Genomic DNA, 72,089 nt, shown 5'->3' on the forward strand with positions numbered 1-72,089 from the left:
ACTCCACGTCAACTTGACGGCGCTATTTTGAAAGGACTGATCAGCGCAATTTCAGCGTTTTCTGCTGTTATCGGACAAAACTCACTTGACGTTAGCTATTCTTGCACAGATTCTCCGGTAACAGCAGAAAACGACTATTTCAAAATGGCGCCGTGAAGTTGACGTGGAGTAACGTCACAAAGAGATTTCGTCATGAATTATGTTACTGATTCCCGCAATTTTTGACACTATTAATTTTTTTATGTTTTAAATTTTTTTTGAAGTATATAGAATGCAATAAAAAGAAAATTGAATGGTTTCTCGTTTCATATAACATATTTCACTCGCATGACAGAATATTTCGATATTTTTCACTCCTGCTTCACACTCGTGAAAATATCGATATTCTGTCATTAATTAGAATTATTCATTGTATGAAAGTGACAATTTTAACTATTGAAAAATATCTTTTTTTTATGATATGAAAACTATCACTTTTTTATTTGACCAATCAGAACAATGCTTACAAACGACAATGGGGAAAATAAACATTTGCATATAGCTCGCCGTCATGTTATGACGTCATACTGCTTTATCGAATACATAACGTCACGATTTGACGTACATTTGTGAGCCATAGACAGGGGACCGCAATGGATTCTAGGAGATATTGAGTTGCCTCGATATATTTTGCTATGAAATGTAATAAACAGAATATCTAATAGAATCTTCAGTTATACATTTAACTGGCAAAAATGTAATAAAGTTTTATGAAGTTGATCATTTCTGTATTTTCACAGGTAAAAATGCACTGTACTGAAGGTTGTTATCAATTTAATGATTTCTGAAATTTCACAGGCAAAAATGTAATGTACTGCAATGAAAGTTGTTATCTAACTTATAATTTCTTTTATTTCACAGGTAACAATGTGGGTTATAAGAGTTGTTATTAAGTTGATAATTTCTGAAATTTCACAAATGAAAACGTTCTGTAATGATAGTTGTTATCAAGTTGATAGTTTCTGATATTTTACAGACAAAGTTTGATAATGTGGTTAATTTGGTTGTGGGAATAATTAGTCTTCGCAACCTGACTGAATCCATGGTATAAGACGTGCTACCGTTGTAACAATAAAATGTATCGGTGAAGACGTAGATGAATTAGATATTTTACATTGAAGTATTCGTGAATGGTTGGGGAAATATCCGGTATACGCTTTAGATTGACATTTGTGTAGAGTGTTTGACAATACCTATTTTCCCTTTATATACAATAATACTGAATAATAGTACTAAAGGATTGAAGGAAACGTGTTTCATACATGGCCTTCAATAATACTAAAATAGCATAATCTTAATATGATAGTTTCCCAGGTAACAAATGTTTCCTTTTGTAGTATAATGTACGTATTTCTTTCCGTAATTCCAAGTCGTAAACAAATCAACGTACGGAACTGTTTAATTTTGACCGAATTTGTGCGTTGTTCAGTAATATTTTCAAGTGCTTGATAAAACTAATCACTGCAGTTTAAAACAATATCCTTGTAAGAAAAAATGACTTAAATTTCTAGTGCATAATTTAATTTCAGAATACAAATTGTATAAACCTCCTTATTTTCGCGATCTCGATAAACTAGGTATATCGGTTTTTACGTAAATCTTACACATTAGTAGAAGTATAAACATCATGTAAAAATAATACTGTATCCCATACCTTATTATATAAATCCGAATCATAGATTAATTCTGTTAAGTAAAATGATTTTTTAATCGCTTTACTAATCAATCACCTTAATTAAAATGCAACACGCACTATGAACATATTTCTTTAATTCCATACCATTCATCAATATTAAGATGTAATACATAAAAGCCAGGTAAACAATACAATACACACTGTGAAAATCACCAGGTTAATATAACATAATGAGATATAAATTGAAATAAGACACAACCGACTCGTGAAAAAAAAACCGCAAAATATATATCAAAATATGATTTAACGTGAAGACCTCTTTGGACGAAGAATTCCGCTAAATCATGAATTGTGGTCCAAATGGACAAACGTCTTCTTCATCAACGACAACGTAGGTTTGTAATGACTAGATTTGTATGGCGTGTGTCACAGAAAAAAACAGCAGACCCTTACTCTACAGAAACACGTGGTCTTTTTATTATTGTACTTTTTCAGAAATTTCCCTGCAAAACTATATTCCCGTTCCGAGTGTAAGGTTACGTTATTATGGCGATGTTCTTTTATTTTGTAATACTGTACCTGTATAGATGCTATTGTAATACTGTACCTGTATAGATGTTATTGTAATACTGTACCTGTATATATGCTATTGTCATTGTTGCACCCTTCCCTTTATAAGAAAGGTGGGATAATGCCAAGATACAATGATTTACAGTAATTCAAAATTGAAAAAATAGCAATATAGCAAGATAAGGAAAAAATACTTGTTTTAGTTGCTCTTTAGCCGCAAAACGTACTTGTTAAAAATACTTTTGTTGCTTTGAGGAATATACTACATTTTTTTTCAATATTTCGAATACTTGTTTGACATAAGGTTTGAAGCATATAAATGAATAAAAAATAAATTATACAAAAAATAAATAATAAAAAATGAATAAATAAAAAAATAAAATTAAATAGAACATATTTTCCCATGATGATATTATAGATATTATGTATTATATACATTTCGCAGTTTATTCATCCTCGAAGATAGCGAAAAATATCACCCCTACCAAATAACACCTTGTTATACTGTTTCTTAAAATATCCTAAAAACGTTTGTATTACGCTTTATGTTACAGATATCGATCTTACCATGTAGTGTTCTCTCCACTTGTGTATTATCATTTCTGTCTTAAACCTAACAACAAGATTGATAGATGCTATCTTAAGCTATTTCATAAACCGTAAAACAACGGCGACACCGCTAATGTCAACAGCATTTCACAAGCTGTAATGTGACCCCATTAAAACTTTAGACCATGTTCACTAGTTCTTATGTTTACTAAGAAAGGAATCAATATATGTCATACTCTTAGTCACCGTCCACCAGTAAAGCCCGGATATACGTATACATATGTATGATATTCAATACACGTAACTACTCGTGCCAAATAATGACGTGTGTGTTGTACATGATATATATAACCGGTAATATTATGTTTCAAAGGTCCATAAGATGAACTATTTACAGTATCTCTAGATATTATCCTCTTTTGAGTGCTGTATAATATGAAATGTTCACATGTACAGACATTCCAAATATTCTCGTTAAGAACCAAAAAATAAATACAACAAAATTAGTTGTTAAATTTCACTTCTACTTGTTATACAAGGATATCAACGAATGTTTATATAAATAGTTTGAAACCATAGAAACTTTCATATTTAAGCAAAGAACTGTTACCAGATGAGGTCGATGTTAATGAAATTTGTTTGACGGATAATAAAATGCTGCACGTATACGACTATATACTAGCATCTGGTAACATTTCAATACTTATATTTATATCAATATACATATTTTTTTGTGACTGAAGCAAAACCGAATCCCCCCCTCCCTTATCCTATAAATGGTTAAATGGTTTGAACACCAATTTAGCTTTAACACATATTTCACATAAGTGTGTGGATTTCGCAAAACTGCCTGATTTCTGATTGTTTGAAATTAAAGCATTTTCTTTGCGTATTGATATACCGTTATCATTTAGATGTGGTGCGGATTTGAACGGGTATTGTACCGGACGAACCGATTGTTTCCTCGGTGACCGGATTTATGTTTTTAAAAATATATCAGTTCTAAAATCAAAAATGAAAGTCGTTCTGACCGTAGGTGACAACGGTTTAAAGGATATTTCATTTGAAACACATTTCCTGTCCAATCGGTCAGATCAGTGTCGCTACGAAGCAGACGACGTTCAGAGGGGCTCGGTCTCGGATTTGGAGTAAGGTAGCCTTTGACTGGTTATAACAATAAAAATACATCCGGAAACCATGCCGATTTTACATGGATTTTATGGATACTGGACTTGTAACGGTGTCTTCACTTGCTTTATTAAAATTCGAAACCGAGCCCCTGTGACGACTTTGACTAATTTCAAAATTTTGTATTCTAGAATGGCGCTTATAATTCTGTGACGACTCTTATAGGGGTATTTACAATATCTGGATACGTAACGCATACGCATTTGGAGGGAGCAATCATTAATCATAACATATAATGACTTTTCTATTATATCGTCTAAAAGTATTACATCTTAAACAAATACTACCGTGATCTTTATGATTGATTGTAGAAAATGGAGTGACTGAATCGATCAATCTCTCGACGCCTATCTGCATGCGTGACTTAAAACGTACGGTCATTACGCGGCTAAACGTGTACCTGGGTAAACGATGGGGGTCTTTCTGTGCATCACGAGCCGAGCATGATAGCAATTGTTAAGCCCGAGGTTTGGTTATTTTCATTTTTTTCCTCACCGATTAAATGGATTGAACTATCACAATTTAAGTTTTTTTCGTCTTGCCATTCTGATAGAAGTGTCTGTTGTTGTTTTTTCACTTTAGAAATCGACAATATTAAGTTTTTAAGAGATGGATTTGTGTAGCCCGTACCCGGACTCAAACTTTTTTTTTGGAAAATTACTCCAGATACATATATCATGTGTCAAGTCAGGCCGAGTCAGTTCGATGAGCCGCACTAATGACCAGCGTACAGTTCCCTTCCTACACTTAGACATTTAAACTTACCAAGGTACATATAATAACCGCGTGATGATCGTGCGTTTAAGATCAAGATTGTGTAGGCATCGAGACACTCTATAGATGAAGACATGCCAAAGTGTTCACAATCAACAATACAAATTACAGTAGTAATTGTTTAATTCTAGATATACATTTTTTACACGCGGTAACAGAAAATTCATAATATTTTATAGATGATGACAATATAAGTATTTCCGTCCAAATACAGCTCTTATTGTAAATACCCCTTATAATAAATTTGTAGCTTCATAACTTGTGATATTGCTTTATCTAATCATTTTTGTGGTAGCTTATATGGCTAATTGCTGACAAATTTAGACAGCTCTCTAGGCCTATTGATACCGAAAGTAACTGGCAGCCATGTTTATATGTTTTGCCTAGACCACATAGAGCTGTGTTCCTACACTGATCGAATCACTGTCAATTGTAGTATTCAGTCTCATAACTTCAATTTGGGTAACTATAACGACATGGAGGAAAATGAAACACAGCATGTTTATATCATGCAGTGCATTGTGGGTAATATGCTAATCTGATAATATAAAACCCTTCAATTAAAGCATACAAAAATGCTGAATATTTCGAGTGCAATACCAAAATGCGATAAGTTATAGATGATTTGTTCCGCTAAAAAGGGGCAAACAAGGATATGAACATATGTGTTGTATATACGTGATACAGCTCAATTAGCGAATCACATGAATTGTCAGTAAGTAGATATTTGTGTGTTTTTACCAATATATATGTATACATTAACTGTTGGCGTAGCATTATATGTTTACAAATAGTTAAACGACAGTGTGGGTACAGTTTGTGTGTTGCCCGATGCTTTCAGTTGTATGAAACTGTACATAATTGTTATCATTTGTTTCAGATAATGTAGTGACATGAAAAAGCTTAATCACCAGATGACATGTAATGTACAGTGCTGTGCTCTGACCAGGCAAAAAACCCTTTCATTTTTACTGATCAGGACTGTTTCGGTCGTAACCATCTCTGCAAATTACCAGATGATTGTATATCTATGGAGATCAATATTGGTATTGTCAAGGCCTAGGTTTAGTCCAACCCAATTATATATGTTTTACATTTTCATCCGAACACAGCAATGTCATTGTTATTCCTCTGAAATTATTCAACAACCAATCAATGTTAAAGTGTTATCACTTCAAAAAATAAATCAATAAATCTATTTATTGAATAAATAAAAGAAGAGAAAGATCGCAAAATATAAAATATAAATGTCATATAGATGAGGTCTACTACTTCCAGATTTTGTGTATTAGCTACAAATGTACATGTATTTTGTCTGATGCATTAGACAAAGCAAAATCATATCATATATCAGTAGAAATAAGTGATCACTTATAGTGAGGATACTGTAAACTGGGATATTTTAATATCTAACAACTCTAATTTACTTCTAGTAATTGTATAATAAAATATATCGAGACGTGTCTAAACGAAAACCAAGCAAAGGATTGAGTAACAAAAAACATTTAAATATTGAAATGAAACACAAAACTTTACCTACTCCATTTGGATAAATTGTACATTTAATTACTATCCTGAAACCAAATGCATCCTAGTACAAGCATTCAATGATATACATGTACTAATACTTAAAAAAAAACAAACAACACACACACACACAAAAAAATGTTCATTTTTATTTCTATCATTTACCTAAATGAATCATTCAATTAAAAAAGACTATACCCTCATACAATCTAGTTCACACAATTAATTATATACCAGAGCATTTCAATAATTGCGACAAAGGTTCAACCTAGTAACGCCGACACTCGGTGAGTCCTCTATTATTCGAATAGGCGAGCTAATATAACTGAACGTACTAACGGAGACTGTATCAGTTGGCTCTTATAGAGAATATAATATATGTATACCGGTATAATATCTCCATATCATTTAAGTTATAAACATAAAAGCATACTTATTGATTTGCGAAAACACATGAATATGGCAGAAACTTAAAAACAGTTTTCATTAGTCTATAAATTACGTAACTAAAAGCCATGACCTGAACTACCGGATGTTGACGCAAGACATACAGGATAAATATTCATATAGTTTTATATTAATCATAAAGATACACTTATTACATTTGCCATGTTGCTAGATTTTATCATAACTATTACCGTCTAAATCATATTTTAAAAATAGATGCCTCTTAAGGCTCTGGAGAGTGAACACTGCAGCCCGAAGATGTTCGGTGTCAACACCCGGTATGGTCAAGTCATTGCTGTTCGTAGGTTGTGCGTATCGAATCAGCTGCTCGAAAATTGGCCACATGTTATAATGGATAGCTGAGGATGATATTTTACATTACGTTTTCGAAAAATTATCAACAAGGGAAAATTGGCAAAATTCCGCCATACGGCCGTCTATTCTAGTTTTTCTTACGACATATTTATTACTCAATATAAAACTACAAATGCTTTTGATTATATCAACACAAAACAATTATAACAAAAAGTCGAAGGGAACTGTCTCCTTCCCGTCTGATTGTGCGGTGTAAGTGATGGTGATGGAATCGGTGGTTGCAGCAAACACATCCCTTTAACTGATCCCCTGTCTTAATATTTACTGTAACAAAGACCAGGCTTTCATATAAAACGTACATTATATAGAAAATTTTATCAAAATCCATAATATTCTCAGATCATAATACCACAAAATTAATACAGCAAGTTAAACTGCATTATATATTACTACCTTATTATGTCAAACATACCATTTGTTCTAATACAAATTTGACCTTATTATGTCAAACATACCATTTGTTCTAATACAAATTTGACCTTATTATGTCAAACATACCATTTGTTCTAATACAAATTTGACCTTATTATGTCAAACATACCATTTGTTCTAATACAAATTTGACCTTATTATGTCAAACATACCATTTGTTCTAATACAAATTTGACCTTATTATGTCAAACATACCATTAGTTCTCATACAAATTTGACCTTATTATGTCAAACATACCATTTGTTCTCATACAAATTTGACCTTATTATGTCAAACATACCATTTGTTCTCATACAAATTTGACCTTATTATGTCAAACATACCATTGGTTCTAATACAAATTTGACCTTATTATGTCAAACATACCATTGGTTCTAATACAAATTTGACCTTATTATGTCAAACATACCATTTGTTCTAATACAAATTTGACCTTATTATGTCAAACATATCATTTGTTCTAATACAAATTTGACCTTATTATGTCAAACATACCATTTGTTCTAATACAAATTTGACCTTATTATGTCAAACATACCATTGGTTCTAATACAAATTTGACCTTATTATGTCAAACATACCATTGGTTCTAATACAAATTTGACCTTATTATGTCAAACATACCATTGGTTCTAATACAAATTTGACCTTATTATGTCAAACATACCATTTGTTCTAATACAAATTTGACCTTATTATGTCAAACATACCATTGGTTCTAATACAAATTTGACCTTATTATGTCAAACATACCATTGGTTCTAATACAAATTTGACCTTATTATGTCAAACATACCATTGGTTCTAATACAAATTTGACCTTATTATGTCAAACATACCATTTGTTCTAATACAAATTTGACCTTATTATGTCAAACATACCATTTGTTCTAATACAAATTTGACCTTATTATGTCAAACATACCATTTGTTCTAATACAAATTTGACCTTATTATGTCAAACATACCATTTGTTCTAATACAAATTTGACCTTATTATGTCAAACATACCATTTGTTCTAATACAAATTTGACCTTATTATGTCAAACATACCATTATATATTACTACCTTATTATGTCAAACATACCATTATATATTACTACCTTATTATGTCAAACATACCATTATATATTACTACCTTATTATGTCAAACATACCATTGGTTCTAATACAAATTTGGCCGTAAGATAACCATTTCTCGTGACAAATTAAACAGGAGAACATTAAAATATGTAACTAATACTTTAACTTACTTGTCTTGTTTCCAAGGATTCCAACTGTACTCGCCTATGGTGGCTACCTTCTGGTTACGTGGTGGTGGAGTATACGCTGAGGAATAAATTGTTTGTTACATAAACCAAAACACAGAGTCTCCGCACACGACCGGAAATACGTTTCCAAATTACGTTTAAAGATACATGTACATATAATCTGAAGAAATGAAAAGAAAATATTTGAGAAAATTTATCCAAGGGAACTTGCACTGCATTTCTTTATCAATGTGTATTAAAATATAACACGAAAGCTATATCATGAATACGAAACTTAATACAAACACGACGTGCTAGTCAAAAAAGAGACATCAGTAAGATTATATATCAATTGGTCAGTGACTTGTAGGTTAAAACTGATATACCATGTTACTTACAATAGTCTTCCTCCTCTTCGCTCTCTTCTTCAAATTCCTCCTCTTCTTCCTCGGATTCACAGCACTTTCTATAAAACACGACACAACATTAGACAATTACAATATAAATACCGAATACAGATTTCAAAACAACTGTTCCGTCAAGTCGTCCTCTCAACTACACACTTGGATATCATTTCCCCTTTTAATATGCTAAAACGAGTGACACCAACGCGGTGATTCTTTCTTAGTTCCGGATTTCATGGAGTCGTTAACAGCTTCGCGTCGATTGGAGCCGTCATCAGAACAACACTCAACGTATAATATTTATATTTCCACTCAATTCAGACTCAATGAACCTACCACAGTTAACTCGAGTCATTTTTCAATGAACTATATCAAGTCTGGCGTAGGAATACATTTGTCGAGCTTGAACTATATTTTTTTAATTCTTTTTCACGAGTGATCATATTTATATGAAATAAATTTCTTTAAAACTAATATTTGTTTTAATTCGCTATTAAGTTTGTTCACGAAAGAGATCCTAAAAGGATTAACCATATGTAGACGAAGAGTGATGACGTACATTTCGGTAAGTTCTGTGGTAGACTTGCACAAGTCCCTATTTGTCAAAGACAAAATATTGTACAAAATATATAAAAAAAATATAAATATAAGGATTGAATAAAGTTATGTTGAGGTGTATTGGGGTATAAATCCCAATAGGCCTTGAGACAAATTTATTATGAACTGCTTCGCAGTTCATAAAATTTGTCTCAAGACCTATTGAGGTTTATACCCCCATACACCCCAACATAACATTATTCAATCCTTAATTGACGTCATGGATACAGGTGTAAATATCAAAAAGTGTTGAAGTTATAAGTGCGTACACAGAATATCGACAATCGCAGGTATATTGTTGGTATATGGTAAAGCCGCTCTTAGCGAGACAAGCCATTAACCTTGAATAAATGTCATTGGGGGCATCTGTATATAATTAGCAAAAATAATTGACATTATTCTATTTTACATTCCAAACAGTAAGACATTCTTCGCTCGCTGCAGCTTTTGTTCTTTGCAAACCGGAAGTGGTCGTTAGAAATTTGTTAATTATTAACGGGACATGATGATAATCAATACTTTTAACATAAATACTGGAACGATAGCTGACCATATCGAAATTTTATAAATTTCATATGTTACACATACATATACGTTTGAATAAACTTCATTCATGTTGAACCGTGACCGTCCTCGATATATCAACAGTTACGTTCGCTTTCGCTCTCTGTATGCCTAGAATACATCATTGCAAAATCGCATATTCTAGCTACTCTGGAAAAAAACTGACCGATCGCTAATCTTGTGTATTTCCGTTGAAGATCACAGTGGAGAGACTTCTAAGTTCTTAGACAATTAGCGGTCTGAAGTCCCCGGGAAACAATTGATGCATATCAATGGATCAAAGTAGTCGTATTCTATCGACAAGGCGACTGAGCCAAGGTATGTGTCAGGGGTGCAGAGGGCGAGAGTGTACAATGACAAGATAGGGCTTTGTTGGTTATTTTTCTTATAATTTATCAAAGTCATTAATCGTATTCTCTCTTAAATCTATATATTTGACGATCTTTGAATTGATGCATGATGTTACAAAATACAAAACTAAATCGTACCCTGGTCTGCAGGCTTCCCACATTCTTTCCAAGAGTTCCACGAACCAGGTGAAGAAACCGTTTTTGTACGCCATGAATATCAGAAGACTTAGCAATAACAACCCCACAGCACAAAATGTCGTTAGCCAAGCCACATTGCTTGTGCTCTCGGCAAAGGTCATGTGTCGATCGGTAGTGGTCGTGGTGGAGGTAGTGGTCGTGGCGGGAATGATAACCTGCACAGCCGCGTTCGCTGTTAAACCCCCAGTGTCGTTTGCCGTGACGATGAATGCCAGTGTACTTCCACCATTCCCAAGAGCAGTAACGTTATTTTTGACGTAGACATCTCCTGCGCTACTAACACCAAAATAGGCAGCATCGGCGGAATTGTCCAATGTGTACGAAAACGTCCCTGAAAAAAAAACATACATAAAACTTCCAACTAACTAAAGACAGGGAAATTTCCTTGGGTATATATAGATTTCCCGAAATGACAATATTGATAATTAGCAAATAATTATGACGTCATCAAATACACGTTTTGGTCTGTCATATAAAGATACATATATGAATATGATATATTAAGAGACGCGTAAAACATTGGAATGTACATGTATAGTATTTTTATTACCATGTAGTTCATTAATTTCCAAAGCTTCAATGCATTTCTGTGATTTGGTTTTTCAATGTTTTTCATTGAAATTTCACAAACATACAGAGAATACTTTGCTTCGTTCTCTGATAATATTAGCATAGTCTTACCTAGCCGATTTCAGGATGTATTGCACGTTATATTTTTTAGAAGAGTATCAATAAGTAAGAATAAAGAACAAAACAACCAACGCTTTTGTTACGGTGAAGAGTTCTTGGAAACCAGGAAAATAAAGAAAAAGTAAGCTAAAATTATCTGGTGAAAAAGCTTACAATTGTTTACTAGGGTACGGAACCTCGAAAAATACATTGAAAAACAAAGCCGCAACAGATCGCTGAAATTTTGTAGAAATGAACGAGAATATATTATATGCGTGGTTTTGCACGTCTTGATGATAGAATACATACCGAAGTCTCCGATATCCCCGTCCGTTGCCGTTACGGTGCCTACAGTGGCACCGATGGTGGCTGAACTGTCTGTGTACCAGACGTACACTGCCGGATTAAATATCGGCGTGTTATCATTGATGTTCCCTATAGTAACCGTCAACGTCGCCGTATCGGTTAGCAGAGAATCCGAAACTGTGGCTGTGCACGTTACAGTTGTTGAGGCAGTTCCGGTGTCGACGTCATACGAAGTAACGAGGGACAAGGCGCCAGTAGAAGGATCCATTGCAAATGTGGACACGCAGTCTATACTGTATGTATGAGCATCTGATGTATCCTCGTCATTAATGACGAAGTTGGGGTTGCTGAAGCTTGAACCAGCCTAATAAAGACATAATCAAGATTATTTATCAATATATTTTAAAGAGATCGACCCCGCCCCCCCCCCCCCCCCACAAAACCCAAAAAAAAGCAAACAAAATAAAAACATCAATGACAATCAACTGATCAATAATTTCAAAACCTGGAAAACAACAGCAACAGCAACAACAACAACAACAACAGCAACAACAACAAACATCTAAGGAATTCAATGGAAATATATATAATGAGACCGAATTAGTGTACACGTTTAGGAGATTGATATTTGGGCGTTTCCGTCACAATTTTGATCAATGTATGTGTATTTAGGTCCATCGAACATTAAGTATGATAAAACAACGGACAATACCGACATAATGACGAAACAGTAGTTCTAACTCAAAGTAGATAAACGAGGACAACATGTGTACAAAATATTACATTAACAAGCAAACGCTTGAAAAAGTACAATAAAATAGGCCAGGTGTTCCGGAAGGGTGAGCTTCTTCCGCTTCATCGACGACACCCGGCATATAGATCTAGGTAAATAGGGTTAAGTGACATGAGAACTAGGGTGGTTACAAACGGACTCACTACCATATCTAAATACAGCAGACTTCCTATCACACAAAACGATATGATTGGTGCCAAATGATGATGGTGGTGGTGGTGGTGGTGGTGGTGGGGGGGGGGGGGGGGGATGATGATGATGATGATGATGATGATGTTTTACATACCAATCCTTCGTTGCCACTGGAAGTGTATTGAGTCTTTTGGAAGGACGGGGCCTCATTCACGTCGGTGAAGGTCAGAGTGAGGTCGGATGTTACTGTCGCTTCTCCGTCGCTCACAATGATTGACACCGTCACAGTCGTCGCCGAATTCGCCGCCGCCGTCTCGTAATTAATATTGGTTGAAGAAGTCGACAAGAGACCGGCTGTTCAAACATACGATACTTATTTTATATCCAGCATTGTGTATGTTATTTCCATGTCAATATCACGGATATCAGCTAGCTGTAAGAAGTACATGGTTCAAAGGCCTGTAAAAACCACCCATCGCCATCCTTATAATATCAGAATGGTAGTCATAGAAATTGCAATAGTTCACCTTCACAATGCCCGTTCCATATCAATGATCACAGTGGGGATAAAACTTACCTTAAATCTGATTAGAACATATACAGGACAGCAAACACTGTGTGAAATGTAAATATAGATGCTGAACTCCCTTTTAACGACGTTTATTGTCGTTATAAATGACATATATATGCAGGTAAGCATCATACTGCGTGTTTCAGTTTGACATTATTTCAAACATAAATATTAAGAGGTTTTACAGACGGAATTCGCGAATTAGATTTTTTTAATAACGATACGAATGCGATATTCATATGTGGATATGTCATATATTTAAAATTTGTATTGATATCTGTTTTCTATATTTCCCATTTGTTAGTTCGTGATAGTGTAAAGAAACCGCGCAGTATTAGGTTTAATGCAAACTTAAGTTAGGGGTATGGTTATCAAGTTAAACGTGTGAACTGCAGCCTACAGAAACATATCAGATTACTAACTTGAGCTATCTAGACTGAGATACGACATGGCTGATCCGGGATTGCTGAACGCAGTATACGTCAAGGTCTGTCCAGCGTCCGATTCCGTGGCAGTCACCTGGAAAATGGATGTACCCGCCGCCGTGTTCTCTGCCACGCTCGTTGTGGCAGGCAGATTATCAATGGTCGGAGCGGTGTTGATATCTGAGAAGGAAAAATAATAGGCAAGTTATTTTTGGTTGGGGTGATGCTATTTAAGGATTAAACTGTCTTTTTCTGGTGTCTATGGTCGATATAGATGCCAGAGCTTTGCAAACAAACGTCATATTGTGCGCTAGCAAAATATGACACGTTTGTTTGCAAAGCTCTGGCATCTATATCGACCATAGACACACAATAAAAGACAGTTTAATGCTTATATTTACGTTATCGACATATTTTTCAAAATTAAAATTGAGTTAGCATAACAAATGCCAATATTCAGCGACTTCGTCAATGGTGTTCGACAAATGGAACAGCCTATTTTTTCAAAATTCATTTGTCACATGCAGATTGGCAAACATGGAAAATTGTGATTAATTTTGTATTAAATATACATATCTGTATAAAAATCGCGAAATAAACATGCACCCTGCCTAACACCCATACCAATCTTCAAAATCACCCAAGTGTGACTAGAGACCTATGCACTTCCGGCGCGGTAAAAACATCAAAAACCGTGCCTGTACAAACATATGCGTTCTTTTTTCATTCAAACCAGTATCAATTCATCACTAACATTGAGCCACATCATCGCCAATACTTTTGCAAACAATAATTCCTTTTACAATTATGCCACGGTTATCAAAGGTTGATAGAGGACGTGCTATAGCGATGCTTCTGGCAGGGAACACGCAACTTCACGTCGCTCGACAATTCAGAGTTCACAAATCGACTATTAGTCGATTAGTTTCACGTCTTAACGCAACAGGAAGAGTCGATGACCAGCCGAGATCAGGACGTCCACGCGTAACGTCGCGACGTCAAGACCGGGTTCTTAGGTTGGCACACCTGCGTAACAGGAGATTAACGGCCGCTGAAACGGCAAGGAATACGATTGGTAATCATAACCGTCGAATTCATCCCCAAACAGTGATCAACAGACTGCGTGAGGCTAATTTGCGTGCAAGGCGACAGTACGTTGGTTTACCACTAACACCGCAACGTCGAGCACGTCGTATGCAATGGGCAACGGCACATATGCCCAGACGTTTTCCTATGAGACGTTGGAGGTCTATGCTCTTCACCGATGAATCTCGATTCACGTTATTTCGAGCAGATGGCCGTCAACGTGTGTACCGGCGTCGAGGCGAACGTTTTGCTGACGCCTGTGTTTTGGAACACGACCGATTTGGGGGTGGATCAGTTATGGTTTGGGCGGGAATCTCCCATGGTTTGAAGACGCCTTTGGTGATAGTCAATGGGAATTTAACGGCCGTACGCTATCGGGATGAGATCCTTAGGCCCCATGTTGTGCCGTTTGTTAGGCAGCATCATCTAACCTTTCAGCAAGATAACGCGAGACCACACGTTGCAAGAGTCTGTAGAGACTTTCTTGCGACACAGAACATTGTTCCTATAGATTGGCCTCCATATAGCCCCGACCTGTCCCCAATCGAGCATTTGTGGGATGAATTAGACAGAAGAATTCGAAATCGCCGTAACCCCCCAAATACCCTCCCTCAGTTAGCAAATGCACTCGTCCAAGAATGGAATAACATTCCAATACGGAAAGTCAATGCCCTGATGAACTCAATGCAACAAAGAATTAGAGATGTGATAACTGTTCGAGGAGGACACACACGATATTAGGGCACGGTTTCAAAACTGCTGCCATTTCAACTTGGATTCACGTAGGGTACTACCAATCATGACCTTCTAGCAAAGTGACCTGTTCTTAAAAATCTCTAAACATTTAAAGGATGTTACATCAATATTCAATATTAACGATTACATATGAAATTTAAACATAATGCTCACAAGTATTATTTTATTAAACCTACAATTTGAAGTTGCGTTTCTTTTTCGTTTCAGTATATTATCTGAGGGAAAAGTAACAGGAAAAATATGTAAGGTCGGAGAGGCTAATTATTTGTATAACGCTATTTGTTGTCTAAAGATACACGGTGGTAAAGGGAAAACACCGGTAGTTATTCAAACATCGAACTGTTGTTCGCCAACTTCCAGGCTGTATTCAACAATGGAGACAAAGGGAGAAGAAAGTGACATCTGTGTGGTTTTTGCACATTAACGAATGTCTTATGACATCGTGAAAAACCACACGGAAGACAGATATACCGATCTTTAACACTTAATTATTTATTTGTGTACTGACGCCCACATTTAAATCTAAAACCAGAATAAGTTTCTGCAAATTGGGGACAAAATGACTCTTCGGCCAGTCTACTAACTTTAAGGGGCATCTAAACAGCTAATCCAGTCAAAAGAATAATATTTCACAAGTCTATACATTGCTACTATGGTGCAATTTAACAGAATTACCTTGATGAACTTTTAGTATGTATCATGGCAAACCGTGGAACTTGCTGTTAACATGTAATTTGTTTAGCTGGTTGTAAATTTCCACAAAACATACGAAAAATGCATGTTTCAGGGGGACATTATTATCTCATTTGTAAAGCATATATTGTACAAACTAGCCATGTCGTTTTGCTCACAAATGTCTAAAGCACAGAATAGGAGCATTGGTTTGACCAGATTTGACTTTATTGTAGGTATAAACACTGTTTTATTTTGACACTGCAAATGGCGGTCTTGAATGATATCACACAAATATGGCATATAATGAGGCATTTCACACATCAAGAAATGGCAAGAAGAGTGCTTTTATGCCATATTTGTGTTATATTATTCAAAGCCGCCATTTGCATTTCAAGGTCAAAACAAAATAAGCATTTATACATAAAGTAAATTCCGGTCAAAGAAATGATCCTACCCTGTGCTATAGACACTTGTGAGCATAACAGCTTGGCTATCTTTCAGGTTTGGCCATTTGCGTGACTTAGAATTATACCATGCTACATCTTACCATAAAGTAACGCATTAGAAGAAACTGAAAGCATCTACAGCGAATTATTTTGGTATATTACATGACTAGTTTTGTGAAATCTTGAGATATTTATGCTCGTTGGAAATGGCCCTTAATCGCCCTCGTCGTAACCATATGCATTCTACAGAGACAAATCATACTTCTACAACAGAAAAACTCATCTTTGTTTTCTAAATATGTACGCATTAAGTATCCGCCTGAAATGCTGTTATTCAAAACTATAATTTACACCACACTGTTTTTTAATTTTAAAGTATGTTTAGGTACACAATTTTATCTTACACCTGCACTGAATAATAAGATATATATCTCTGCATCAAATCACACAAATATCTCGTTTTTTCAGATACTGAAAATGACTTCCCAGAAGAAAACATTTTTTCTGTGGTTAAAATTGCCTAAGTAAAGACAAGGAAAGGCATTTAAAGTCCTAACAAAGTCGCGTTGCTTATATTATATTTACAATCAATTATATAGATGTATAGTCCCACCAGTTTGACTTGTTATGTTGATCTTTGATTAGCATATCGATTACAGACGAGTCTATAGTCATTTAGGCGAAAATATGCTTTGTATATATACATGTATATTTGTTAGTTGTTTTGATGATTATGTGACATAAAATTAAGGTAAGGTCAGAGGTCATTTCGAGTTATGAGGGGCTAAATGCGGGGTTTAATTCCCTATTGACTCAATTTTGACGAAACGTAACGATATTTTTTTTTATCTTTCTTCATAATTATGATACATTGATATTTTGAAAATAAAAACCAATCGAAAAAAATAACCCATCGTTAAAAAGTAGGTCACAATGGCCCATTTTTTAAAATGCAAATTATGTGGAATTTATATTCTATTTTGTGCCTTAATATACATTAAAACAATATAATTATTTATCAGCCTGGTATAGCATATCCTACTGCTAATGTACCTGTGTGGATGATGTGATGATGGTTGAGTCTGAGAGTGACAATTAATGAACAACGCTACAAGTATGTCCCAACACAAACATACTTCAGAATCGGCAGAACAAGACATGATTTATTTTGTATATTCTTTGTTTGAATTTCTTTTATTTTTCCAGTAAACCCGCCATAACAGATACAAACATACATTTTGCTATTGCTCTATTTCACAGCTGGAGTTCTGATACCGACCAAAGCAGCTGTATGTTCACAAAGTAAAGTTCCCCAAACTTACTCACCCCCAACTTATTTAATGACAGACTTCTTCACTTTACCCTATACTACGTAAAACTATTTCTAATAAGATGATTGTTTTAAACAAAAGCATTTGTCTCCTCAAAAGGTTAAAAGTGAGGGACCAATGACATCACCTTGGCTTACACCTTTGAATGTTCGAAAGGCATTGTTTACCTCTGACCTCTGAAGCAATTGCAAAATGCCCTAATTACATTGCACTGCACAATGTTGTAGGTTGATATAGGTATTCTACACGTTTAGTTTCATCACTTTATAACCATCTTATTGGAGTAAAATGTTTTCCTTAAATCAGGTTTGTACTCCCTTTGTGTTTATACATGTGCTTGTATTATTCAAAAGGCTGTATAAATTTGCCTTATATGGTAAGCATGTGTTTCATAAAAATTCAAAAATTGCCAGTTTCAGAATAATAGTGCATTGAATTTTGTCGAGACCTGTCGGAAAGGTCTCCACCAATCAGAAAACGTCAAAAAGTTTGTATAACTAGTTTCGTAATTGTTCTAAAATAAATAAAGTTTGAAATCTAATTTCAAAATGACACCGATTGAATTTATAGCTAAATGCAAATTTAACAGGAGGGGAGGTAACTCTGAGGTGTCTGTTTGTTGTACTTACCTGTGATGGATATGGTGACGGTGTCCGGTCCCACCAGATTATAACCATCGTACACGTAGACGGACAAAGTGTAGGTGGGTGTGGTCAGACCGATGAGGGACTGGGTCAGGAGAATATCGCCCGCTGAAACCCATAACGCAACATTATTTAAAGGACTATTAACTTTGACCATCCATAATCAGTCCTGTCAGCTGATATTTTGATTTCACCAATAAACTAATATTACTTCACTAACGTTGGCTGATAGTTACAATGTATATTCTCTCCGCTGTCGAGGTCTAAAACTAGCTTAATCTCTTCACCTTTCTAATGTATGGTATTTTTGGTATGACATAGAATTTGCCTACATTTGAGCGAAAGAAACAAATCATATACATTAAACAATATGAGTAAATAAAATACTGTTTTCATTTGTGTACATATGTTTGATAGCGGTGAGTTTCCTAATGACTTCCGACCAATTTGAGCCGAGTCACCGCGAATCTGGTATATTTTAACCTATCCAATTAAACAGGTAAATTTCTTTTTAACACGGGTTTTTTGTAAGACATGTTTTAAACCGTTAATAGATCCTTCCCTAGGTCTAACCTATATTAAAATATCCCGTAACATGTTGACATGAAAACCTGACGGTAGATGTAATCATAAACATTAATAAAAGTGTGCAGAATTATAAAAACAAATTCAGTCAAAGGTTTCGGTAATTTGATTCGTTTTTTTATTTTTATTTTTTTTTTTTTTTTTTATTTTTTGTGTTGTTTTGTATAAAAATGATATTCATTGTGATAATATGCTATTTCTATACACGTAGTATGTAATGTAGAGAGGGCCCTAGTTATGTTCTAATAACTTGGGCCTAATACCTTATGGTTCGAAGCAAATATAATATGTATAAATTAAATTGAGTCATGTTTAGCCGTGAAGTTAGACTGGCGGCAATGGCGTCGACGGCGGCGTCGTTAACATTTCGTTTTAAAGTTTTGTATTTAACTCCGTAGATCAAATAGTATAAGTCTTATTTAACCCAAACGTGGCATATAATTACACCATATAGTGGACAACTCAACAAAACATTCATTTACAGAGTATCATCCATTATTTATGGTCCAGTGACTCTTGAACTGAGGGATGCTGGAAATCTGGACTTTAAAATTGTGTCTATAGCTCAGTTTCTCATAAAGTATCATTGTTATTTCAACTTAACCTGGGGTATAGTTGTATCGTAGTATGGACATCTCAACACATTCTATAGATTAAATTATTTTAATTTTGTTGTTGTAAACACTGCCCTCAAAAAATCCTGTTACAATTATTACGTAAAATACAGCGAAGTCTTTATTACAATTGGTTAGAGTCATAACTTCTTAGGATGTTTTGTTCTTGATTTCAAATCTCCATGCTCATTTTCAACAGTTCATATGTTTTGTTACAATGGAAATCCTCAAAATGCAACATTCTGGAAATGTTCCCCTTTCTTAATATAAATTTCAAAAATGCATGTCCTACATTTTTTTAATGTTAACCAGTTAAACAATTACTTTTATTTGTGTCTGTAAGAAAACCCCATATTTTTATTCATTTTTGAACATTATGGAAAATAGGACCCTCCATTCCCTCTCCCTGCGACTTGAAAGAAGTGAGATTTTTTTCAAATTATTTGCAATCGTCACTTACAAATGGACTATCTTACTGATATCACTTTTTCACAAATGTTGTTGGCCATTCGATTTAAACGTTCCAAGTGTAACAGAACTTTTGGAGGGCAGCGTATTTTGGGGTAAAACACCTTAGATTTTGAGAAATTGATAACTAAAATTCTGTATTGCTTTTTCAATTGATTTACAAATTATTTTATAGACAAATAGGAATGAATTCTTAAACCAATCAGATATATCTTCTTTTTTAACATTTAACACCACACGCCGTTGTTTTGATAGTTTTTAGATTAAAAAGTGAACCGGTCGTACACCTCTGATGAGAAACACTAAGTAAGCATTAGCACAGGCCCTGGCACCTTTTGATCTTTTTAAACACCATATTGGTTGTCTTTCAGATTGCTTCAAATAAAACTCAGGTTGGTCAGATTTGTTGATGGACAAAAATCCGTTGATCCTGTAACAGGTCCTTTTAATGAGTTTTGTGTTTACTTATAGGGACTAGTAACAGTTATAGACCTCCCTTTGTTTACATATAATGCGCATGCGCATTGCACGGTCGTGATTGGTTGTTGTTTATCCGCATATGTAGTTACATTAGATGGAACAGTCTGACTAAATATAGTACGCGCCCGCCTAGCAGACAAGACATATAAGAGCTTCCTGTATGCAAATCAGTTACTACTACGAGTTGTCTACCTTTGATAAGCTAGTAAGACTTACAATGTTGTATCTGGAATGGTGCGCCGACAGGGCTGGTAGTCATATTGTAGAATAGCTGTTGGCTGTCTGTGTCGGTAGATGTTACTGTATGTACAGCTGTACCGACAGATGTGGACCCGCTAGCAATGGACACCGAGCCTGAAAAGACAATGTAAATTCATATCAAGGAAATGAAGTAATGAAGTGAGTGACAAAAATTTAAGGGGTATCTAAACAGCAAATCCAGTCAAAACAGTGATAATTTACAGGCCTATAAATTCCTTCTATGGTGCAATTTAACAGAAGTAATATGATGAACTTTTAGTATGCATCATGGCAAAACGTGGGACTTGCTGTTGACATGTTATTTATTAAGCTGTTTGTAAATTTCAACAAAACATACGAAATATGCATGTTTCAGGGGGACATAATTAGCTCATTTGTATTGGCTCCTACCCTGTGCTACAGACACTTGTGAGCATAACAGCTTGGCTATTTTTCAGGTTTGGTTATTTGCACGGCTTCGAATTATTCCATGCTACATCTTACCACAAAGTAACTCTATAGAAGAAACTGATAGCATCTACAGCAAATTATTGGTGATTGTAAGAAGCTACATGTTCAAACAAACATTTTGGTATTATACATGACTATTTTCGTGCAAATCTTGAGATATTTATTCGTGTTTAAAATTCAACATGATTCTGCTATATAGATGACCCTTAAGTTTGGTAGTTTCATTGAGTCCAACTTGAGTAGAAATTGAAATATTGTGTTTTGAATTGACTGTGATGAGTGGCTTTCTATTGTATTGTTGGCAACATTTAAGTAAATTTACTTTCATTTAACGGATCCTAATTAAAGTCTACTACTTATGACATTAGATTTGTAAACGCTGTGTACGTAAATATTAATTCATCATAAGGCATAATTACATTAACTCGTTCAGGATAATGATAGTAGTACCTAATTACGATAAAGGTATCAAAAGGACGCGAGTCTCGTTCATTCGGAGTGTTCGAGACGGTAACTAATGACTCTAGCATCGTTCTAACCGCTTACTTATGGCGTGGGACTCGTTCTAGTTGCTACAGATAGTAACGAATGATGTGAGCCTTGTTCTGAACGATAATGATATTATAAAATGGCGAAGGCCCCCTTCTGTGTGAATTGTGATCAACTTATATGATTGGAGCCAATTCCTTGATTATACTGTTAAAGCACCCGCTATCACGAACCTTCTTCTGAGTCCAATTGACAAATTACAATTTCCTGGTTAATAACATGACGTAAACATCTCTGTGTGTGATATGATGACATATTACACATTTTCCAGGTTCGGTCGCCCTACAATTAACGATGGCTTATATACCTACCTCCAGGATTTTGGAAGACTGGATCTGCGTTCTGTACGACAGTGACAACGAGTGTTCCGGTGTCGGAGTCTCCGCTGAGGTCAGTACAGGCAATAGCCAGTGAATATGAAGCTTGGTTGAGGGTGGGGTTCTGCTGAGCGTACACCGCGTACTCTAAACACCAAATCGTAGTTAAACTATTATATGGCGACTAAGTGGGTGTCTTCTGACACAAGCATTTTCTTATGTGTGCATTTTACCCCAAAAAACCCACAAAGTCCTTTTCTGAAAAATTGCATATTTTTTTCAAAAACAATCTAGATATCGCGAGATTTAGCATGGAAAAGAGCATAGTGATTGTTTCAAGAAAGCAAATGGTGGCGCGGAGAATATTCCTGTTAATTTTATGACAAAAGGTTCATTATTTCCTGACCGTGTCTTAGCCCTGCTAGTAGTCTTCTCATCTAGAGCAAGTATACACACCGAGAGGGATTCGAGCCATAAACATTCCAAATAAAGACTTTCTGTCCTACACGTACTCATAACACAAGTGGCGGATTTCATTTTTGCTACGATGTTTAATTTTTTTTAAATAAAGTTACTTTTAGAAAACAAATGAAAAAAATATGTTTTGATACACGGTCATTATTCAAATCCTACATAAGGCGTGCATTGATTAAAGTTTTATTTTAAAATTTGCCCTTACGATACACAGTATATCTGTTTTCTGTACATTGTTTAAAATTTGACCGGTAGTCACGTTACCAGGTTCCTGTTATATAACTTGTGTGAAGCATTACTGCCCTGTACTCACTCCTGTTATATAACGTGTGTGAAGCATTACTGCCCTGTACTCACTCCTGTTATATAACTTGTGTGAAGCATTACTGTCCTGTACTCACTCCTGTTATATAACTTGTGTGAAGCATTACTGCCCTGTACTCACTGTTGTTATATAACTTGTGTGAAGCATTACTGCCCTGTACTCACTGTTGTTATATAACTTGTGTGAAGCATTACTGCCCTGTACTCACACCTGTTATATAACTTGTGTGAAGCATTACTGCCCTGTACTCACTCCTGTTATATAACTTGTGTGAAGCATTACTGTCCTGTACTCACTCCTGTTATATAACTTGTGTGAAGCATTACTGCCCTGTACTCACTGTTGTTATATAACTTGTGTGAAGCATTACTGCCCTGTACTCACTGTTGTTATATAACTTGTGTGAAGCATTACTGACCTGTACTCACTCCTGTTATATAACTTGTGTGAAGCATTACTGCCCTGTACTCACTGTTGTTATATAACTTGTGTGAAGCATTACTGACCTGTAATCACTCCTGTTATATAACTTGTGTGAAGCATTACTGCCCTGTACTCACTATTGTTATATAACGTGTGTGAAGCATTACTGCCCTGTACTCGCTCCTGTTATATAACTTGTGTGAAGCATTACTGCCCTGTACTCACTATTGTTATATAACGTGTGTGAAGCATTACTGACCTGTACTCACACCTGTTATATAACGTGTGTGAAGCATTACTGCCCTGTACTCACTGTTGTTATATAACTTGTGTGAAGCATTACTGACCTATACTCACTCCTGTTATATAACGTGTGTGAAGCATTACTGCCCTGTACTCACTGTTGTTATATAACGTGTGTGAAGCATTACTGTCCTGTACTCACTCCTGTTATATAACTTGTGTGAAGCATTACTGCCCTGTACTCACTCCTGTTATATAACTTGTGTGAAGCATTACTGTCCTGTACTCACTGTTGTTATATAACTTGTGTGAAGTATTACTGCCCTGTACTCACTCCTGTTATATAACGTGTGTGAAGCATTACTGTCCTGTACTCACTCCTGTTATATAACTTGAGTTAAGCATTACTGCCCTGTACTCACTCCTGTTATATAACGTGTGTGAAGCATTACTGCCCTGTACTCACTCCTGTTATATAACTTGTGTGAAGCATTACTGCCCTGTACTCACTGTTGTTATATAACTTGTGTGAAGCATTACTGCCCTGTACTCACTCCTGTTATATAACTTGTGTGAAGCATTACTGCCCTGTACTCACTATTGTTATTATAACTTGTGTGAAGCATTACTGCCCTGTACTCACTCCTGTTATATAACTTGTGTGAAGCATTACTGCCCTGTACTCACTGTTGTTATATAACTTGTGTGAAGCATTACTGCCCTGTACTCACTCTTGTTATATAACGTGTGTGAAGCATTACTGTCCTGTACTCACTCCTGTTATATAACTTGTGTGAAGCATTACTGCCATGTACTCACTATTGTTATATAACTTGTGTGAAGCATTACTGCCCTGTACTCACTCCTGTTATATAACTTGTGTGAAGCATTACTGCCCTGTACTCACTCCTGTTATATAACGTGTGTGAAGCATTACTGCCCTGTACTCACTCCTGTTATATAACTTGTGTGAAGCATTACTGCCCTGTACTCACTCCTGTTATATAACTTGTGTGAAGCATTACTGCCCTGTACTCACTCCTGTTATATAACTTGTGTGAAGCATTACTGTCCTGTACTCACTATTGTTATATAACGTGTGTGAAGCATTACTGTCATGTACTCACTCCTGTTATATAACTTGTGTGAAGCATTACTGCCCTGTACTCACTATTGTTATATAACTTGTGTGAAGCATTACTGTCCCTGTACTCACTCCTGTTATATAACTTGTGTGAAGCATTACTGCCCTGTACTCACTCCTGTTATATAACTTGTGTGAAGCATTACTGCCCTGTACTCACTGTTGTTATATAACTTGTGTGAAGCATTACTGCCCTGTACTCACTCTTGTTATATAACTTGTGTGAAGCATTACTGTCCTGTACTCACTCCTGTTATATAACTTGTGTGAAGCATTACTGCCCTGTACTCACTGTTGTTATATAACGTGTGTGAAGCATTACTGTCCTGTACTCACTCCTGTTATAACGTGTGTGAAGCATTACTGTCCTGTACTCACTCCTGTTATATAACTTGTGTGAAGCATTACTGCCCTGTACTCACTCTTGTTATATAACTTGTGTGAAGCATTACTGTCCTGTACTCACTCCTGTTATATAACTTGTGTGAAGCATTACTGCCCTGTACTCACTATTGTTATATAACTTGTGTGAAGCATTACTGCCCTGTACTCACTCCTGTTATATAACTTGTGTGAAGCATTACTGCCCTGTACTCACTCCTGTTATATAACTTGTGTGAAGCATTACTGCCCTGTACTCACTGTTGTTATATAACTTGTGTGAAGCATTACTGTCCTGTACTCACTCTTGTTATATAACTTGTGTGAAGCATTACTGCCCTGTACTCACTCCTGTTATATAACTTGTGTGAAGCATTACTGCCCTGTACTCACTCCTGTTATATAACTTGTGTGAAGCATTACTGCCCTGTACTCACTCCTGTTATATAACTTGTGTGAAGCATTACTGCCCTGTACTCACTCCTGTTATATAACTTGTGTGAAGCATTACTGCCCTGTACTCACTCCTGTTATATAACGTGTGTGAAGCATTACTGTCCTGTACTCACTCCTGTTATATAACTTGTGTGAAGCATTACTGTCCCTGTACTCACTCCTGTTATATAACTTGTGTGAAGCATTACTGTCCCTGTACTCACTATTGTTATATAACTTGTGTGAAGCATTACTGCCCTGTACTCACTCCTGTTATATAACTTGTGTGAAGCATTACTGCCCTGTACTCACTCCTGTTATATAACGTGTGTGAAGCATTACTGCCCTGTACTCACTGTTGTTATATAACTTGTGTGAAGCATTACTGCCCTGTACTCACTCCTGTTATATAACTTGTGTGAAGCATTACTGCCCTGTACTCACTCCTGTTATATAACTTGTGTGAAGCATTACTGCCCTGTACTCACTCCTGTTATATAACGTGTGTGAAGCATTACTGCCCTGTACTCACTCCTGTTATATAACTTGTGTGAAGCATTACTGCCCTGTACTCACTATTGTTATATAACTTGTGTGAAGCATTACTGCCCTGTACTCACTCCTGTTATATAACTTGTGTGAAGCATTACTGCCCTGTACTCACTCCTGTTATATAACTTGTGTGAAGCATTACTGCCCTGTACTCACTGTTGTTATATAACTTGTGTGAAGCATTACTGCCCTGTACTCACTCTTGTTATATAACTTGTGTGAAGCATTACTGTCCTGTACTCACTCCTGTTATATAACTTGTGTGAAGCATTACTGCCCTGTACTCACTGTTGTTATATAACGTGTGTGAAGCATTACTGTCCTGTACTCACTCCTGTTATAACGTGTGTGAAGCATTACTGTCCTGTACTCACTCCTGTTATATAACTTGTGTGAAGCATTACTGCCCTGTACTCACTCTTGTTATATAACTTGTGTGAAGCATTACTGTCCCTGTACTCACTCCTGTTATATAACTTGTGTGAAGCATTACTGCCCTGTACTCACTATTGTTATATAACTTGTGTGAAGCATTACTGTCCTGTACTCACTCCTGTTATATAACTTGTGTGAAGCATTACTGCCCTGTACTCACTCCTGTTATATAACTTGTGTGAAGCATTACTGCCCTGTACTCACTGTTGTTATATAACTTGTGTGAAGCATTACTGCCTGTACTCACTATTGTTATATAACTTGTGTGAAGCATTACTGCCCTGTACTCACTCCTGTTATATAACTTGTGTGAAGCATTACTGCCCTGTACTCACTCCTGTTATATAACTTGTGTGAAGCATTACTGCCCTGTACTCACTCCTGTTATATAACTTGTGTGAAGCATTACTGCCCTGTACTCACTCCTGTTATATAACGTGTGTGAAGCATTACTGCCCTGTACTCACTCCTGTTATGTAACGTGTGTGAAGCATTACTGTCCTGTACTCACTCCTGTTATATAACTTGTGTGAAGCATTACTGTCCTGTACTCACTCCTGTTATATAACTTGTGTGAAGCATTACTGTCCTGTACTCACTCCTGTTATATAACTTGTGTGAAGCATTACTGTCCTGTACTCACTATTGTTATATAACTTGTGTGAAGCATTACTGCCCTGTACTCACTCCTGTTATATAACGTGTGTGAAGCATTACTGCCCTGTACTCACTCCTGTTATATAACGTGTGTGAAGCATTACTGCCCTGTACTCACTGTTGTTATATAACTTGTGTGAAGCATTACTGCCCTGTACTCACTCCTGTTATATAACTTGTGTGAAGCATTACTGCCCTGTACTCACTCCTGTTATATAACTTGTGTGAAGCATTACTGCCCTGTACTCACTCCTGTTATATAACTTGTGTGAACATTACTGCCCTGTACTCACTCCTGTTATATAACTTGTGTGAAGCATTACTGCCCTGTACTCACTGTTGTTATATAACTTGTGTGAAGCATTACTGTCCTGTACTCACTCTTGTTATATAACTTGTGTGAAGCATTACTGCCCTGTACTCACTCCTGTTATATAACTTGTGTGAAGCATTACTGCCCTGTACTCACTCCTGTTATATAACTTGTGTGAAGCATTACTGCCCTGTACTCACTCCTGTTATATAACTTGTGTGAAGCATTACTGCCCTGTACTTACTGTTGTTATATAACTTGTGTGAAGCATTACTGCCCTGTACTCACTCCTGTTATATAACTTGTGTGAAGCATTACTGCCCTGTACTCACTCCTGTTATATAACTTGTGTGAAGCATTACTGCCCTGTACTCACTCCTGTTATATAACTTGTGTGAAACATTACTGCCCTGTACTCACTCCTGTTATATAACTTGTGTGAAGCATTACTGCCCTGTACTCACTCCTGTTATATAACGTGTGTGAAGCATTACTGTCCTGTACTCACTCCTGTTATATAACGTGTGTGAAGCATTACTGTCCTGTACTCACTCCTGTTATATAACTTGTGTGAAGCATTACTGCCCTGTACTCACTCCTGTTATATAACTTGTGTGAAGCATTACTGCCCTGTACTCACTATTGTTATTATAACTTGTGTGAAGCATTACTGCCCTGTACTCACTCCTGTTATATAACTTGTGTGAAGCATTACTGCCCTGTACTCACTCCTGTTATATAACTTGTGTGAAGCATTACTGCCCTGTACTCACTCCTGTTATATAACTTGTGTGAAGCATTACTGTCCTGTACTCACTCCTGTTATATAACTTGAGTTAAGCATTACTGTCCTGTACTCACTGTTGTTATTATAACTTGTGTGAAGCATTACTGCCCTGTACTCACTCCTGTTATATAACTTGTGTGAAGCATTACTGTCCTGTACTCACTCCTGTTATATAACTTGTGTGAAGCATTACTGCCCTGTACTCACTCCTGTTATGTAACGTGTATGAAGCATTACTGCCATGTACTCACTCCTGTTAAATAACTTGTGTGAAGCATTACTGCCATGTACTCACTGCTGTTCGTCGAGTCGTAACGCACGAAGAAGTCGTTTGACGTTGGTGTCGAAGATTGGACGACACAGTCAACGTAGTCGGAGGCAGAGTTGTCCGTATACTCTATGAGAAATAGCTGGGCTTCGTTAGTTTCCGACTCAGTCGCCGAGGCGGTCCATGCGCTATTCGTCAGTGTAGGTGCCTTCATAGGAGAAATCAACAACAATCTTTTTTTTTTTTTTTTTTTTTAAGTTTGAAAATACACCTCCCTCCCCAAACTCAAACTGATAACTGCTTACGGACATTGAACTAGATATTAAGGATTTAGGCTGCCGGTCAATATCACACAAGATACAATATCGCAATTTTTACAAAATCATGCAGAGTAACGTTATAGCTAGCCTATTAGCCAAGGACAGTGAAGGGTGAATAACTATCGCATTATTATATATTCTCATAATCTTTCGTTATATATAGCAATTATAATAATAATGTTAGCTTCAAGATCTTGATTGAGATGTTTTTATTTCTAATCAAATTTCAAGAAAAATCACATTTATTCAGTATTTTTTTACGACTAGGTCGTGATGGGAGCAATATCAGCCTGTCCTCATAAATAAGGACACTGTTACTATATTTACTATACACAGACGAAATGCCCTGAAGTAAATTTAATATTGACCCGATATTGACCTGAAAATGAGGTCAATTTTCCTTGAAGTAATTTTCATGTCAAAATCAGGTCATTTTCGTTGACATAAATTGACTATTTTGCTCTATTCAGGTTTATTTTGACTTAATTATTTCCACAAGAAATTTACCTGAATTCGACAAGAATTGTCATGAAAACATTTGGCTTGTGTATGTATAAGTACAAAATGTATATTCTATATATATATAGGTATTGAGATTGGATCTGCTCCCGTTTTGTTTAATCTGCTGCCGATTCGTTTTATACATATTTGTCCTTAAAAGTGAAGATTTCAAATAATTACGGAGTTTGTCACAGTAACCGTGAGAGTTCCAGTATCTATTCCTCCTGTCGTGTCAATCACTCTAAACGTCAGGGAATATACACCTGCTGGAACGGCCCCGGTGGCTCTTACATCTTCTGTACAAGCAAAACAAAAATATGATTAGAGTTCAGAAAATTATGTGATTTTTATGGGACTGTTTGACTAATTTGATTCACTTGAAAAAGATACCTAAAATATATCGTGCCTAAATAAGGTAACAATCTATCTTTAAACACTATTAGTATATTTTTTCTTATAAAACATTGTCCGTTAAGGCTATGAAATCCGTACCGTTTCGGAAATCGCCGACATGATGTGATGGGGGAAGCAGGTCATATATACTAAAAATATCACAAACTTCCCGGCATTCACAAATAAAAAACAGAAACAAAACACACACGCAGTTATTTGATTATTATTAATTTTTCGCTCTTTGTACCCTGAATATTGCTTTATGATTCGTCAATTTTTCCTTTTCTTACTTCTAAAATTAATTTTGTATTGGTTTGTACGCAGAATGCCGTTTTCTGATTAGTTGAGTATTTCTTTTCACATCTCTAACTTTAAATAGGTCTTTATATATATATGGCTTATAGTTTTCAATGTGGCAGATCCATTTATAAACACAGGGATTGGACTTTGCACAAATTCCAAACCTTGGTCCGCATTTGCCTGCTCCATGTGTTACTGACATACGTACGTCCGCTGAGGTCGAAGTACCCCGATGATACTGTCATGGAGTAGGTGAGGGCGTCGCCGTCCCCGTCTGTAGCTGATATCTGGTAGATCGACAGAGTGGTTGTCGAAGTGTCCGCCATGGTGTGTGTACCATCCAGATTAGAGAAGGCAGGATCGGCACCTGAAATTGTATTGTGTTGATGAGATGTATACTCTCAAGACTAATAAAGAATATGAATATGAACAAATTTTAGTTTAAACAGTATCCTTTCGACAATTTTTCATTTAACGATATATATCTAACATTTCAAGTATACAAAAAGGAATCGAAAACAATTGTCAAGACACTTGTATAAATCTGACACCTATAAACATATCGGTTCCCTCAATATATAGAAACATAATTGATGTAAAAGTGACAGACGTGAAACGTAAACAATCGAGGAGTACATACTCAGATGTGATAATTGTAATACTGGACACAACAGAAGACAAACAAAAAATATCGTTAAAAAAGATACACGGCATAGTTTTAATTCTGGTGGTTATAATGTAAAACTGCTGGTGAAATAAATCAACGAACTAAAGCGTTTCAGTACGGATGACAAAATTATATCAGTTTGAATCATTTTTGGTGATAATAAGACTGCATTCGAATCAGGAATATAATTTAATCAATGTGTCATTTGAAAAGATACAACCACTTATTCAGCTTGCATTTAATCTTAACTTTGTTTCGTTTTAACTGCATATCTACATTTTGCATTTACCGCTATATTGACCAATCACATACTTCATCATGACCAGTAACGCCACCTATCGTGTCATATCCGGGACCAAAAGAATATTATACGGCTAAGCCGAAAAAAAATGAATGTAAAGTCGAAACTGAGAAGCAACAACAGATACAGAGAGGTATACATTGTCAGTGATAAAAGTAGCGTAGAAGTGAAGGTCGACTGAGCTAAGGACGAAAACACGTACACACATCTGCAGTGATCGCACGGGTCCACCCTCATATTCTGGTTCACTTAACCGTAACACATCATCAGACAGACAGCGGGGCACACGAAGGTACTCTACATTCGCATATGATGTCAAACAAAACAGGAACATAGGAACATGCGTTACCATGAGAACAGTCAGTCTACACCGAATGAAAGACATAGTCTTTAAGCTGTAGCCAGAGAGGACATACTAACCATACGAGGGACCAAACCCCGCGGTGGTCGAGTGGTTAAGGTGTCCCGACACTTTATCACTAGCCCTCCACCTCTGGGTTGCGAGTTCGAAACCTACGTGGGGCAGTTGTCAGGTACTGACCGTAGGCCGGTGGTTTTTCTCAGAGTACTCCGGCTTTCTTCCACCTCCAAAACCTGGCACGTCCTTAAATGACCCTGGCTGTTAAACAAACCAAACCCCTAGGTGGTCTGACTCGATGACACAAAACGTATGGATCCTCAGATAGGAAGCACAAGGAACGTGGGATACCGAGAATATCGGTTTCTCAATAAAGGCTTTGGTTTATGGTTTATTTTGTTTAACGTCCTATTAACAGCTAGGGTCATTTAAGGATGTACCAGGTTTGGAGGTGGGAAAAGCCGGAGTAACCGGAGAAAAACCACCGGCCTACGGTCAGTACCTGGCAACTGCCCCACGTAGTTTTCGAACTCGCAACCTGGAGGGCTAGTGATAAAGTGTCGGGACACCTTAACCACTCGGCCACCGCGGCCCCTGGTCAATGAAGGCGAATGGGCTATGAGACAAAATATGAAAGGTACCCAAAACTCACTCTTTAGAGAAACCCTCATCACATCTCTTAATTTTGATATATTTTGTTGTGCTGAAACCTTTTGGAGAGATCAACATCATTTTAGTATTACGAGTTACAAATGTTTATATCAATATACAAAAAAGCAGAAAATATAGTTCTAACGCCATAAGAGTTCTCGAACATCTGACGCGGAAACTGTAATCTGACCCAGAAAGACTTTACGTACCAAAGTTTAGGCCATGTTTACATTATTGGAGAATTCAGCGCTAGATGTGGTTACCTTACAGATAATGTAAAAGGTGTCGATGATATAGCAGACCGCGCTGTGATTGACATTGTTATAACCGATCATGGTTATCAGCTGATTGATTTCCTTGCTAACGGTATAACTTCCAACCAAAACTTTACTCAAATCTCATCAAAAGGATAATCGATAGTTTAAGACGTTTTTGTACCTCACGAGGGATCATGCGTTCACATCACTCATAAATATGTATAAATCAATGTTTAAAACAACGTTTTAATGCATCGCCAAGAGTTGCTTCTATGTACATAAATGATTTGACAAAATATTTCATTCTTACCGACCGTATTACATATCATTCCTTACTAGAATTCAATATAAATAACGTGATGGAGAAAATGATCAAAGTGACGTCACAAAGTCGAGGGTTAACGACCCTCAAATACGCTTTATAACTAAAACTATCCCAGGAAATTTTATGAAAGATGACGAAGTAATGGGGAAAATCTCAATTGCTATTGACGACCTAGAACACGACTTACAAGTTTCCTTAGATGTTAACCAGGCATACAACCGATTAACAAAATTAATTGAAAATGAAATGGAGGCTAAGCTATTAACACTTGGTTAAAATTTGAAAATAAGTGTATAAACACAACACTTCGACGTGAATCGTATTGGACTGACGATTTACAGAACTTAGTCCACAAACGTAATGAAGGTGAAAGGTTATGGTTGGAGTGTAAAGGCAGTGTAAGTTTAAAACGGACACTTAGGTCCCAATATAATTACAACGGTAAACCTTAAACACCATACTTAGACGCGAGAAACGACAGTATCAAAAAAAATAAAACAAGACGAACTACTTGACATGTGTAATAATTCAACTAATGATTTCTGGAAAAAGATAGGCCAGTTAGGTATACAAAAGATAGGCCAGTTAGGTATACAAAAGGACAGACAATACTATACCAAACATAATGAGAGATGCAAATGGTAATAATGCGAGAAACGCTAGTGAATCTATGAAACCACCAGAGCCCTGATATGATAGACGTTACAGACAGAATAGAAGACAATAATGAATTGTTAGGGCCCAGACTTGATACTGACAGCGGATGGCATGGACAATATATAGCGCAACGTCCCTAAGAATCCAGCTTGTATTAACCTCTTACACGCTATTATTATGGACTCACAGTATTATATTTACATTCTGTGTTGCATTTGCCTATATGTCGTTAGTAAACCAAATTGTATTCATGAGACTGTATATTACAATTTACAGTGATTCGGTCAGTGTAGGAATACAGCTTCAGGTGTTGTAGGTTAAAATAATGGTTCCCAGTTACATTCGGCCTAGAGAGCTTTCGAATGCTAGCATTTATCTACATAAACCACCACAAAAAATAAAGCAACGCAAGTTATGCGAGTAAAATTCAATAACAGAAAAAATGAAGTCGACAGACTCGACACAAAATTATTATAAGCTCTATTCCTGACCAAATTGTCAATGTCGTCACACACACAGGGGCTCGTTGTCGAATTGTCAGAAATGCTAGACACAACAACATTTAAAGTCTAGCATTTATAAAAAAAAAATCTTGCTTGGTTTCTGGCTGTGTATGCATACTGAATTATAGTTATGTGGTTATTCACTGATGTCAAAGGCCTACCTTACTCCAAAATCGAGCCCCTGTGAAGTTTAACATCATCTGCTAAGTTAGCGACACTGATGTGACCGGTTAGACTGGATTCTGTTTCGAACGAAATGTCCTTGGAATCGTTTTAACCTACTGTCAAGATGGCTTTCATTTAGAATTTAAGAACTGATATTCCTCTGAAAATAACGTAAATCCAGTCGATAGAAACATAAATGTTTCCGAGGAATCGAGTCTGTCCTGTGCAATACCCATTCCACGCCGCATTACTTCTAAATGTTAACCGTATATCATTGCGCCGAAAAACGGCTTTATTTTTTTAACAATCAGAAATTAGGCAAATGTGAACAATTTGAGGATATCTACAAACGTTTATGGAATATAATATAAAGCCAAATTTGTGCAAAAAACATTTCATGTGATTGCTATCAATAACGACATGAGGGACTATATTATTCCTTCTGGAAATCTCGGCTGTTCCGGTATTTGAACTTGATGACGTCAGTGATAGGGAAAGCGGCAAACGCGTCTTAAGCTACAGTAAAATTAGGAATGTAAATATAAGCATTGAACTGTTACCAAATGGTAGTATACAGTCGACTGTATACTACCATTTGGTAACAGTTCAATGCTTAAATAAACCCTATTCTAAAGACAGGAAATGGTCCACTAGTTCGATGATCAAAATGGTTAGAAACATGATTTATTCGCAGATAAACAGAACGGCTTTAGAAAAAAACCAGAAGGTCTTTAGGCCACCAGTATATCTTGCACTCTGTTTTGTATAACAGAAAAATCAAGAAAAAATCTACCATTGTATGTTTTGGTGATATGAAGAAAGCATCTGATTGTGTAAACAGGGATCTTCTATGGCCTAGGTTAGAAGGTTATGGCATAAATTGAAGTTTTTAAATGCAATTAAATAATATTTTAGTTATGAGTGTAGAATTAGAGTAAATCATGCTTTAACAATACCCATGGATATGATGGTTTTAAAGGTTTAAAACAAGGTTGTGATGCCTCTCCAACAATCGTTTCTATTTACATTAATTATTTGGCAAGAGATATAAAAAATATAAAAGATCAGAAATATGGCATAGATATTGAATCGTGTGTCATCTCCATACTTGTTTATGCCGAGTATTATACTAAATGGTTTAGAAACCGGAAAATTGAAAGTCATATAGTTTATCTTAGGCATAATACCATTCCTGTAACTGACTATAAATGTTCATGTGGTGACATAATATCTACTTGAAAAGCAAATATAAATATTTAAGAGTCTTTTTGAAGAACATAGATTTGCATTTGCTGTCAGAGAACTGATGCATATAACAAGCTGTATAAAACTTGTAAACTCTAACCCTAAACCTAACCCTAACCCAGTTGAGCCAGTACTTTTTATAAATGAGGATTATGGATAATAGATAAATACAGAGAGGTTGCTGTCATATTACATAAGGCAAGTAGATATTTGGGAGCCTCCCGTTGAGCGAATAATTTAGCACTTAGAGGTGATATGGGATGACAGTCTTGCAATGTAACTCAGGTTTTAGAAACGATACGTTCACATCAATTATCAAACATTGTCGTGATAACCGACTCATGAAAGAGTGCATCAGTGCTCCGTAAACATTAAAAAACGTCGTGGGATTCTAGAATCCAAAAATTTATTGACAACAAAAAATTGAATGAGATTGTAAACTCAATGTTTTCTATCAAGCACAAGATTAGATGAGTAAAAGGAAAGTTGGTTACTTCAGATGCTGATGATTGGTACAAATCTGTATTGAATGATGTGAATGATATAAATAGTAACAAATTGAGAACGTTTAGAGTTATTACCAGATTCGTATGTAAAACTCCTTGCACAAAGGACCTAACGAAGAGTACTTTTTAATTTTACATGTGACTCTCTACCTCTAGCAATGGAAACTTACGCCACACCTGTGATTCCACTATAGGGTCGTCTTTGTAAGACGTGTACAAATGTAAATAATTGCATGGAGAAGGAACAACACTTTTTAACTGAATGTAATGTAAGTTAGGATATCGAACCATCCATGTTTAATGTAGCAAATGATGTAAGAAATGAATTTAGAGTTGATAACACCGAAGTTTCAGTTTTTAATAGAGGAATTACAAATCCCCACTTGCAAATCATATGTACAGAGACGTAGCATGCAGCCTATGTTAATCATAATTTTAAATAGTGTCTTGTAAGCCATGTTTGGCTGAATACAACATATAATTATATTTTTATTGATGAATTTGTTAAGAAATAAAGGGGTAATTTTTTTTCGAGGAATATTCCAGTGAATTGTATCTAGCTACTGAAAAGAGTGAACTTAGCAGATTATGCTGATTGGGCTCTCCCCAACCCTTGAGAAACTACATTTCACTACTGTGTAAAGCAAGAATCATATATCTATTGTGTGCATTTATTCATTTCATTCAATGCTGCTTTAAAAGACATAATATTGTAATGCAGCAATTGTCAAATAAGTCTTAAAATCATTTGAAATCAAGTATCAATTTCAGAGAGTTTGGTAGGTAGGGGCTGTCCAAATCACCTGCTCTTTGGATTTGAATCTGTGATTTTGTGATTGTTTTTTATTGATCTAAAATATTTATTGTTACATTTATTTCTAGGACATCATAACTTTAGTATGGTTAATATGACTGACTCCCGCTATTTAACTATGTTTTATAATGTGTAACTACATTATATATATGTATATGTATATACTTATAAAATGTAATTGTGATATATGTCATTCAATAAACAAATAGATTGGCTGATTGACGTTACATAAAATCATAGACATGATAAAGCACGACATTATACCATAGTGACAATAGAGTCTAATGTGAAAATATCATTTAGAATTTGACCAAATAATCAAATACATTCTAGTTTAGTAAAAATAATATAATAATAATGACATATATTTAACGATGTGTTAGACACTAAACACCCGCTCTGTACTTTATATCATTGCATTTAAACAAACTGTCTCTCTTACGAGGTTAACTAATCTGACAATCTAACAATAGAAAACAATACTGATATAACAATACAGGAAACAGAGACGTGACCAGTTCGAATAATAAAACATCTTCGTACGTTAATAAATGAATAAATATCTAATATGAGTAGAGTTTTAGTATTTTAGCTTGGGGTTTGTACTTTACCGTAGGAGTGATGGATTATTACAGCCGTCCAAACAAAGAGAAAACAGAGATTTCCCATCGCCATTTCCCCCTTCTTTCCTTTTCTGTCCAATCGAGACCAAATAAGAATGAACATTTACGATCAGAGGCTCAGTATTTTTGCCAATATCAATGACGTATTTGCTCTAATGTGTATCTATTTAGGGATATCAATACCTTTACTGTCTAGCTGTAAAGAAAGTCTTTATTGATAAATGATTAATATTTCACATGTTTTGATATCGGTATTTAAATGATGTGAATGCTTTTTGAAATCAAAAGGAAATTAATATTTGTACTTTTACGGAAACCTATATTCGCCTATCGGATAGCCTCGGCTGATTTAGATATACAAATGTAGCCACGGAATGAGCCGAAGTTTGACGAGTGCTATAGACATATTATCCATCTGTTGATGTTTTAATGGATAGGATCAGTGAACGTAAACAATAAACTGCATTGATAGCCAATGTAATTTAAATAGATTTGACATCTATACATCATGTTTGCCTGGAAACCTGTGACAATTATATCGGTTACAAACATCCCAACAGCATAGATCAATGCACATCTATTTATATTTACTTGACCTCAAGCTTCCAAATAGAAGTTATATTTCGATCTAAACGAAAATGAACTTTAAGGTACCTTTGAAATCGTGATGGTTAAGATGCCCTTTCGATGCATACATTATATGTTAAACGCACAGGTAATTTCGCTCTTCCTGCGGTTACAATTATATGACGTCACAGCATGGTTCATGTCATTTACAAATATGAAGACTTCAGCTCTATTTTAAATATCATAAATGTATGGACATACTCTTTTATTCTGACGAACAATGCGGCAAGAGTTATGCGTAGGAGTTGGGTTAGAGGTAGACGTACGTGCTGGGCCAGAATTATATGTACGTGCTGGGCCAGAATTATATGTACGGGTTGGGCCAGATTTATACGTATGGACTGGGCCAGAATTATATGTACGGGCTGGGCAAGGGTTATATGTACGGGTTGGGCCAGATTTATACGTATGGGTTGGGCCAGAATTATATGTACGGTCTGGGCCAGTGTGATATGTACGGGCTGGCCCAGAGTTACGTACGGGCTGGGCCAGAGTTACGTACGGGCTGGGCCAGAGTTACGTACGGACTGGCCTAGAGTTACGTACGGGATGGCCCAGAGTTACGTACGGGATGGCCCAGAGTTACGTACGGGCTGGGCCAGAGTTACGTATAGGATGGCCCAGAGTTACGTACGGGCTGGCCTAGAGCTACGTACGGACTGGCCCAGAGTTACGTATAGGATGGCCCAGAGTTACGTACGGGATGGCCCAGATTTACGTACGGGATGGCCCAGAGTTACGTATAGGATGGCCCAGAGTTACGTACGGGCTGGGCCAGAGTTACGTATAGGATGGCCCAGAGTTACGTACGGGATGGCCCAGAGTTACGTACGGGATGGCCCAGAGTTACGTATAGGATGGCCCAGAGTTACGTACGGGCTGGCCTAGAGTTACGTACGGGCTGGCCCAGAGTTACGTACGGGCTGGCCTAGAGTTACGTACGGGCTGGCCTAGAGTTACGTACGGGCTGGCCTAGAGTTACGTACGGGCTGGCCCAGAGTTACGTACGGGCTGGCCCAGAGTTACGTACGGGCTTGCCTAGAGTTACGTACGGGCTTGCCTAGAGTTACGTACGGGCTGGCCTAGAGTTACGTACGGGCTGGCCTAGAGTTACGTACGGGCTGGCCCAGAGTTACGTACGGGCTGGCCCAGAGTTACGTACGGGCTGGCCTAGAGTTACGTATGGGCTGGCCTAGAGTTACGTACGGGCTGGCCCAGAGTTACGTACGGGATGGCCCAGAGTTACGTACGGGCTGGCCCAGAGTAACGTACGGGCTGGCCTAGAGTTACGTACGGGCTGGGCCAGAGTTACGTACGGGCTGGCCTAGAGCTACGTACGGGCTGGGCCAGAGTTACGTACGGGCTGGGCCAGAGTTACGTACGGGATGGCCCAGAGTTACGTACGGGCTGCAGTAATACGCTTCACCTGTCAGTAAACACTGAGCGGAAACGTCCCAGGACAACCTTACAATTCCGACAACCCGTGGAGGGTTTGCATGAAAGGACATTTTAAACGTATGATAAACCGCTTTTATACACGGCAATACAATGAGCCATACAATATTAGAACACCTTTCGCGTTAAAAGGCTTACAATGCCTCTCATTTTTACTTATATATCGGTATCTTATTCTCCGCATGAATGACCTCCATTGTACGCTAATACGGCAGGTGAAAGGTTTACAACTGAGTAGACCAATTTGTTGGGTGTTATTATATCACGATACACTGAGTAGGGGATAAAACGAACAAGTGTTGTGTGTATGTTTAGAAACATGCCCTCACAATAGAGGAATGATAAAGCATTTGATCATGTACGTAGCTTGTTAACACGGCTATTCCGTATGATTCAACACAAGATTAGACAGAACCACATTGAAGTGTTGTCTCTTTTAAAGTTATTTTATTCTAGATTATTACACATCAATCAAGGTTCCGTGTTTAGTTTTCATAATTATACTTTTTTATCATTCTAAGCGTATAAGGGAAAAAACAAGCAACAGAAAATTGCCTGCATGTGTTGAATTCAGAAGGTTTTGACTAATCCTACGGTTATGGTACATATGTACGTTTACACTGTACACCGGCCTACTTCGAGCGTCAGCTATCTACTAGGCTCTTCCAAAGGCCAAAGTGAGTTTGGTATACACATACATGTAGTAGCTATTGTAGATGCTTGAAATTCTTGGCGGCCACGACAGAACCGTTTTAGGCCACCGTGGACAAAATGGGATGGATATGAGACTAGGCGGGGAACGCATGCCCCCATGGCGACCACCCATTCTGTTGCGAGGAGTTGTCTCCCTTCCAGTTGTTTACAAATGGCGGACGAACAGAAACGCAAACGTTTTCGTGCAGTCAAAGAAGCAAAAGTAGATAAAATTCTGCAAAACAAGATTTCTCAGAACACAAAAATATCAACAAATGTACACGCCAACTGTTTTAGAGTTTCTAAACTGTCAATAACACCTCGACTTGGAATCGTATCAATTTATTTTTGAGTATCATAATTCATTACTGATTATTTTTCGGTATAATAAACAATTTATGGTCCTGGATGTAGGGTAATATGAATGTTTGTTTACCCTCAGCTCTCATATTTCCCTCGGTCAAGCCCTCGGGAAATATGATACCTTCGGTTAAACAAACCTTCATACTACCCTGCATCCAGGGACATAAATGCATAATAAGCTTTATCAAAACGGTCTAATTTGCAGACAATAGAAAGGTTATAATTTCTACATTTTGCTGTAGCACCATACATGGCCTGACGACATTTTTCATATAATTGTTTGATATTTAACGAGTAAAACCGTTACGGTTGAAATAAACCCCAATTAAGATACATATGTACCTGAAACTTTTCACAATTTCTATATCATTACCATTGTAGATGAAATGTGTATCTTGCGAAACCGTCCCGCTACCGACAATCATCACATTAGTTGTTTCAATATTTATTTTTAGTTGCCATGATTTTGAATAAGCTTGAAATACATTAAGTTGCGTTTGTAAATCTTCATCAGAATATGCTAATAGAATAGTATCATCGGCATACAACATTACATACAACTTGAGGTAAACCTGTAACCCGGTCTCTAGTTTTCCCGCTAAATTAGATAGGCCTCTAAATCATGCGATATTAAAAAAGCGTTCCATATCCTTTAAAAAGATTGAAAACAAAATTGGTGCACGATAAATTTTGCTCTTCTAACCCCGGAATTACAATTGAAAATATTAGAAAATGAGTTACCTTTAATTACTTTAATCCGTTGTACGAGCTAATAATTACCTTAAAACATTTCCCATCTTTATTACTTGAAATTAATTAGTTGCACAGTCATATTCTCCAGACACTGTCGAAAGGTTTCACAAAATCGATAAAAGCACAAAACACACAGCTTTTAAAATGTGTAGAAAGTTCAATTAAGGAATAAAGTGAAAATATATGATTAATAATGGAATGTTGCTTTCGAAACCCTGCTTGATTTTGAAGTATAAGTTCAATATTACCTGCATAATTATTTAGGCGTTAATTAATTATAGTCGTAAACAATTTACCCAGGCAGGTAATAAGTGTGACTAGTCTCTAGTTCTTAGTGTCAGGTATATCCCGTTGGTTTTTATAAACGGATATGATATTACCCATAAACCAGACATCTGGTGTATTACCGGTATCAACTATGTAATCAAACATTTCGACATATACAGGAGTCATAATATCAATAGTAGATTTAATATATTCGTACATACTAGATCTCCACCCACAGCCCTGTTACATTTTAATTTATTAAAACATTTCAATATTTCAGATGAATATATACATGTAGGTACATTTAGGCGAACATTTGTTTCCATGTTCGCCAACTCATGGAGCTCTTCAATGGGCAAAATATGGTTGTCACTTCCCTCAACTTCTTTATTGAAATATTGAAATAATTGCAAAGATCATCGATTTCTGCCTTATATGTTTTTTTTTTTTAAATAAAACTACCATTATTCAATATTTTCCAATATTCTTTTAGGTTCCTAGACCTTAAATCATTTAGTTTTGCTTTCATTTGTGTTTTATGTGTGTTTACGACTGACCGCAATCTAATTAAAATTAGACTTGTAATTTTCACTCCTCTACGATACTTTACTATACACTTCAATACAAGTATTTAAGTGTATCGTAGAGTATTTTAGAGGCGGAAATTACAAGTCTAATTTATATTAGATTGGGAATGACCTCAGAGTTTTACGATATTTACGTTCCGTATCATAAAGGTCTTCTTTAAAGACTTCTTTGGTTACAAATGTTTCCTCGACGGATCGGCCGGTAGCTGGCTAGAGACGAAAGATGTTTTATTTCTTGCGTGGTCATATGTGAACCTCATGCGTTTGGCTGGTGGAGTTACTCAGTTAGAACCGTGTGTGGTCGGCTGTGATTTCTTAGGGTTCCGGGTCTCTAAATGATGAGCGCAAAGGCTTGTCACAAGTGGCACAACTATTACTTGGTCTGCATGTATTCAGCACATCGTTGCTGAACCCCGCGATCATTTGGAACTCACGATCTATCACTCGGAACTCCTTTATCGTGATCGCCTCTCGCACTGGTTTCATCTGTGTAAGAATGTCCGTGCACTATCAGCCTCTCCCGAACTAACTTGGCTCGACGGCTATTGTGTCTCAGTTCTTTTAGTTTAGGATACACTACTTTCCGCTTGTTTTCAATTTCAGGTGAATACTGCTCGTTGATGTAGTAAGAGGTTTCTTTGAGTTTTCTAGCGTTTCTAAGTACATTTGACCTCTGTTAATTGTATAAAAATCTCGCAACTATTGGTCTATTTTTTCCGCGCACAAATTTTCCAAACCTTTGGACATTGCCCAGCCCTACCTGGTTTATTCCAAGTTCATTACTCAGGAAATCACGAAGCTTAGACTCTTTGTCCTCACTGTTTTCCTCTCGTAGAGCGCTAAACACAAGATTAGTTTTCATTGAGCGCTATTTTAGCTCTCTAACACTGTTTTTTGCTCTTCTTTTTCAACCTTTAATTCATTTAGCGATTTATTAAAGGAGTTACACCTCCAGCAAGTCGTATTTTTTGTCAATTAAAAACACGAATAGACTCATATGTATTTTTCTTCAGTAATAAAAGTTACACATTTTACATTATTACCACCTTCGGAAATTGTCATCTTCTTATTTATCTTTAAAATGAAAAATATGAAAATAATTAATTACGTCCCGAAGAAATGAATAAAGGAACATATTTCAATCTTTAACTGCATAGACAGGTGGAATTATATATATATATATATATATATTATATATCAAATAATTAGCGCAATGTATCGTATACACTGTGCTGGTGATCCGAAGATAAAGATTTGAATTTCCTGCGTAGTTGTACTCGATGCATATTTGTAATATGTGTACAATTCGCATCCATGTATGTAAATACATTGCGATCCAGGTATTCATATCATCTAATAGATGACGTCCATTATGATCATGTCAGGCTATCGAGCCGACTATCACTGCGCCATTGAAACGTTCTTTTTAAGAACGCCGATGTGACGCAGCGGTATAAGATGCTGGTATTTCGGCAAGGCGATTGGGTGCCGTAGATCATGAGTTCAAGGCCTGGTCATGTCACGAGTCATTAAGTTGTTTTCCTTCGTCAATTGTGTTTCTATGTTATATTTATATAAACGATGGCATCGGAACACATGCGGAAATGACGCAGTTTTTGTTGGAGAGGCAACGTACACACGTAATGTAACTCTCGTTCTGTGGTCATCTTTACTGAAAACTGTGAACATATGATGCGATTGAATTAATGGCTACGATTTCTTTTATGATATGTATTGATTGCAGATCGACTATTTATCGTTCACCAGCTTAAACTTACTGATAAATCACATTTGTATCAATCCATCAAAATGGGACCGAAGGGGTAACGCTAAGAAACCTTTTCATTTCGTGAGCAGCAGCATGGAGACGATCGTGATCATTCGCGACGGATAATATTCCTTTACTTTCTTTTTGCATGAAAACGCAAGCATTTTAAATGTAGTTATGATAGGCAACAGGCAGTATTTGCCCCAGCTGAAGTCCGCCATATATGTTTTTTTTTTGTATGTTTATCTCTCCCAGAATACACAGCGACAAAGGTCACGTTTATGCAAATGAGATTATAATGATGTTCTCTTTCATTGTATTGGAGAAACACTGAAAACTGTGGAACATTTATCTTGACTAGTTTACAGTTTGAGGTGTTTCTCACACTTTAAACATGGCATCATTAGACTTGACCATTACACGGGTTTATTGTTCAACTATTCCACTGTTCCAGGTAAATCTTTACCTGTAACACTCTGTGACATATCAATTTTGATTACCTCACTAAAAACATACCTGATACATCATGCTTTCCATGAAATATGTGAAGGTTTCACACATAGTATGGTGCTAATATTCAAACATTTACTCAGTTCATTTTTCTCTGTTCAACATGGAGGACTTTACACAGTACTGTAGTGAAGTTATCCTCACAAAAACAATTATTAATCTTAACCTCAAAAGTGATCTTCGTTTGGATATACAACGTGTGCAATCGATTCAGAACATAATCAAGCAACGCAGATGATAAATTGGAGAACCAATATAACCGCCAGTTACCTTTACAAACTGTCAGTCATTAGAGGCCTTTAATTTGATAGAAACAAAAACCCTACAAACCGTCAAAATGTGTTTATATAAAGTAAAAGGGAAAAGGTTATGTTTTTCTGACAAAGACCTTGATTCTATGTTAGGAAGATTTATAACAGAAATACACAAAAAGAACAGAGTATCAAGGGAATATATACTTTATGAAATAATTACTTGAATTCAGTGGTATTTACTGTAAATACTGTTACAGTTGTAGACAACTACTGACGGAAGATAAAGACCATGGGGAAATGATACGGTCGATATCATGATCTCATTGATAGGAAACCAAGCATGTTTGATGCTTGTTGATACATACCTTGAACATATACTTCCGTTGTCACAGCCCCTTTTCGCATTTTAAGAAAGTGACTTAACCAGAATTCGATGTGTCGTCGATGAAGCAGAAGAGGCATATCCTTTCGGAACGCATGGTCACATTCTCCTTGTACTTTTAATGGTGAAATGGTCTTCATGCAATTGTATACTTTGTTCGTATTTAGCCTCGTTTTACCAATTTTAACTGACGGTTTCGTTATCATGTCGGTGTTTTCTGTTGTTGTCTGTCGTTGTCTGTTGTAAGTCATGGGATTGTTATTGCACGACAGGCCTTCTTCCTATACCGTGGGCACAAACGTGCTCCAAAGTTCCTGTCGTCCATGTTTCATTGCATGGATAACCGTGGCAGACATCAATAACATGTCAGACCTAGATCAGAGCGTGCAGAACGTGGGGGTCGCCATCAGCGCGTGATTGACTGGAAAGAAACGTACTGTATATGTACCATTATATTGAGTCCGTGGTACACCGCGGACCGAACCGTTGTTCGCCATTGAGCCTTCGTGACTCTTCAGCCCTCGCCCATCCTATGACCCACTTGGATACTGCGATAAACCGTTGGTGAGAAGACTAATCAAGACGTATAACAAAATTTGAATTCGGAGTAATAAATGGTCCAAATTCCACGGTGCACTACGTTCAGGGCGAACGGAGATAAGAATTTGCTGTACGTCTTTGTGATAATTCTAAATCAAGCAGCAACTAAAAAATAACTCAAATAAATATATTTTTAGTAACAGCAAAAATCTAAGATTCGAACGTAATCTTTAGTTATGCCGCCGTAAAACTAACACCAAAGTCTCGCTTCACGACTTCGTCGTAGGCGAGGAAAAAACACCCTACGGGACCCTCCAAAGAGAACAGTCGAAACTACGACTGTCCAAAGTAACTAAGATACCAAAACGTAATATTAAAATAGCTCTTTTTATCGACTTTGTTCTATGCTGCGTTCAATTGCTATAGCCGATCCTGTGACGTTAAAGAGAATTAGATAGAATGTTGTCAGAGTAAGCCTTCTATACGAGATTCTCGCGTGATTTTTCGAGATTTCGTACCAGGTTTGATAGTGGCAGACCATCAGTACATTAGTTATCGGATTAGAGGTAATATTCCATTTTGAAGGCCTTTCGATTAAAACACGTCTGTTCAATGTGTTGTGGTGTAAGAGGCTGATATCAATTTTAATTCTTTGTAACCATGGCAATGACACAGACGATGGAGCGTGGTTATATTCTGTGTTTGCTGTTCTGTACCATGATTGTATGAAGATATAAACATGTATGCACATGGGGAAATGTTGGTTAATTGTGAAGATCAAAAGACATTTAATGGGGTATCTTATTAAGTTCTGATTTAAACTTGCATACAGTTGAACACAAATTATATTTGTAATATAATACCTGTATGGAAAAACCAAATTACATAACGGAAATTAAACGTGTCCGATAAATATATATTTATCCTGCAACTGCCACCGCATTGTCGGAATACACCCACCGTCTATATATTTGCTGTATACGGCAGTGACGGAAAACAGCTGTATTTTGGAATCTTAGCACGTGCGTCAATTCGACTGAACTACTTCAAAGTATAACAACGTTTAAAAGGCGAACATATTTCTGTCATTTTTGACACCGTTTCACTTCAAAATGATTATTTTTGATGATTATTATTTTTACTGTTGCAGGATAAATAGAATACATGGAAAGTGTATTAAAATATAAGCCGTATTTTAAGCTCGGGACAGAAAGACAAAAGTGGCTCACCAAGGCTCGCCACTTTTGTCTTTCTTTACCCTCGCCAAAATACAGCTTATATTTTAAGACACTGACCATGTATTCTCTATATATCCTAGATAAGAAACCACTGTAAATCAGATACAATCTCGGAGGCTCTATGACATAGTACGTTATCGTGACTGTTTCTGAATCATATTTAAACAAAATTTGTTTGGTAAATTTGTCATATATCTTTAATTTCATAATTATGTTTACAAACTCAAACAAAAAGCGCTCTCGATGAAGTTTGTCACATCCATGATACATGTACATGTAGGTTACACATAGTTCTTTGGGTATACTCAATGTTGGTTAGATCGTGAAGAACTCGTAAACTACAGTGTCACTAAAACTTGTGTCGTCTCAGAAGGCGCCACGATGGCACCACAGCGTCGTCCTTGATGGCGCCACGGTGACACTGCGTCGGCCTGGATGGCGCCACAGCGTCGTCCTGAATGGCGCCACGATGACACTGCGTCGTACTCGATGGCGCCGAGTTGGTACTGCGTCGTCCTCGATGGCACCACGGTGACATTGCGTCATCCGAGATGGCGCCACGGTGGCACTGCGTTGTTTTTTTATTGCGCCACGGTGGCACATCGTCGTCCTTGGTGGCGCCCCGTTGGCGCTATCTTGCTAAAAAATAAATAGAAAAATAAATAAGAGAAATTACAAACTTTTGTATGCACTTATCATCAACAGACGACGAAAAACTCATGGGATACAGATGACAAATTAAAAAGAAACAAACAAACAAGTTATTTGGTAAGAGACACAACAGTGCTGGGATGCCTAATGTCAATGTCGGTATTTCTCTGTTGATTATGTGTATCCGACGTCATAAACGTAGCAATCCTTTGATGTCGGACATGAAACACCGGTTTACGATTGCCTTGGGTGGAGAACCAGTAGCGCGGAAGTGGTTTCCTAATTTAATTCAAAAAACCGATTTTTTACATCCCGTGATATATAACTCTCTCTGGTGCTGTTCAATAACCAATATTTCATTAATGATTGTCCACTAAGGGTGGCTGCTGTCGCGTTAATGGTTTAAGTTACATGTAAAAAAGACTGGGTTTTCACTCAAAGGAATATTGGTACATTTGTATCTCTACATGCCATGACTTTTAGGTCTGGCTGCTTTTGTGTTTAGTTAGTCGAAAATAACAAATTTCCACCGCGATGTAACTGAGATGTGTATTACAATTTGATCGAGGTCATTCACCCATGATATTGAATAAAGTTTGAAATTAATTAAACTCTCTTATAATAATTATGTGTTGTCGCTGTTTTCGGTAAAATTTCTTCAAGTTAAGATACTTAATCACTTCAATTGATTGTTTTACACTCAGACTAACACACAGGTTTACAAAACTATAATCCAATATTATGCTATTTGGTACGAAAAGTGTGCCATCCCATTAAAAACGACATGTGGTATTCGAGGGTAGATATTTAGAAAAGTAACTCGCTTGGTAGTCAATTTTAAAAACACAGTGGTAATCAAGATACAGTTTATTCTTTAAATCCTCTCAGAGATCGCCTGGACTACCATATTATGTACTTGAATAAATCAACTGTTGATCCTGATTACAGATGGTTATTTCCATCTATATTATCGACTAGTTTAGACTGTGTATACTAACGTATGTTCTATATAACCCGTTATAACATATTCTTACCTTCCTAACACGTATTATCGACTTGTTTTGTTAAATTACTTGTGTGTTTGTTGTTTGCTTGGTTTATCGCTCCGTGGATAGCTAGGATCATTTGGAGGTCTTCCTGTAGTAGTTGGTGACTGCCTCATTGAAAGACATACGGGAGGCCCACCTGCATGCCATCCAAAGCAGTTGAGGTAAACCGACATGGGTAAGTAATGTCGAAACAAGCACCTCTGATCTTCACCGGAGATTACCTGCACTCTAACTGAATATCTATATCTATATATATATATAAATTGTGAACGTCGCGTGAACACGTCGAATTTATGCCAGTCTTTTCGTAATCCTTACCTTATGCAGAGTTATCAGCTATTCGAGCAGACATTGATTGTTTTGTTAATTTTATTGTGTGAGTAACATCATAAATATGTTAGAAAACGACGAAGACTGTGAGAAAACGACGTAGAGTATGAGAAAACGATGTAGACTGTGAGAAAACGACGTTAGTATTAGAAACGGAAAAGAGTGTGAGAGAATGACGTAGAGTATGGTAAATCGACGTAGAGTGCGAGAAAACAACGTAGAGTATGAGAAAACGACGAAGAGTGAGAAAACGACGAAGTCTGTGAGAAAACTTTACACTCTACGGGAGATGTAGAGTGTGAGAAAACGACGAAGAGTGTGAGAAAATGAGGTAGAGTATGAGAACAAACGAAGTGTCAAAAACGACGTAGAGTGTGAGAAAACGACGTATAGTATTAGAAACGGAGTAGAGTGTGATAAAATGACGTAGAGTATGATAAATCGACGTAGAGCGTGGGAAAACGACAAAGAGTGTGAGAAAACGACGAAGAGTGAGAAAACGACGTAGATTGTGAGAAAACGACAAAGAGTGTGAGAAAACGACGTAGAGTGTGAGAAAACGATGTAGAGTGTGAGAAAACGACAAAGAGTGTGAGAAAACGACGTAGAGTGTGAGGAAACGATGTAGAGTGTGAGAAAACGACAAAGAGTGTGAGAAAACGACGTAGAGTGCGAGAAAACAACGTAGAGTATGAGAAAAACGCCGAAGAGTGAGAAAACGACGAAGAGTGTGAGAAAACGACGTAGAGTGTGAGAAAACGACAAAGAGTGTGAGAAAACGACGCAGAGTGTGATAAAATGACGTAGAGTATGATAAATCGACGTAGAGCGTGGGAAAACGACAAAGAGTGTGAGAAAACGACGTAGAGTGTGAGAAAACGACATAGGGTGTGAGAAAACAACGTAGAGTGTAAAAACGACGTAAACTAATGGCATAATAACCACCACCTGCTCGCAGGAGCAGACAACTCTGCATTACGGAAAGATGGGTATGAGTTACTTCCCTTTGTTCCAGTGTCCGACAAAACTGCGATAGCTTGAAAGCCGATCGGAGTCGAGAATGGATATCAAATAGTCTCGACTAACTCTAGTAAGCTTTGAAGTTTGGCATAGAAGAAAAACGCAGAAAATTTAGTTTTCAGCCCCAAAGAGCCCATATCAAAAGTCATGTACTAAGTACTTATTCGTTGTTAAACATTGTCGTAACAGCCATCAGACGAGGAAAGAAGTTAAAGGAAATTTCAAAAAGAATCATGAAATAAAAGGGCGGGGGAAAGTAAAGTGTTGCAAAACGTGACTGCAGATCAGTCTGTTGTCCTGTACGTAGAAACAGAAGGACGTGCCCGTTACTGTAGGATAACGACACTGAGGTCGCCTCCTTACATAACCATGCATCAACATACATCAGGCTTTTTACGGGTTCTCCAGAAATCTATACACATCATAAAGAGCATCCCATGAAAACAGGGAATTCAGTTTTTGATAAAATAGGACAAAACAACAGGACAAAATGCAGTATGTTGATAGGAACTGGTTTTTTTTTATAAAACAAAAATTCGACTCACGCACCGATATCCGTCGTCACAAGTGAGTCATCGATTTACCATTAAAACCAAAACTAAGCCCCTGTTTCCGTGTCCAGGGTATGTGATACTGATTATCTATCGCCCATCCTATTGAATTTAAACCAATATGACATTCCAATTTTGTTCAGTAATAGAAACAGATCGACTGGTACTAAAATTTAGCTATTTACCGACCTCAGTATGAAATAGGGGACATCGGAGATGTTCATTATTGATACAAAAATACATACTGTAATGAGTTAGAGAAACCAATAACCAGAGTGTGTTAATGCAATTTCTGAGGAGACAGATTAATTTAGGGAACAATTTAGTGAACCCAATCTAGTTTGATAGTGCTGTAAGTGTTTACTGTACACATGTTGTTTGCATAAACGTTAATTTCACACTTGTTAAATTCTCCCGAAGTTCACACGTGATTCCCGAGAGGCGTAGGTGGAGGGTTATTGATGTGTAAGTACGGGATGTAAATACCACGGGTGCCGGTGTAACGTTGAAAATGGACCCCCGTGGAAAATGGAACCCGGGTCCATTTTCAACGTTGAAAATGGAACCGGGATGCCGTGGAAAACGGAACCAAATATTAAATTTTCTTTACATACCCGTTGAAAATGGACCTCGTTGAATATAGAACCACATAAAAGTATTGGATCTCGGTACTAGTTTATATTGTCATGGACGTTGCGATAAGATATGCTTACATGCTACAATGTATAAACGATATTGAAGGGCAATGGTAAAATAAAATGGCCCGTGACCTTAGGTGACCTTTGATATCACATTAGGCTGTTATGAGAAGTGTATATAAAATGTATATAATAATTATGTACATTGATTAACACTTTAACTCGTGACATCTGGTGACCCAGATAATGACCATTAGCATTACTTTAAATAAGATGTCCCTATACATGTATACCATTTATCGACATTGATTGATAATTTGACCCGTGACCTTAATTGAACCTGATAATGACCTTTCGTATAACTTTACACTGTTTTAAAATATGCATATAAAATGTATACGACATTGATCGACATTAGTTAGCAATTTTACCTGTGACCTTTGGTGACCCATATAATGACCTTTGGTAAAACTTATCACTGTTCTTAGATATTCATATGGCACGTACACGATATTGATCGTCATTGATAAACAATTTAACCTTTGACCTTTGGTGACCCAGATAATGACCTTTCGTATAACTTATCACCGTTATAAGATATGCATATGAAATGTATACGACATTGGTCCACATTAATTAAGAATTTGACCTGTGACCTTTGGTGACCCATATAATGACCTTTGGTATATATTCAAACTAAATTATGATATGCATAGTGAATGTATACGATAATGATCGACATTGATTAACAATTTGATCTTCGACCTCTTGTGACCTATATAATGACCTTTGCTATAACTCATCGCTGTTATAAGATATTCATTTAACATGTACACGATATTGATCGCCATTGGTACACAATTGAACCTTTGACCTTTGGTGACCCAGATAATGACCTTTCGTATAACACATCACCGTTATAAATTATGCATATGAAATGTATACGACATTGGTCCACATTAATTAAAAATTTGACCTGTGACCTTTGGTGACCCATATAATGACCTTTGGTATATATTCAAACTAAATTATGATATGCATAGTGAATGTATACGATATTGTTCGACATTGATTAAAAATTTGATCTTTGACCTCTTGTGACCCATATAATGACCTTTGCTATAACTCATTACTGTTATAAGATATTCATTTAACATGTACACGATATTGATCGCCATTAGTACACAATTCAACCTTTGACCTTTGGTGACCCAGATAATGACCTTTCGTATAACTCATCACCGTTGTAAGTTATGCATATGAAATGTATACGACATTGGTCCACATTAATTAATAATTTGACCTGTGACCTTTGGTGACCCATAAAATGACCTTTGAAATAACTTAACACTAGTACAAGATATTCATGTAACATGAACACGATTTTGATCGACATTGATTAACAATTGGAACTGTGACCTATTGTGACCCATATAATGACCTTTGCTATAACTCATTACTGTTATAAGATATTCACTTAACATGTTCACGATATTGATCGACATTGGTACACAATTCAACCTTTGACCTTTGGTGAGCCATATAATGACCTTTGGTATATATTCAATCTGTAATAGGTCATATATATGAAATGTATATGATATTGATCAACATTGAAACACAATTTGACCTTTGGTATAACTTATCACTGCTATATATTATTCACATAGCATGAACACGATATAGATCGACATTGATAAACATTTTGACCTATGATCTTTGGTGACCCATATAATGACCTTTTGTGTAACTTTCAACTATATACGCATATGGCATGTTCACGACGTTGGTCCATATTTTTGAAAAAATCTGACTTGTGACCTTTGGTGTCAATTTTAATGACCTTTGGTATAAACTTCAAACTGTTATTTGATATGCATACTCTTACGTATACGATGTTAATCGACATTGATCTTTGAAGTTTGGTGACACATATAATGACATATTGTATAAATATTAACTGTCATAAGCTACATAAAACATGTATACGATATTGATCGACATAGATTTGTCCAATTATGTTTTTGGTAATTTATTAATTAACCAAGATCCACTATAACGTTTGAATATGGAACTGGTGTCACTTTGAAAATCTAATAACCGGGGTAATTTTCAGAAAATGATATGGAAATGGGTCAGTATATCGTGGGTTCCATTTTCAACGTTGAATATGGACCCGGGGTCATTTTCAGTACATAATATTGAAGTTGGTCAGTATGTCGTGGGGTCCATTTAAAACGTTGAATATGGAACCGGGGTCATTTTAAACTAATGATATGGAAATGGGTCAGTATATTGTGGGTTCCATTTTCAACGTTGAATATGGAACCGGGGTCATTTTCAGTAAATAATATGGAAATGGGTCAGTATGCTGTGGGGTCCATTTTCAACGTTGAATATGGAACCGGAGTCATTAAAAAAATTATTGAAATGGGTCAGTAAGTCGTGGGCCCATTTTCAACGTTGAATATGGAACCGGGGCGTTTTCAGTAAATAATATGGAAATGAGTCAGTATATTGTGGGGTCCATTTTCAACGTTGAATATGGAACCGGGGTCATTTTCAGTGAATAATATGGAAGTTGGTCAGTATGTCGTGGGGTCCATTTTCAACGTTGAATATGGAACCGGGGTAATTTTAAACTTATGATATGGAAATGGGTCAGTATATTGTGGGGTCCATTTTCAACGTTGAATATGGAACCGGGGTCATTTTCAGTAAATAATATGGAAATGGGTCAGTATGTCGTGGGGTCCATTTTCAACGTTGAATATGGAACCGGAGTCATTTTCAGTAAATAATATGTAAATTTGTCAGTATGTCGTGGGGTCCATTTTCAACGTTGAATATGGAACCGGGGTCATTTTCAGTGAATAATATGGAAGTGGGTCAGTATGTCGTGGGGTCCATTTTCAACGTTGAATATGGAACCGGGGTCATTTTCAGCAAATGATATGGAAATGGGTTAGTATGTCGCTGGGTCCATTTTCAATGTTGAATATGGAACCAGGGTTACTTTTTAAAAATAATATGGAAAGGGGTCAGTATGTTGTGGGGTCCATTTTAGGACCACATATCACTCTAGACCACGTTGTGGGGGTATAGGGTATATCTATCAGAGCTCCTGCACAGTTTATTTCTATTACTTTTGACACCATGTCTCGCATGCTTTGTAGTAACCAATGACATCAGGTCTCAAATTGTGCATAATTACTGATAACCGTCGCCATATCTTCATAGATGACAATGCCAGTTCTTGAGCATTGTTGTTTCCTGGTGATTTAACATAGCATAATTATGCTACACAGTATTCGATGTTGATATGTCCCATGTTATACAATGTATATATATAATTACCTATGACATCATTTTCCATACTTAATGAATGTAACGATGACTTCATATCGTATTAACCAGATATGTATACAATGTATACTGTAGTTATCAATGACGCCACTGCTGACGCATTGTCTCATATTCTAAATCTATGATATTGCCCATTGTGTATTTCTTATGGTTTTTGGTGCTTGGACTAAAAAAAGAAGATAAATGGTTATTTCTTATTGAGCAATAATGACAGTTTAAATGTATTTGATGCAAAAGTTTATGAAAGCTTCCGTTGCAAAGTGTATCTATAATGCACATTCATATACAGTAAACCCCCACTTACTCGAATTCGTGTGGACCTGATCGAGGTTCGGGGATACATAGTATTCGAGTAATTCGAGGTATATTTAATACGTATGAACTCTGTCGGGACGAAAGGAAATGTTCGACGAATGAGGGTATTCGAGTAAACCGGGTTCGAGTAAGTGGGGTTTTACTGTATTCAATCATTATCATATTGTTCTTGACGGCATATGGATTATCAACTTCGCTAGCCAAGGGTGTTCAATACGATACTCTCCTTTTCAGTGAAAAGGAGAGTATCGTATTGAACACCCTTGGCTAGCGAAGTTGATGGATTATCAGTCCCCACACTATTGGAACAGAGGGAGTAATTTAAAGTTCACACCTTCTAAGAGTCTTTTACCATTTACATGTACTCCGTTTGAATTAAAAGATTTTAAAGTTAACATTATTTTTTTCTGATTAGAAAAGACTTAATATAGAAAAATATAGAGTGATGTCAATGATGTGATTAAATACAATGTTTACTTTTATATAACCTGATGATAGTCTTTCTTTCTTATTTTTGTTTTGTTTTATATGCAATGTTGATTCACACCTAAACGTTTAAACCTTAATACTATCGATAGTATGTTTCAATATTTCCATTGTATTAAATGTTTTTAGCTCACCTGCCCGAAGAGAAATTGAACCACGACATACTGACCCATTTCCATATCATTTTTTTTTAAATGACCCCAGTTCCATATTTAACGTTGAAAATGGACCCCAAAACATACTGACCCATTTCCACATCATTTGCTGAAAATGACACCGGTTCCATGTTCAACGTTGAAAATGGACCTCATAACATACTGACCCATTTGCTTATTTTATTATTTTTTTTTTAAATGACCCCGGTTCCATATTCAACGTTGAAAATGGACACCACAACATACTGACCCATTTGCATATCATTTGCTGACCCCCCCCCCCCCCCCCCCCCCCCAAAAAAAAAACAACAAAACAAAACAAAACAACGAACAAACAAAAAAACGAACGCTTAATAGGAGAAATTGTTTATTCATGTCGATGATGTCGATGAATATAATATACATGATTATCTTATTATTGTTTGAATTTATACGAAAGGTCATTATATGGGTCAACCAAGGTCAAAGGTAATTATCGATCAATATCGTATTACAGTTTGAAGATAAACCAAAGGCTATTATATAGGTTACCAAAGGTCACAGGTCACATCGTCAATCAATGTCGATCAATATCTTGTACATGTTACATATATGCATATCTTATATGTCATAATTTATAGCAAAGGTCATTATACCGGTCACCAAAGGTCACATGTCAAATTGTTAATCAATGTTGATCAATATTGTATACATTTTGTATGCATATCCTATTACAGTTTGAAGATATACCAAAGGTCATTATATGGGTCACCAAAGGTCAAAGGTCAAGTTATCAACCAATGTCGATCGATATCGTTTACATGTCATATGCAAATCTGATAACAGTGATAAGTTATACCAAAGGTCATTATATGGGTCACCAAAGGTCACAGGTCAAATTGCCAAACCGTCGATCAATATCGTGTACGTGTTAGATGGATAATTTATCATAGTGATAAGTTATGCCAAAGGTCAAAGGTCAAATGTTTTAAGAATATTGATCAATATTGTATACATTTTATATGCATATTATACAACAGTTAGAAGATATACCAAAGGTCATTATATGGGTCACCAAAGATCGAATTGTTAATCAATATCGATCAAAATTGTATGCTTGTTTAATTGTATACAGACTTGTATCTTATAACATTGCTATTATTCAGAGAAATATGTACATGTGGCTCACTTTTCAACGGGTTCCGTTTTCAACAGGCTACACGTGGAAAGAGAGACCTGATGGGGTCCATTTTCAACAGGAGGGTCAGTTTTCCACGGCATCCCGGTTCCATTTTCAACGTTGAAAATGGAACCGGGTTCCATTTTCCACGGGGGTCCATTTTCAACGTTACACCGGCAGCGCGAACGTCCCCTGCGAAATATGGAATACATTGTGAAGCAAACTGATTCATATTTCACAATTTCCGTCTTGGATTAACTGTGGCTGCAAAGCAAAGCATGTATCAACACTGATTTAGAAGTGACTTGGTCGAATTTTCTAAAGGAGTCTTACCCTTCAGCCATCCGTTGTTAACCTATCTCGTGGAGAAATATATTAGAGACGACGTCATAATGATGTTAGCCATTGCCGCGCTAATTAATACGATGAGTATTTTTTTCACTGCTTATACACTAACATTTTCGCAGCCAGAGTTTACTAAGCGGAAAAGGGGAGAGATGTTAATATACCAGAAGCAATGACAAGTTAAAGTACATACTTAAACATAAATAATATGGCAGGACCAGTAATGTTTACGGATGAACAATATACAGCCTCCGTTACAGCGGCGTCAATAAACAATGATCAACTAGACAACAATGTGCAAGTCATATATCGACATTTCCTATTGTATCCTCGAACATACGTCATGTACAGCAGAGAGAAAGTGATGCTGAAATATTGATAGAGTATCATGTAGAAAGATAGAAAGATGTTTTCAAATGATTTATGTACGGTTTCCGTGTTTTTGTAGGATTTACAATAGCATTTCTGGAAGTATCTCCTTGTCTTGAAAATGGACCTATTATCACCGAGTAAATATATTTGATGCTTGTTTTATGCACTCTTCGTGTGTGGTGACGTGTTTTGACTCTGAATAGGGAGATTCCCTGAAGGCTAGATTCTGTTGAGGAGAACAAACAGCAGAGGTTAACTTTTGATGTTTATTTCTCAGTGGTCAAGCTTCAAGTGACTTGACCCTCGCTAACCTCGCTGTCCGTCGCTCCCAGGGGTCGAAACGCGCATGCTTAGCGTGCCTAACTCCTTAAAATACAAGTTTGCAATTATGGCTGGTGAGCCCCGGGGTTGTCAACACCCTAACCCCTATTGTGTCTCACTGTGGCCTAATTGACTGCCTAATTGATGTTTTGTTTCCAAACATCTGCTACAGATTTGTTTGTAACCAAATTTGTACGTAACCGAAATAACGTCTAAAAATAGGTATACATCAATTGAGGTCATTGTTAGGGAATTAAGAATCTTATCTTTTTATTTACATTGTACCTATCTGGAATGCTATTCAAGTGTCTACATGTATATTATTACTACAAAATCAAATTTAAGTAAACTTTATCAGAAATAAGAATATTTCTGTGAAATATAAAAAAATGAAAAACATTGATATTTACAAAATAAATTCTCAATTATGTAGTTTTACATAATTGTACCATTTTCAATCTCAGTGCTATTTCTGGCATAACACTTGCTCGGGGTTTATTGAACTAGCTGTAGGACATTGGTGGATTGTGTAAGCATGTGTGGTGGTAAAAGTCCACGCGATTAACATGATATGAAGATACTACGTACAAGTAACCCACTGTACAAGGATAGGTTTTGATAGATTTTTAAAAGTGATGATAGGCGAGTACGATTGATATAACTGTTTTACAGATTGACTGGCAGGTATGTTTACAATTATAATGATATTCTCCAACGACAGTATCGGTAAGTTCACAATTATAATGATTTCTCCACAGACAGTTTCGGTAAGTTCACAATTATAATGATATTCTCCAACGACAGTTTCGGTAAGTTCACAATTATAATGATATTCTCCAACGACAGTATCGGTAAGTTCACAATTATAATGATTTCTCCAACGACAGTTTCGGTAAGTTCACAATTATAATGATATTCTCCAACGACAGTTTCGGTAAGTTCACAATTATAATATTCTCCAACGACAGTATCGGTAAGTTTACAATTATAATGATATTCTCCACAGACAGTTTCGGTAAGTTTACAATTATAATGATGTTCTCCAAGGATAGTTTCGCTAAGTTCACAATTATAATAATGCTCTCCAACGATAGTATCGGTAAGTTTACAATTATAATGATGTTCTCCAACGACAGTATCGGTAAGTTCACAATTATAATGATTTCTCCAACGACAGTTTCGGTAAGTTCACAATTATAATGATATTCTCCAACGACAGTTTCGGTAAGTTCACAATTATAATATTCTCCAACGACAGTATCGGTAAGTTTACAATTATAATGATATTCTCCACAGACAGTTTCGGTAAGTTTACAATTATAATGATGTTCTCCAAGGATAGTTTCGCTAAGTTCACAATTATAATAATGCTCTCCAACGATAGTATCGGTAAGTTTACAATTATAATGATGTTCTCCAAGGATAGTATCAGTAAGTTCACAATTGCATGTATCATGTTTGATTATGTTTCGCACATTGAACTAGTTGTCAATTCTGAACAGACCGGAAACATGTGACCACCTTAGCGAGATAATTTGTTCGTATGGCATAGTACGAATTGGATGTTATCTTGTTAAATTATTAACAAACGCAATGAGTATTATAAGCGTTTAGCTGATTATATTTGAACATAAATCATCTATGTTGCGCAGCAGAAAGGAGGTGGTGTCAAAGTTAATGAATTTCGAGGGAAAAAAATCCGGAGCTTAATAGGAAAACGGCTGTTTTATGTAAATATTATGGTCAGCATTTCATAATCACAGGGATATGGATATTTGTTACTACTTATATGTATTTGGACCTATCTTAGTGTGTTAAGAGCATTTTTAACGTTTCATTGGGCTAGATTAATTAATATACAATGGGGACAACCTACGTCACCGGAAGTGATATCGGGCGCATTTTTTTGAAGGCAAACGGCTCGCTTGAAGGTACAGAATGTAAGTTTTTGTTGAATTTGTGTCTTTTATAACATTCCATCTGTGAAGTCTTGCGTGCACTAAAGACATTGTACAAACGAAGTCTTAATGGCAGCTTGAAATCGCTGTAGATGTGTTCTAATTTGTAAGTACATCGCTACAATCATGTTAACGATGTGGCTGTCGGTCACAGTTTATGGTGTTAAATTCGAATAAATGTCATTTCACTACTTAATATGCTCAAACATAGCATTTACTGGTATCCGAAACCAGAGTATGTATGCATTTATTACTGTGGCCTTTGCTGAATAGATTTATTTAAACAATCTTCATAGTTGATGTCGGTCACATTTTTTTTACATGACTTAATTTCTTTTTCTTTCTGCATAAATTCAATGTGTTTTTTGTTTTCTTGACATTATATGCGAACAGCACAAACCATATCTGAAAAAAAGATGATAAACATACTGAAACGAACGTTATGTGACCGATATCCTTCGTGCAAATAAATATTAATAAATGTGACCGACATCAGTTATGAAGATTGTTTAAATAAACATATTTAGCAAAGGCTACAGTAATAAATGCATACATATTCTGGTTTCAGATGCCAGTAAATGCTATGTTTGAGAAAGTACGGCTATCTTCTGAGCATATTATTTAACACCATACAGTGTGACCGACAGCCACATCGTTAACATGATTGTAGCGATGTACTTACAAATTAGAACACATCTACAGCGATTTCAAGCTGCCATTAAGACTTCGTTTGTACAATGTCTTTAGTGCACGCAAGACTTCACAGATGGAATGTTATAAAAGACAAAATTTAACAAAAACTTACCTTCAAGTGAGCCGTTTGCCTTCAAAAAAATGCACCCGATATCACTTCCGGTGACGTAGGTTGTCCCCATTGATATAAACACAGCGTGTATTCATTTGGAACATATTAGTTTCATCCAAAGTCACAGGTCATTTCCGCTGCTGACGTCATTAAGATGTAATGTAATTAACAAACAAACATAACGTGAATGCGATGTTTATTGAGAAACTTTATCGGGATCAATGTTTTGACACGGCAAGCTTTCCAGCATTTCCCCTCTTTAATAAACACATGGATCCATTTTGTACTGAAAGTTAATATAGCCCTCTTAAACGTCTAACATGCCCTATACACACCGGGGTAGGTTGATATACATCTATACTGTAACATATTATCTGGTTACTGGGGATAGGATCGACTTTAACATCCTCCCCGTTAATATTCCCTTTGCATGCTCTGGTAGATTGCGACATCCGCCTAGCTGCAATGTCCCAATGATCAAAATTAGGGTACAGGCGTATATCTGAACCTTCAGGGACACACTTGTTCGAGGTCGTTTTTTGTGTGTGTGTTTCAGGAAGACTGCAATACATTAGCAATAGTAACATTGATTTCATTATGATTGGTTTCTTCCTGCTCTGACACCGGTAACTCGGACTCTCTCTGCACTTATTGTCCGCCACCCTGTACTGTCGCCATGACATCCTGTGCTGTCGTAAGTGTAATGCCACAGAGAAGGTATAATTGGGAGTGGCCATTACTTCCGATTGTCATTTGCAGTCGTAATTGAAATGTGAGTTCGGAGTTATTACCACAGCTACATTGTAGTGGTACTGGAGAGATCCATGGTCGGGCATGTAGAAGGTAAGTCTAATGCGGTATAAATGGCCTAACTCTGTATGTTATAGAGGTCTTGTCCTGTAAGACAATTTAAATCGTCTAATATGTAGGTTACAAAATATCTGTAAGGTGTTTCATAGACCATTATATTAGGCCCGGGTGTTAATCAAAATAATTGTCACAGAAGTATGCTGTGTATAGATAGGCATTGTCCTTGACGAAACCATACCAATAACAGAGGTATCGCCATCATTTGTATATACAGTAAGGGTATCTTGTTAGTTTTTATACTGTAAAAAGGTCATTTAAATGTTACATTACAAGTTACAAGACTACTACCGTGACCACAGGATAGCTAACTAGATAATGTGAGGTAATATACAGAGGGATATCTGTTTGTACATAGTTTTGGAAAGGATGTCATTTTGCACACTTTTCAAAAAAGGTTTTTTTTTCATCCTTTGTGACGTCACATTGTAATTGTTGAAAGTTTATAATTTTATAAATTACAGCCAAGTTATCTATGTGTTAATGCTACCAGTCTAGTAATGAACTAAAGAACGACAACTCGGTGTTGCGGATTTTGATATTGTTTAATAATGTAAACAGGATGATGACGGGATAAGTAAGTTTACAAATTGATGATACTGTTGTTCTGTAGTAATATACTGTAAATGCACTGATTTAGGCGTTCACAACTTTTTAGTGTACTGTATGTGTGAGATTAAACATATTCCCGTAAAGATGAATTTTCACACCACAAATACATGTCGTATGAAATAAAAAAAAGATGCAAGTAGCAAAATCATATATTAGCGGAATGATCACAGAGCTAAAAGAGCTAAAACAAAACAAAAATCCTCCTGAAATATGTGGGGTGTCCTGATGGGTGTATTCGTCTGTATGCTTCATTGAGATTGTACTATAATGTTGGCATTATGAGACCGACGCAAAGACACAACAGCCTCTCAAAATACGCACACATATACTTCATGCATTCGTCTCTCACACAGGTGGTGCCGTCTTTAAATGACCTTAGTTGTTGATAGTACGTTAGATGATACTTAACTAAACCAAACGAAACAACGGCTCTTCAACAGGTATTGATATTTACCTGTGGCATTCTCATCAGCGTTTAACTGCAATATAGACGGATGAAGTGTCGCTCATATATGTATGTTAACTTCTGGGACACGGGGATTGTTGTTGTCTGTTCGTGGTGGCCATTGGCCATTTCGTAGGTTGGCACAGCCTTGACATCATGTTGACCTTATCACAGCTAACCAGATTAAAAATGTCTCGTGCTAAAGTAGTATACCTTACCTTACTAAGCTAAACTGTCACTGATTAATCGTTAGGAATATGAATTCCCCTTAGCTATCGTAATAGGTTGTTTAGTATCTACACCAAACCTGTTAGTAGTGGGAAACTCCATACAATGTTTAACTGTGTTCTAGTCCGTCTTATTTTGATCGGAGTTTAATTTTGTAGAGTTCTACTAAGGGTTGGAATTCACAGCAATCGTGTCTTGCTGTGGTATAACTTCAACTTTTCCTCAAATGATCCTTTCTTTTGTTTGATTGTTATGTTGATATTATTTACTCTCATTGTTCTGAGTTATTACTAAGATTGTTTACTGACTTTGTGAACATTAACCTAACCCCTATTTCTCACGCACAAACTCTGAGCCTGTAGCGGATACCTGCAATAAAGTATTTTTCAACCAATTCTTATCCTTTGCACTACCTTCAAATTAACGGTTTGTGACATAAGTAGAAGATTCCCTTTTTTTCCTAATTATTGAAGATATATAACAGAGTTCTATTAATATTTCTCAGACAAGAACAAAACTTCATATATATTCCCACCACCAGTTCCTATTGTCACATGACCACCCAAGGTCTAGGGGAGTCGGTGAGTAAAGATCACTCGCTCATCTGAAGAAGGCCGAGTGATTGGGTCGAAATATACTGAGGTATAATATAAAGTGTTGATTATTATGTCACCATAACGATATATCAATACATTTAGTTGTGTAACAGAATTGTTGAGGTTTTTTTTCTATCTGTTTAAGCATTATTCGCTATTAATGAAACTGACCATCAAATGGTCACCTACGTTTTGACAAAAGGTCTAGGGTCCACTGGTCATTTACAATATTTGCATAAAGCAGCTGAAGCTGTTGGGCCATTACAAGTGGCACTTTGATATTCTACAATATGGTGCTGTGCACAATCATCTACATCCCCCTTTGTTGCTTGATAAGCTACATCATTAACCCTTTCCACTGCTTTTATGATTTCCTAATATTGCATCCATATTCAAGATGGTGTGTGTATTTGTCAGTCATTGTAGTTCTGTGAACGTGTTAAACACTGGGATAGAAATATAAAAAGTCCACTATTACTGGGTACTTATCAGCCATGCTTGGTAAATAGGAGTATAAAATTCAAGACCGCAACTTAACTGATCTGTGGAGGAAGTCCTGTTGCAGTAGTAAACGAATTGATTCCCTGTTGGTGCGCGGTGGCGGTGAGACATATGGGAGATTGTTTTACGTTTTGTAATGGCCAGGTCAAAAATGTACCGTGCTGCCCATATAATTATCTATTTCAAATGCATTAAACGTACGGTGTCCTGATGTAAGAATTTTTTGTTGGATCAGGTTTTTTTCAGTTGTCATTTATACTATTTTACTATTTCAGTTGATGGATTTTGGTGTCTTAGTCTTTTGACATGACGTAGCCGTTGATACGACTCGTGGATTATGAAGAAGCCATTTGTGAATAAAACAATGTTCCAATGATTAGTCTGAAGGTCCACTTTAATTAGTAGTTTATTTATCCCTGCTGAAATCCTGGTCACGGCACCAATTATCAATTACCCATGTAATACTTTAAGGTAATCAAGTCGAATTAAGTTTCTGGTTCCGTAACGTGTATTGTAGGTCTGTTTTCTCTACGCCTTCACACGTGTACAGGATCCTGAGAAGTGGAGAGTTCATAATCGTATGACATCCTCGCCCAAGTCAGGCAGACTGAGCTGTAAGGTAATCTTTATAGCTACCCCTAAACTTAAACACGTCTTTCCTATTTACCACCTACTACATCCATCTCTATATCCCTCTATAAATAACATTGTTTAATATAAATACTTGAAATATGTAGTATTGCTCTGTCTTTAAGTCGTTGAAGGGGCCGCGGTGGCCGAGTGGTTAAGGTGTCTCGACACTTTATCACTAGCCCTCCACCTCTAGGTTGCGAGTTCGAAACCTACGGAGGGCAGTTGCCAGGTACTGACCGTAGGCCGGTGGTTTTTCTCCGGGTACTCCGGCTTTCCTCCACCTTCAAAGCCTGGCACGTCCTTAAATGACCCTGGCTGTTAATAGGACGTTAAGCAAAAACAAACAAACAAACTGTCGTTATCATGGAATTTTTAATCTACATGTACCAAAATACACACACATTCACAACAAGCATGCGTATCGAATCACAGGGGAGCCCGCCAATAAATGACCTTAGCTGTCGTTAGGACGTTACACAATACTAAACCAAACCATCATGGAACTGTCCTTGAATGGTTCTTATCGAGAAATCATATACGTACCTACTGTAACTAAAATGTGGCAACTCCGCGGATTTCTCACACCAATTTAACACGTTTTTAATCGAGATATGATGAAGATGTATCAGACGAGTAATGGTGATGAAAGGAAAATTCATAAAGATGGCACGTTTACAAGTTTCCTGAAGAATTGCAGCGATATACCAAGCATTACCTATTTAGTCTACATGCATCTTTAACCCTATATATCGGTAAATAGACCGATCGATAGTTAAGTAAACCGATATTTTGTCAGATTGATAGTAGATTGATGATTAGACGAATCGATAGTTATTTAAACAGATAGATGGTAAGGTCGGTAGATTTTAAAACAGATCGATGTTTATGTATTCATGGTAAATACTATCCGCAATATACCGCTCGGCTAGAGAGAGCTTCCCTTTAGCTCGATCGGTTGAGCGTAAGACTAGTAATCCAATTCAATTCAAATCAATTTATTTACAAATGCTACATAGATTATAGGATTCAAAGATACATATATATCATATAACAATTCATGCATACAAAATGGCGGAGAACACGGCCGAATTAATTCTGACTAATACTGAACCACACAAAAACTAAAATGCATGTGACATGTCTATAGTATGCTAATTACACTATGACTTTGTTGGCATCATATATATCTTGCTGACTTACGAATTTCGCCAATATTATTGACACATAGTAATTGGATTGGATTGGTTTATATATTGATGGCTTGCGCCAGTAAAATGGTTTGATGCATTTTTGTCTTAAATCATACTAGAATAAAATGATACTCAGCTTAATATCTTGACATTTAGTACAAAGTCTTTGTTGTCTTGGTAAGTGAACATACCTACCTGTCTCGATAGCTAAATTATGAGCAGAGAGACGTAATTTTGTCAAACAGGATCTTTATTTTCCAGAGGTCCCGGATTCGATCTTTAGCGGATTAGTAATTGAAACTAATAAAATCAATCACGTGCTCTGGAACATTGACGCCTATGAAGGGACCGGGGTAAAATACTTAGCGTTGCTCTAAAAGCATCAATGTTACCCCTGGAACCTCGTGAACGAGTTCTTTCTTCGAGTTGGAGCATGCAATCTGGTAAATTCTAGCCACAATATATTACTCAGTGAGATCTTCTCGTTAGTTCGATCGGTTTAGCGTCACACTAGTAAGCCAGAGGTCCCGGGTTCGATCCCTAGCGGGAGAAGTGATTTAAATTTGATAAATCATTGGTAGAGAGTTACATGTGATACATGTGAGTTGTAGGGTTTGATTTTGTGAAAGTAGATAAGAAGATACACATATCTCGTTAACATTGTTATTCCTGTTATTTAAAGGATCTACTCGTTCCTTAAGCGCCCTTCACTATATCACTGTGGCGACACTTACATATCGGGTTTCCTGCTCTAGTGGTCGTTTTGTAATTACGATGAGCCTTTGCTTGCTCAAGGTGAGATGCTACAATTCAAGCTGTTAACATATTTATTCTGAAGCCTTTTCAGTTTCTTGGTTTTGGTGTGTCTGCTATTAATCCCGCTAGTACTTTAGAAGTGATTTTGGTATTTTCTGTAATTTTGTTTCTCAATTGACATTATTTTTCAAACATATGCTATCTAGAAATAGCGCATGACTCGATATATGTTTGGAGATGTGTTTGTCGGATTTGTCCAAACAGCTATGTTATTTAGAAATCCACCTCGTGTATATGGATATTTTGTTTTGCTATGTATTGAGACTGTATTGTGGTACATGTATATTGTAGTTGTCTTGTTAGACTTGGAGAGTAAACTGTTTTTCCGCGATTCAATCATTATTTTCTCCAAAACAAATATCGAGAACAAAGGTCCCCCGTCTATTGTCGGTGAGAGGTTTGATAAGGGCGGTCAGGGCATTGTACTGTTTGTTGTTACAATTGCTGAGTCTATCACGCCGACCGGCCTCTATGAGAGTAGAACCATATTATCACAGTGACGTTTCATATACATTGAAAATGACAATTTTTGTTTTGATTTTCAGAATTTTATTATCCAGTACATAGTATATCAATTGTATTCAGATGTTATAATCACAAAAGTACCACATACTTAGAGTATGACCTGTCTTAACCAACTGTCAACTGGTGACAATTGTTAAACTGATATTAGTTATTGACTAATTTGTAATATGTTGCTTTTCTTCGCAGCGAAGTACTTTAGGTTAGGCGATTTCATTGTTGTTTGAAGTAGTCTCTCGCCATCCATAATTGAGGCCATAGACTTTTAGATGACGTCAGGCCGTTCAACAGAAGACATACATATTTGAGATAGGATGCATTTTGACTTCGATTTTGATAAAAATATACATTTTTCGACATAGATACCGACATATGTGGAAATGTAAACCCTATTATCATGACGTCATAGCGTTCATGTTAGCATGAACGAAACAACAACTATCAGCCTCGATATATATATATCTATGCATATATATACAAATTGAAGGAATGTTAAATATTTTTCAACTATCATTTGAATTGAATATGCTGATTAAATTTGTATGAAAGACTTTAAAAACATGTCAAATCAGGTAAGACCCTGTATAGAAGGAGACGATTTTAAACTAAATTTCAACCAGCAAAAATATAATGTAATGCAAGAAAAAAGGGAGGATACATAGCTAAGAATACGATAACGAAGCTGTAATAATGTCGAATTTCAAATATATTACAATGAAACAAAAACAAGATGCATTTAACGATATTGAACACTTGACTTGACTTGTCACAAGGCCATAATTATGATGTTTCAAATGGTGTTTTAATGATGTTTTATTGAATCGCTGCATATTAGTAAAGAGCGGGAATATTGTATACATATATGTACGACTTTGAAAAAAATATCTTTGCATCAAATTGCTTTAGATCGCTATATTGAAGACAAATGTAACCCGGTATCAACTTATATAGTTACCTTAAAACAACTGATTTATACATTGTTAATGGAAGACTTGGAAAAGATTGTTATACAGGGAAAAATGTAGCAATGCCAGTTTACTGGATTATCTCATTGTTTCATCAGAAGTATTTTTGAAGATTTTGAGGCGAAAGACTTTGTAATACAATAAAGTCGAATCTAAACAAAACAAAACCAATTCTCTAATTATTTCGAACACATTGAAACTGTCGGATTGATAGGACTACTGCAAACTAGAAGTTATATAACAAACCAATCTGTGATGGATGGTGCTGTACACGAAATAACTGGTATTTGAAATATGTATACCCTTCTGGTAAAACTAAACACAACACTGAAAAAGACGGTTTTCACAAGATTTTGCTAACAAAAGACGAAAGTTTAATATTTCAAAACATCACTAGAAATGATTAGAAATATTCTGAATAAAAAACGCTGAAGACAAAAGGCAAAGAATATCGCAATCTGATTGAAAAATGTCAAAAAGTGTTTTGGGATATTTTGAATAAAATGTTTTGTACGAGGAAAAACCACTAAAGTGAACATATACAGGAAATATACAATTACTTCAATCAATAATCTTAACGCTGACAACAGCGACGCAGAAGACTTTCGGTTACCTATGTCTGACATAAATGGATTTTTTATGATCATGTTCCTATTAGTCCGAATATTTGAGAAAGAGATAAGATGTTCAAAATCTTAGTATTAGTAAAGCATGTGTAAATTATGAAATCCTGAATGAATATGTACTATTCTATAGAGACTTTTATTTAAAGAAATAATTAACGATGATTCGTGTATTATTGCAGGATATACAACGAGGACGAGGATATTTTGCAATTAAATTAATAACGAAGGCCGCAGGCCTGAGTTATTAATTAAAATTGCAAAATATCCGAGTCCGAGTTGTATATCCTGCAATAATACACGAGTCAAAGTTGATTATTTCTATTCTACCATGTACTGTTTAGTTCTGAGATCGACCTCTTTCTAATAGAAAAACAGCAAAGAAACCCCGGGAAAACCTTGTAATTTATTTCTTGAGTATTGCATTATTTGTTGATGAAATATACAGTACTACGATCAAGAGCATCTATCATATGGCATTGATTTTGAAAATTAAAGAAAAAAAGGAATAAAAACAAAGAAAAAGAGTGGGGGCCTCCGTAGGATTCGAACTCGCGTCGTGATAAAAATATATTGAAAGACTAACCCATTAGCCCACTCGGCTATAGTAACCTTTTATGAAACTGGTGAATATTATATATTTAAAATTGTAACAGCCGTGACTCACGAGCGTGTATTATTGGCACGAGCGTGGGTTATTGGAAAATAGTACATGGTTTTTAACCAATCAAAACTAGCGTTACATAGCAAACATGGTAGAATAATGTATATTATTATACACTGGCAATATACCACAATCATGAACTACAATGAGACTTATTGAACCAATATACAAAAACAAGGGAGACATCAATGATCTCGATAATTATCAGGTCATAACTTTAGTATCGTTCTTGGGAAAATTATGTATATCTACATCTGTATATCAAATAATTGATTGAATCAGTTGTCTGATCAAATACATTTCATTCGTTGGAATCCAGCCTGGATTATTGTTCCACTATCGTGGAAACTTAGGTAAGGCGAACAGGAAATAAGCTCGCCTGCCTATATTACTATATAAACATTCGAGCTTTATATATATATATCAGGATGCTTCCCATTAGAAAATAAAATAGAAAGTATTTTGGAACAAATTAATCACAGAAAACAAATTGTCAAAAAAATTATACCATTACAGATGCAATGCACGAAATGGATGTATTTCGCTAAAAATGATTACGATTTGTGAAGACAACATTCAGTGACTTAGGTTTGACTTATATAATTATGATCATTCCAAAAAATTATTATTTCAAGTGTACAAAAATCATAAACATATTGTAAAATAAAAGCTAAATGCTCAGTTTTTTTCAAAAGTGGTTACGGATATCGAGAAGAGTAGTAGAGGGCAAAATTATCCATTATTCAAATCTAACTATTGTTTTGAGAACTTCTTAAACAGATTAAATAAAGGGGATCACAAAGTGTTTGGTAAATTCCGTACGTATGCCTCTGGAAACTAGAAACCCCTCGAGATGGGAGAACTACTGATTAGGAACCCTCGAGATGTGAGAACTACTGAGTAGGAACCCCTCGAGATGGGAGAACTACTGAGTAGGAACCCCTCGAGATGGGAGAACTACTTAGAAGGACTCCTCGAGATGGGAGAACTACTGAGTAGGAACCCCTCGAGATGGGAGAACTACTGAGTAGGAACCCCTCGAGATGGGAGAACTACTGATTAGGAACCCTCGAGATGTGAGAACTACTGAGTAGGAACCCCTCGAGATGGGAGAACTACTGAGTAGGAACCCCTCGAGATGGGAGAACTACTGAGTAGAAACCCCTCGAGATGGGAGAACTACTGAGTAGGAACCCCTCGAGATGGGAGAACTACTTAGAAGGACCCCTCGAGATGGGAGAACTACTGAGTAGGAACCCCTCGAGATGGGAGAACTACTGAGTAGGAACCCCTCGAGATGGGAGAACTACTGAGTATGAACCCCTCGAGATGGGAGAACTACTGAGTAGGACCCCTCGAGATGGGAGAACTACTGAGTAGGAACCCTTCGAGATGGGAGAACTACTGAGTAGGAACCCCTCGAGATGGGAGAACTACTGAGTAGGAACCCCTCGAGATGGGAGAACTACTGAGTAAGAACCCCTCGAGATGGGAGAACTACTGAGTAGGAACCCCTCGAGATGGGAGAACTACTGAATAGGAACCCCTCGAGATGGGAGAACTACTGAGTAGGAACCCCTCGAGATGGGAGAACTACTGAGTAGGAACCCCTCGAGATGGGAGAACTACTGAGTAGGAACCCCTCGAGATGGGAGAACTACTGAGTAGGAACCCCTCGAGATGGGAGAACTACTGAGTAGGAACCCCTCGAGATGGGAGAACTACTGAGTAGGAACCCCTCGAGATGGGAGAACTACTGATTAGGAACCCCTCGAGATGGGAGAACTACTGAGTAGGAACCCCTCGAGATGGGAGAACTACTGAGTAGGAACCCCTCGAGATGGGAGAACTACTGAGTAGGAACCCCTCGAGGTGGGAGAACTACTGAGTAGGAACCCCTCGAGATGGGAGAACTACTGAGTAGGAACCCCTCGAGATGGGAGAACTACTGAGTAGGAACCCCTCGAGATGGGAGAACTACTGAGTAGGAACCCCTCGAGATGGGAGAACTACTGAGTAGGAACCCCTCGAGATGGGAGAACTACTGAGTAGGAACCCCACGAGATGGGAGAACTACTGAGTAGGAACCCCTCGAGATGGGAGAACCACTGAGTAGGAACCCCTCGAGATGGGAGAACTACTGAGTAGGAACCCCTCGAGATGGGAGGACTACTGAGTAGGAACCGCTCGAGATGTGAGAACTACTGGGTAGGAACCCCTCGAGATGGGAGGACTACTGAGTAGGAACCGCTCGAGATGTGAGAACTACTGGGTAGGAACCCCTCGAGATGGGAGGGCTACTGAGTAGGAACCCCTCGAGATGGGAGGACTACTGAGTAGGAACCCTCGAGATAACCCTCGTAGCACATTAAAGTTTGTTAAGAGTGTAATACAAATCTTGAATCTTTGGAATTGGATTTTGTGATATGGCCATCCGAAGTATATCCTAATTATAAAAAGCTTCTACATTAAACGTATTTATACGTGAAAACATGATTATACCTATTTGTGTATTATAGAGAGAAAAATGTCTGACTGAATGTCAGATGTGGCGATTCTTAATGTATCAAAACTCAGCAAAAACCCTGCTTTACTCTAATGATGCAGGATGTGTAATCAAACAATTGAACGTTGATTGTTTAATGGTGGAAATACACCAGAAAGCGTTTAAACATATAATGAATGAAGATCACTTTAGTTTTATCTAGTTATTGCCTTAATACTTCCTCCGAATTCTTGACTACGTGTTCATTACATGTGTACTATCATGTCTGTGACTATCGTGTCTTAATATGTCTATATACGGACACATTTCCCAGATAATTAAGGATGCTGACGTTATCGCCGCTCCTTCGTTTATCATAATGCTACACTATGATGTTAAAGTTACCTGTGGTTACGGCCAGATAAACGTAAATACATACAAACGTATGTACGCGTAAACCCTCGATCAATCATCACAAGGACCAGTCGAATATTACCAAC

The 72,089-nt window shown here is 36.7% G+C and overlaps 1 protein-coding gene and 1 long non-coding RNA gene across 2 annotated transcripts; both read right to left on the reverse strand.

Annotated features, from left to right (window-relative positions):
* Positions 1–1,792: 1,792 nt before the first annotated feature.
* Positions 1,793–2,492, reverse strand: LOC117316778. The gene is made up of 2 exons (XR_004529999.1): positions 2,311–2,492; positions 1,793–2,254 (listed from the first exon to the last, which is right to left on the reverse strand). It is a non-coding gene; the product is annotated as an uncharacterized LOC117316778 (long non-coding RNA).
* Positions 2,493–4,634: 2,142 nt separating this feature from the next.
* On the reverse strand, positions 4,635–37,579 carry LOC117316882 (cadherin-23-like). The gene is made up of 14 exons (XM_033871667.1): positions 37,473–37,579; positions 30,621–30,779; positions 29,900–30,015; positions 28,926–29,106; positions 22,456–22,608; positions 21,101–21,238; positions 18,723–18,845; positions 13,797–13,979; positions 12,958–13,157; positions 11,882–12,242; positions 10,844–11,234; positions 9,189–9,256; positions 8,794–8,869; positions 4,635–7,369 (listed from the first exon to the last, which is right to left on the reverse strand). Exons 1-14 carry the CDS (start codon positions 37,534–37,536, stop codon positions 7,360–7,362), a joined length of 2,223 nt encoding a protein of 740 aa, XP_033727558.1. The 5' UTR covers positions 37,537–37,579; the 3' UTR covers positions 4,635–7,359.
* Positions 37,580–72,089: the final 34,510 nt, after the last annotated feature.

This window comes from Pecten maximus, chromosome 18 (genome assembly GCF_902652985.1).
Source record: "Pecten maximus chromosome 18, xPecMax1.1, whole genome shotgun sequence".
Lineage (NCBI taxonomy): Eukaryota > Metazoa > Mollusca > Bivalvia > Pectinida > Pectinidae > Pecten > Pecten maximus.

Excerpts from the sequence above, each read along its gene's own strand:
- LOC117316882 (XM_033871667.1), bottom strand. The coding sequence starts at position 37,536 with ATGGCGATGGGAAATCTCTGTTTTCTCTTTGTTTGGACGGCTGTAATA. Across the intron at positions 30,016-30,620 it reads GTACTTCGACCTCAGCGGAC|AAGATGTAAGAGCCACCGGG; the intron begins GTACGTATGTCA and ends TTGCTTGTACAG. Across the intron at positions 11,235-11,881 it reads CGGGGATATCGGAGACTTCG|GGACGTTTTCGTACACATTG; the intron begins GTATGTATTCTA and ends TTTTTTTTTCAG.